The sequence below is a fragment of the Ochotona curzoniae genome, unplaced genomic scaffold (genome assembly GCF_017591425.1).
Source record: "Ochotona curzoniae isolate NIBS_2020 unplaced genomic scaffold, NIBS_Ocur_1.0 contig_1, whole genome shotgun sequence".
In the NCBI taxonomy this organism is placed as follows: domain Eukaryota; kingdom Metazoa; phylum Chordata; class Mammalia; order Lagomorpha; family Ochotonidae; genus Ochotona; species Ochotona curzoniae.
Window position 1 is genome coordinate 22,114,400 of NW_024464918.1, and position 72,089 is coordinate 22,186,488.

The 72,089-nt window shown below is 38.9% G+C and overlaps 3 protein-coding genes across 3 annotated transcripts in view; 2 read left to right on the forward strand and 1 right to left on the reverse strand.

Moving 5' to 3' along the window:
- Positions 1-26,058: 26,058 nt before the first annotated feature.
- On the forward strand, positions 26,059-37,841 carry CUNH5orf46 (chromosome unknown C5orf46 homolog). Its single transcript, XM_040975948.1, has 3 exons — positions 26,059-26,128; positions 32,670-32,817; positions 37,811-37,841. Exons 1-3 carry the CDS (start codon positions 26,059-26,061, stop codon positions 37,839-37,841), a joined length of 249 nt encoding a protein of 82 aa, XP_040831882.1.
- An 8,431-nt stretch (positions 37,842-46,272) lies between these two features.
- Positions 46,273-49,905, reverse strand: SCGB3A2 (secretoglobin family 3A member 2). The gene is made up of 3 exons (XM_040975961.1): positions 49,692-49,905; positions 46,807-47,009; positions 46,273-46,441 (listed from the first exon to the last, which is right to left on the reverse strand). Exons 1-3 carry the CDS (start codon positions 49,744-49,746, stop codon positions 46,418-46,420), a joined length of 282 nt encoding a protein of 93 aa, XP_040831895.1. The 5' UTR covers positions 49,747-49,905; the 3' UTR covers positions 46,273-46,417.
- A 16,427-nt stretch (positions 49,906-66,332) lies between these two features.
- Positions 66,333-72,089, forward strand: part of SPINK1 (serine peptidase inhibitor Kazal type 1) — a 6,326-nt gene continuing 569 nt past the window's right edge. Inside the window, exons 1-3 of the mRNA XM_040975978.1 lie at positions 66,333-66,387; positions 67,866-67,897; positions 69,314-69,420. Of these exons, the coding sequence (XP_040831912.1) occupies positions 66,333-66,387; positions 67,866-67,897; positions 69,314-69,420 (194 nt within the window). The remainder of the gene's footprint in view (positions 66,388-67,865; positions 67,898-69,313; positions 69,421-72,089) is intronic.

Here is a 72,089-nt window from a genome sequence, read left to right on the forward strand (position 1 = left end):
CATTCTGGCATTCCATCCAGCGTCAATATCCACTGAAAGGTGTCATGTGCTACTGGTTATTAAGTAGTTATAATATTATAGCAGGAAAACAAGTTCCATTCTATTGAGAAGCAAGTGAATGAAAACGCGTAATACAGTTTGACATGGCAATAAGTCTTATAAACAGATGAGACGGTGATGAAGGTGGTGAGGAAGAACATCAGATATAATTTTATCTTTTTACAAAAAGGCTTGAATGACAAAGTGAAAGTTGAATTAAGACAACAACGAAGATGAAAGAATGAGAGGCAGGCATGCAAAGACCTAAAGGAGAAACATTCTCAGCAGAGAGAACAGGGGGACAAGCCGTAAGGCAAGAATGGGTCTGGCATACGTGAAGAACAGAGAGAAAGCATGTGTGGCTACATCAGAATAAAAGTTACCCAAGACAGGCCAGGGCCTAAGCATTAAACACTGGCAATTGTTGTTAGTCTAGATTGTATTGCCAAGTGTGAGGAAACATCGAATGATTTAGATACATTGATATATAACTGTCCTGTGTTTTAATGCCTTATTCTGAGGAACTGAAATTCTGGATGATCCTCCTTTTCTTGTGATATCTCTATTAAAATCGGAAAACCTGACACTGATTAATGTTCTGCTTAGAAGTATATGTGGTGGATATTAATAATCTACTCATTAGTCTATAGTGACAGGCCTAGGGTGGTCTACAGGGAATCAGAAATCCTATCATGTGAGTGAAAGAAAAGGAAGTAGGAAGGATAAATGTTCACAGAGACTGTCAATCTTCTTAGACACTTAAAAACTAGCCTTGGAAAAGATCTATCTATATGATCTTCATGATAACCAGGTAAATAGGGCCAAGCTGAGATGACCGTTTCCCACCATTTTATAAGTAATCACTAGCATTCTGGAAAGGAATGCAATAGAGCCATGAGCAAGGATTAGCTTTTCTGACTGAGAAAGCAATTAGAGAAACTGTGTAATTTTACATACATTTGTCACATCTGAACTAGTACTAAAACGTAAGTGTCTGGCTTCCTGATACAGTACTCCACTGTCTCCTTGTGACATAGGGAATTTTGTGACTTGTGCAAGTCAGCTGAGGACCCACCCAGACAGCTCTCCACAAACTATCCAGGCAATCAACCCACACATACCAATGACTATCCGCTCAAGTATTCAGAGACTCTGCATGCTTTGTCTAGTGTGGAGAGAATACCTACATTCTCAACTTAGCATACATGCACTTCGGTTAGTTTTCATTATAAACTTTAGAGTTGGCTGACATACCTGGGCAGGAAATTCTCTATGAATATATCTTAGCTAGACAAACAAACAAAAAAAGCAACTACACTGTGAACTGAATGTTCATAACAGGGAGAGAGAAAGATAGAGTAGGAAGATAAATTTTTGTTGTTAATTTTCCTGGGAGCCCCCAACAAACAGTATCTCTCATGTGTAGGTTTTTCCAAGCCAACAAAAATGGAAGAATACATTTTCACAGTTCTGATACAGTATCATTGAGTAGAAGAGTCCCACAAAGATACAGGAAGAAGCTTTTTCCAGAAGATGAAGCACAAGGTCAAAGTCTTACCCACACTTTGGCACTGAGGTTTTTGTCTTGACCTTACTCCAGCTATGTTGTTCCAAACTCATTGCCCCTCAGTTCCTTTCCTCTTACTTAACCGTTCTCGTTTATTTCTTTAATATTTCCCATCTCTATCACTACTTCGCAATACTCTGAGAACAGACACCGTGTCTTTTATCTACATCCACAGTACCACACTGCATTTCTCATAATAAATGTTCAATATGCCTTCCTAACTGAACCAAAATATAATTATTACAATTATATCAATGCGTGTCAAAGAGGTTGCTAATGCTTTCCATATTATATTTTATTTAATACTTATAGCAATTGACTCATGTGGATGTCTTTATCCCCTTTTTTACAGGGAAGGAAACCGAAGCTTTGAAAAATTAAATAACTTGCCCAAGGTCACATAATTAGTAAGTAGCAGAATTTGGACTCAATCCACATTGTTCTGATGCAAACAGAGTGATTTACACACTAATCTAGGCTGCCTCCCTCCATTGACTATTTCATTACAGAATTGGAAGAGAAGAGCTGGAATTATGACACAGAGTTAGACAAGCAGCCACTTGCATTAAGGAAGCTGGACCAGTTGAACTGCCAAGTAGAGTCCACATTCTTGATGTGTACCTGGGTATTAGAGAATGGGCAGGTACCTGTGGGAATGAACTCGATTCAAACCTTAAGCTAGTTCTCATCCCCTTTTAATACTAGACAAACAAACTGAAGAGGAGCTGCCCTGAGCTCAGGTGTTCTGCTTGCTAATCCTATTCTCCTTGAGAGAAAAGAAGTGGTAGGAGACGATCTCTACAAGTCATTGCCGGGCTTGGCAGACAGAAAGCTGAGTCAGAGGGAGAGTGGGCTGAAATTATGGAAAGGTAAATAGGCAGCCTAACCCAGGGTGGTGCAGATCTTTTGTTATCCGGCCTTTCCCAGGATGCCCTCACAACAGTGAGAGTTGAGATTCAATGGGGATGTGTACTGGTGAAAACATAATATACCAATGCCACTTTGGAAGTCCTTGGTCTCACAGTTGTTGTAAAAGTTACTGAAATGATGAAGTGAAAGCCTCTAAAGGAGTGTGGCATAGTAGAACAAGACTCTAGTTCCAGACTCATGATAGTGTATGTTTTTACTTTAAGACTGGAATGAATTTTAAAAATCACATAGATGGATAATGATGAGTATGCTTTTGTTTCTGGAATTTTCTTCACTCCCAGGTTCTTCTCTCATTCAATCTACTAAGCCGTCTCCATCACTGTCTTTAAGATCACTTGCTCACGTTTTAGTTTAGCAATGCAGATATTATGATGCAGCTATTAAAATAAGATTTCAAGGAAATGTGTGGTGAAGGACATTTTATTATCTCCAGGACAAATGGTAGATTTGGAAGGTTGGGAAACATAGCTAGGAGAGACCTAAAGGTTAACAGGAGAAAGAGTGAGAGGACATAGCTGGAGGAATACTGAGCGTAATACTGGGGCAGGCCAGAGTCAAAAAGAAAGATGAAGTGTAAGTAGCACTGATTCAGATTCATAAGCCTCTGGAAGGTATAGAAGTAAAAAACCAGTTCTTGTCTAAATCCGTAGGGAGAAAATAAACCATTAATATCACAGAATCCACAATCCCACTACAAACCTACCAAATCACATTAAAGTTTCTGAATTTGATATGTACTGAATAGTCATTCGATTTTACAAGATCATCTACAGATAGGGAGAGCTCACTACATGTCCAACAGTAATGGCACTCTCTGTTGTCTCTACAAGCCATATTCTTTCTCTGTTAAATACTGCCTTGTCTGATATTGGCATAGGCATCCAAGAGTTCTTGAAGTTGATGCCTTTATGAAACATTTTTCATTCTTATTAAAAATCATTTATATATTTATTTGAAAGGCATGGAGGATACAGATCCAGAGGGCACATGCACAGGAAACAGCTTCCGTCTCCTCCAGCCACTGGCTCACTTCCCCAGTGGGCAGGGTGGGACAAACCCAGGATCAGGAACTGAACCCAGACAGCACATGTGGGTGGTAAGGGCCCAAGTGTGAGCCACCACGGATGCCTGCTGTGCATCCACTTAGCTGGATGCCGGAACTGGGATCGAGAGCTGGAAATCAAGCCCAAGGCGGTCTGTCTTGACAACTAGGCTAAATATTCTTCCTACATTTTTCCAACTTTTACTTTCAACCTCCTTGTATCTTTAAGTCTAAATTAGTATGTCCTGAAAGGGTCTCTTATAACCTACAGATGAGAATCTGTGTCGGCGTAGACACTTTAGAAAATACTGTGGCAGCCCCACTTCTGGATGTATATCCAAGAGGGGTAAAATCAAGACCTGGAGTTCTCTGCACTTCCGTGTTCACCGCAGCACTGTTCACACTCATCGAGACATGGACTCGGCCTAAATGTCCACTAAGAAACCAGTGGATAGGGCCCGGCGCGGTGGCGCAGTGGTTAAGGTCCTCGCCTTGCACACCCGGGATCCCATATGCCGGTTCTAATCCCGGCAGCCCCGCTTCCCTTCCAGCTCCCTGCCTGTGGCCCGGGAAAGCAGTCGAGGACGGCCCAAAGCTTTGGGACCCTGCACCCACGTGGGAGACCCGGAAGAGGCTCCTGACTTTGGATTGGCATAGCATCGGCCATTGCACTCACTTGGGGAGTGAATCATCGGATGGAAGATCTTCCTCTCTGTCTCTCCTCTCTGTATATCCGCCTTTCCAATAAAAAAATAATAAAAATAAATCTTAAAAAAAAAAGAAACCAGTGGATACAGAAAACGTGGCACAAACAGAATGATGTATTACTCATTTAAACAGAACTTTTAAAATTTAACAAGAAGGAAGTCTTACTATTTATGATAGTATGAACACATTTGGAGGCCATTATGCTAGGCACAGATAGACACAAATACGTATGTTTTCACAGCCTGTGGAATCTTAAAGGTTAAATTCATAGAATTATATGGTAGAATATACCAGAGATAGGAGGAAGAAAAAAATTCGATGGATGGGGAGAGCAAAGATATTAACCAAACAGTTCAAGTTTCACTTAGAAAGAATAATGTCTAGTAATTTATTGGACAGTATGATGAAAATAGTTAGTAGCAATAGATTATAGACTTTAAAAATTGAGAGCCCAGCACGGTAGCCTAGCAGCTAACGCCCTTGCCTTGCATACACTGGGATCCCATATGGGCATCAGTTCATGACCCGGCTACCACACTTCCCATGTAGCTCCCTGCCTGTGGCATGGGGAAGCAGTTGAGGACGGCCCAAGGCCTTGGGACCCTGCACCCGCATGCGAGACCTGAAAGAAACTCCTGGCAATTTTTTTTTAAAAAGATCGTATTTCAGATATTCTCACCAGAATAAAAGACAAATACATCATTTTAACTAGCTTCATTATTCCGCATGTTATGAGATTATCTTCTGATATTTTCCCCAACCACTAAAAAAAAACATAAAAACCATTTTGTCCCCTAGGTTGTACAGAAACATGCAGGAGCGTGAGTGAATCTGAGGGCACAGTTTGCTGCCAATATGAGCTTCAAAAATATCTCAGCCTCTTCTGTGCGGCGCTGTGATCACGCGGACATACCTCTCGGCCTGCTGCATGGATACAAAATAAAGTCACACACTGAGCTTTAGTGACCTATCTCAAGGTCATGAGTAACAGCTCTGTATGTTATGATGTCTTAAAAACAGAAAACGTTGGATTTAACAAAGTGTGCTAGGAAGGGAAGAATCGGGAGGGAAAAAGAAAGGCAGCAGAATGGGTGAAAATACTAAAATCTGACTAAATTCTCCTAAAAGGATACCAGGCCATCAAGAACACCAGTGTTGACCAGCACTTACTCTTGACATCTAAATGTTTGTCTACTAGGCTGTACTTTTATTTGGGATTATTACTTTAAAGAGTTTTTCTGGAGTTTTTCATTCAAGTGCATTTTTGTATATGGGAAGAAGATTTGGGGAAAAGGAGCAGGGATTTAAAGAACTCAAACAAAGATCTTTTAGCGCCCTCTTGTGTCCCTTGATAGTTATCTCAACAGCCAACGCCACTGAAAAATATTTTAAAACCATTGAATGAAGTCTAAAGCCACAGAAGTTCTCAGAAGAAACGAGCTGGGGCAGGAGTATTGCACTGCCCATGCTATGCTGCTCTGCCGTACCCACTCACATCTTCCACAAACAAGAGGTTCTTAAAAGGGGAAAAAAACATTTCTTTTCTCTCCCTTTATCGGAAGGCTGCCATTCTTTGAAAGAAATTGGTTCTCCTTTTTATTTTTCCTTAGCTCAATATCTCTTTTCATAGTTCAAGCAGTGAACAGTTCTCACATCAGGCCCAGACAGGATTCTCCGACTTGGACCTTCCTTAGCTGTCAATAACACCAGGCACATCAATTGCCCTTCTTCCACGTGCTTCTGCAGCTTCGTATAAACGTGCTTGTTTTTATCTATGTTTAAAATTTAGGCAAAAGCATTTTGCTTCAAAAATTACAGGTAGGGGCACAAGGAAGAAAAGAATAGAACTCATCAGGACTACACATCGTTGTGTGTCAAAACACACTATCAAAAAGTGAAAAAGACCCTTCACCAAATAGATGGAACTATTTACAAATCATATTCAGTGAATTCACTTTATTATTATTCATGGTACTCAGGTCCCAAACTCACTGCAAACAAGGAATTAGCAAAAAACCGAAATACTGTCCCTACAGAAATGTAACACATATGTTACAGTCTGCATGGGTTCCACTTCCAAGCTTTCAGCTTTATAAAAGTGCAAAAGAAATATGCCTTCAGTAGAAACCATACTCCTAATTTTTAACTTTAGTCTTTTTCTGGATCAGTAAGATGCAACCATATTCATACATTGCAGGGGGAGCGACAGCAAACCACAACTCCCGACACAATACACTCCGTGATGTCGCTCAACAATGTTTTATTAGTTAGATGTAGTAAATAAATGTTCATGTACTTTTTAACCTCTGATGGACTTATCAGCATGTAAGCCCACTGTAAAGCTGAGAAACACGCACACACACGTATGTTTACATACCTTATAAATCTAGGGGGAGAATATGCAATCATAAATTATTAACTAAATCATAAAATAATCCATATGGGTAGATTCTAGTATTTTACTTCATGGAGGGCAAAACAAGTTCTTAAGAGGTAAGGGATTTCATGAACAGGTCCCAAAGTTGGGATTCAAAGGCCATCCTTTGACCCCGGAGCGGGAGCTTCTCACAGTGCTCTGCACTGCCCCCTGCTGTCTTCATCGATCTATGACAGGATGAAAGCTGAAAGCGGACCAGGTACACCTTAGTCAGCAGGGGATGGTTTAAAGTTTACCTCTGGGAACCAAGTGTTTTCATACTCTGCATTTCTTCACGAACAAATAAACAGATGAGCATTTTAATTAAAATTAAATTAAAAGTTAAAAATGAGCAACGACCTTAAAGAGACAATTCTCCAAAGAGCATACAAATGTTCAACAAGTACATTTTTTAAAATATTCAAAATTGCCAGTCATTAACGAAAGAAAGATCAAAGTCCCAATGGCATACCATTTTGTACACAGGGAGAGCATCAGAATGACCGCAGCTTTTTAATAAAGAAGTTTCGGTAAAGATGTTGAGAAATACGACCACCATCGAAAATATTTTAGTAGTTCCTGAAAAAGTTCAACATAGACTTACCATATAACCCATTGACTGTACTTACTGTAGTCCCAGAAGAATTAGAATAGATATTTAAAAAATAAAACCCTGTAGCACTGTTCACTACAGCCAAAAGAAACAGCACATATGTCCATCCGTGGATAAATGGATAGAAAATGCAATCAAAAGGCTCATTTAAAAAGGGGAGATGTGAAATATATTTTTTCAATTTTTTTGACATTGATATGTGTGAAAGGTCTTTCAAAAGTTCATTGAAATTCATAATATTAAAAAATTGAATCAATTTTTTTAAAAAGCTGCACCAAAATAAGCTTATTTTAATTCCATCTTTCTGAAGTACCACAGGGTACAATGAAATTTTTTTAGCCACAAAAATCAAATACAGTTTTCCATTAGTGTCCATTGAGGGCTTGGCTTTAGGAATCCCAAAATCCACACATGCTCAGCTCTTTCATAATAAATAGTATGATATTTTCAAATGTTATAGTGTGTGTGTGTATATATATATACTCTCCCTTAAATTATCTAAGTATTGCATGAATTCTGATACAAGATAAATGCTGTGTAGTTACGCCTTGGTCCTGACGCGATAGCCTGGCAGCTAAAGTCCTCGCCTTGCAAGTGCAGGGTTCACATATGGGCGCCAGTTCTAATCCTGGCAGCCCTGCTTCCCATTCAGCTCCTTGCTTGTAGTCCTGGAAAGCAGTCGAGGATGGCCCAAACCCTGGGACCCTGCACCTGCATGGGAGACCTGGAAAAGACTCTGGGTTCCTGGCTTCGGATTGATGCAACACTGGCCATAGCAGCCACTTGGGGAGTGTATCAGCAGACGAAAGATCTTCCCATCTCTCCTCCTCTCTGTATATCTGACTTTCCAACAAAAAAATAAAATAGACCTTTAAAAATTTTTAAATGTTACTCCTTGTATTGGACTGTTTAGGGAGTAATGACAAGGAAAAATAAAGGCCCGTACATGTTCGGTACAGATGTAATTTTTTCCTAACATTTCTTATCAGTGATTGGTTAAATACCAGTAGGGAAAACTCATGAATTTGGAAAGCCAACTGTAAATGCTAAACAATTTAAAACATTATGCTAAGTGAGAAAATCTAGACACAAAATGTCAAATAATGTACATTTCCAGTTGTATGAAATGTGCAGAATAGGTAAATCTACAAACAGAAAGTTCACCATTTATCCACAAGAGGGCGATCAAGAGTAGAGTGTAATTTGTCTTGCTGCTTCCTCTTAACCTGCCTTTCAAAATGACATTCCATGCAGTATTACCCTTATTAACAATTGCATTTTCCTGCAGGAATAGGATTTTATACCCTAAAGTAGATAAAAATGCTGTAAACCAGTATCGATAGTTTCTGTAAGTAGTTCAAACTATGTGTGAAACAAGCGTTTAATAAGTGAGGAAAGAAAAGGAAGAAAAAGTCTTTGTGAGCACTGATCATAATGAGCAACTTTCCACAACTAGCCCACGTCTCACTCCAAAAAGCACATTTCACATCCTCATGTTCACAGTTCAGCCATTTCACTGCCAGAAGGAAAACAAACTACAACAATCTGAAACCAACCTGTGTTAAATTATAAGGTTTTTTTGTTAGTTTTATTCTAACTCAACTCATGACAATTCGACATTGTTGTGGCTTTTCTCCTCAACCTTAAAGTTGCTCAATTTTAAGACACATTATGAGCCCCTGGGCTCTGCTTCTGACCTATTTGGGACAGTTGGCAAGTGAGCAGAAGACAGCCAATTAGAGGAAGGAAGTGGTGACATCTATGATAAACACAGGCATTTCATCAGGTGAGAGGATCAAATACAGGACTGAAAGACATGGGAGGAGAAATGAAGAGTCACTCTGGCTCAATGGGTTTTTGGTTTTTGTAAAGCATCAACTTGGGTTTCGGTGGAACAGTAAAGGATTAAAACAAAAGTTTGGAGTGGTTGCAGAGAATGGGAGACGTACGGATTGCGGAAAGCTAAGAAAAGGTGGGTTATGTATTACATCCCTGTGTATTGTCACCAAGAGACTCAACCAAAGATGTGACTCACTTTTGATTGCTTTGAATACAGATCTTGGCTCCCTGGACACAGATCTCACCGAGGACTTCCAGCAGCTGCAGTTCCTAGGCATACTCAGGTTGCAACACTATTGGAGGCGCGCGCGCACACACACACACACACACACACGCACACACACACAGAGCTTGAACAATACTTCTCTCTTTTGCTCCCCCTTGCTTCAAAGCAGAAACTGTCCAACAGACCATTTTAAATCTACTCATAAAGCAATATCAAGCAAAATATACTCCTTTCCTGTTTTACAGCATACAGCACAAATTGCCTTGTATGCCTGTTGTTCTTGACAGTTTTCAAAAGTCTCTTCCATCTTCCCTGAGCTTAACAATGTCCCTAGAAAGCAAACATGGATGACTGTCATGGTTTTACAAGATGAGAGGAAACCAAGTTCCTAAAAGTAGCATGGTTTGCACAAGGCCAGCCTGTCTGTAAGTGCCAGAACTAGATTTTAACTTTGGTCTCTTACTGCAAGTCTACTGGGCCACATCAAACGTGTCCCCACACTGCTTAATTGTCTAACTGTGCTTTAATTGTAGGTGGATAGTTGGTCTTTTTATGACTTTTATATTACTGCAGTGCCCTTTTCTCTATGCCCTCTCCCTCTCAGCTGTTGGGACTCATCACCGTCTGCTTTGTTTTTCCATTGCATCAAAGCAGGATATACTTACTCAGTTTCTATTTATCAGTACATAGGAAAATGATATACTCATGAATTAGATCTTGATAAGATGTAGTTAGTTTCTTCACAAAAAAAGAAGGGATTGGGAGCTGTGTATGAGAGAATACGCAACCACAAAATATCTGTTACGACAAGCTCCAAGCTTCCTTTTGGATTGTGTCCATGTTGCTGAAATCCAACTCTAAGCAAGTGGTACAGGTCTGGGCACTTAATCAACGTCAGAAAGCCCTTGTAAGGCTAAATGTAGGACATTCCAGTTCTTACTGTGAGAGAGAAGCCCAGCTTTCACTGGGGGGAAAAATCCACTCCCAAACCATGCATGGAAAGCATCATTAGACTTCAATTCAGAATTGCATGGGAACCAACATATGGCTTCCCCTCACACACGGGCAAGCAGTAACCCAATATTAAATCTCTATGAAGCCTGAGCACAATCCTTGTCTCCCTGTCCAAGACGGCACTCTAAAGGTGACCCCAAGCTATCTTACAGAAAGAAACTGAGAATCAGACACTCCCTTCCATGTTCGCTAACTTCTAAACACTGTGCTGCTAGTCTCTCCGCTTTCATCAAACCATGACGCTTCCACTTAGGAAAGTCACCTCTTGGGGATCATGCAGACCAGCAACCGACAGAGGACTGCAGGTGACAAAACTCTGCTTTTCTACTAAACATCTAAAAAAGTGATCAGGTGGGCATCATCTGTAGATGGCTTTAGGGAGCCAGTTTATCATCTCTTCAAAATTCTGAGAGAGAAAAGAAAATTATTGGCGTGCCACCACCTACCATCTCAAATTTTAAAAAATGTAGGGAGTGGTGGGCAGGAAGAAAGGAGGGGACAGAGAAAAGGTGGGAATGAGGGAAGTTGAGAAAAATGGAGGAAACTGAATGAATGAATTGCTGTTAATAAGCACCAAAGAGGTTGAATGACATCAAAGTAAAAAGATCTTTTTCTCTTCAATTCTTTAATATGGTAATAGGCACTGTATTGCTCTAATAAGGAAATTAGTCCTAAACTAAACACAAGTTTGGTTTTCTGTGAAAGTACAGTTTGGGCTGTGATCATTGTGGTCCAATGTTCAAGATCTCATCTACAGACAATGTCCGAAACGCTGACACTTCTCAGTTACATTCTCCGCCCATTTCTCATTGAGATTTAGTCCTCCCTTTGCCCTAATTCCTCATTGCTCATTCATTCCCTCTAGTTTAATCTAAGCATCAGATTAATCTTCTAAAATAAAGTTCTGATGCCACTTCTAAAACCAAATACATCTTTGGGCATTCATGGAAGGGAAGCACTTTCCATATTTCAAAGTTGAAGCTAATGCAAACAGGAGGATAGGGCCAATGAGTTGATGACAGGAAAAGAAGAAGGAGTCAGGGAGAGTATGTACGATCAAAGTGGCCCTTAACTTTTGCCCATGATCAATGGGGAAACTGAAGGAACAATCATCTTCAACAGTCAAGACTTAGAAATATGGCTGGCATACAACTTGGATCTTCACAGATCTGTCTTAGTGACAACACCATTTCTGAAAGTCCTTGTAAGGAAATGCTCAAATTCTATTTCTGTATGAATGGAATCAAAAATGAAAGATCCAAGTTGTGCAGATATTCTGCAAAAATCTTAAACATGAAAAAGGTTTGTCTTCTTCAGTATTCCTCGAAGTTTATAATCCCAAATGTGATTAGAGAATATACTGTATTAACTGTTTGGGGCAGGAAAATACACTTAGAAGCTTTGGTAATACATATAACTGAACAACAACTCTGAAGAGGAAGATGGCTAGGACAGAAATAAAGAATGACAATTCTAACAATAAAAATGATATGGAGGATAAACTGGTTCAACCAGAAATTATAAGCAAAGGAGGAGAATGAAGACAAAGCCAGCTATGAATTGGGAAAGAGATAAGGGAATCAAAGTTCTCATATTCAAATATGGAAGAATTTTAGAATGGATATTACGAAAACCATGTTGATAATCAGAGAGTAGATCAACATCTCTAAAAACAAGGTGAACAAATAATTTACAAAGATGAAAGAGAGCAATGACAAGAACATTCTAAAACTAAAGCTGATGGTTTATAATAGGATGGTCATTATAGTTATGTAAAAGTAACATGTACCTTTTTATAGTAATTCTTTATTCAAGTATTTTCACATTTTCATCACATAAAACCAGGTATATTTATTTGCTAATGATATTATTATACATGAAGAAAAAAATCTCACTGGCCCCATTGTCATATTTTAGAAATATGCTTCCAATTCTAATTTTTCTCATCTTTTTCCTATTGATCATAAAATATGACTGAATTTAGATAGATTTAGTATGGTTTATTTTGTTAATAATATGTTGAAGTTGTCTTTCAAATAACTAGAATGAAAATTATTGTATGAAAAGCACCAGGATTTTTTTTGAATGACAACTTTATCACTTTCATCACTGATTCCAAAGTCCCGATTTGAAGTCTTTTGCATTTCCATTTACTAGTTAAGCTAAGAATATAAGAGCAGTTTGGAGAGCACCCACAGGATAATATCCTATTCAACTTCAGTATTGAATTGTAATATTTATTGCATATTTGTATATGCACTACATGTTGAATTGCTCATGAACCACAAAATTAGAATTCTGAACTTCGTCCTTTTTGTACAATCATATTTTAAATAAAAACTATAACAGCTTAAAAAATAATTGAGGGACTGATGTTGCGGTATAGCGAGTAAACACTGCTTTCACAACGTACGTTTATGTCCCAGCTGCTCCACTGCTGGTCCAGCTCCCTGCTGCTGGCCTGGGGGAAACGGCACAAGATGACTCATGCGTTGGTCCCCTGTAAACTCCCATGGGAGATGCCATCTAAGGAGTGATTCAGCAGATCAGGGTTCTCTCTCTCTTCCTCATTCCCTCACTCACTATTTCCATATTTCCCTTGCTCCCCCTCTCCCTCCTCTAACTCTGCCTTATAAAAATAAATCTTCTTTTAAAAAATAATTCTGCTCTTATTGTCCTATTTTGTGGGTATTTTAACAAAATTTTTCAAACTTAAGTCAAAGGTGTAAAAAGAAAAATTGCAGAAAGTAAGCAAGCATAAAACGGCTTCATATTCTGAACCGTGGTGGGAATTGCTTTTCATGGCCCCGTTCAACCACACCCACACTGGGTGGCAGCAGCCAGACCTGTGAAGGCTAGGGCTGACTCTACCCTTTATCCAAAGATTGGCCCCAACCAGTATGAGTGCATCCACATAATCCTATCTCTTACACCACACTGATGGTGTCACCCATCCGTCAGCATGGGACACTCCCTTGGCCCCAGTCAAACAGAGCAGGCAAGGACAATAAATGGATCAAATCCAGGAAAAAGCAGCAATATTTTTTTCTAGGGTCAAGGTCAAAGGAAGATTAAAGATCACTCTTGCTGAAAAATGTCAGTCATGAACTTGTGACCAGAAAGATGGCAGTTCTCTCTCTGCTTCAGAAAGGCAGCCAGGGGATTAAGAGAAAATATCGAAGACAAAGTTGAAAGAAATTGGATGAAAGTTTTCAACGAGCTATTTCCAAAGCCCAGGTTATTTCTGAACTTTTCTTATAGTAGAGGTAAAATTTTTCTATATTTACTCACTTAGATATTTTCTTATGTAACTTGAAGCAGTTTGAGGTTGATTTTTTTGTGTAACAAACAAAATATCCCACTTAAACTATCTATACTATAAAGTTGAAACTCAAAATTTGGCATATGTTCATACTCGGGTAACAACTAACCTTCTGTGGTTTCGTTACATCCATCACCACTCTTCAGCCCAGCATTGCCCAATGACACTTTCCATAATGCTACGACTCACTAGTTCAATACCACCCATTAGTTATGTACAACCGAGCACCGAAAATGTAACTAGGATGTCTGATATTAACTAATGTGTTTAATTAATGTTTTTTAAGTTCTTCATTTATTTTTAAAAGCAGAGTTAGAGAAGAAAAGACAGAGATAGAGTCATCTTTCATTCATTGGTTCACTCCCTAAATGGCTACAACAACTAAGGCTGGGCCAGGCTGGAGCCAGGAGCTTTACACAGGTCTCCCATGTGGGTGGCAGGGGTCCATGTATTTGAATCATCTGCTGCTGCTTTCCCAGGCACATTAGAAGGAAGCTGCCTTCAGTTTTGGTTCATTTATATTTTCTGCTATAGATTGAACTCAAAAATTAAAATCTGACCAAATCACTTCTCCAGTTCAAATTGTAGAAAAAGTCCTTCATTTCAGTCTCTCTTCAAATCATTGAATGATGCTTTCTTTACATCAAGGTCCTGATTTCCTGAACTATGTATGTTTATTTTGTTGTATACTCTTCCTTCTTTGTCTATCTCCTTCTTGTCTGATCATAACATTCTATACAGTAAACATGATGAAGTGTAACTCCTTCACTTGTGGTGTCACAGTGGCATGGATCCTGCCTATCCAATCCAAAATTGTATCCCTTGTGCATAATGCGGTTCCTAGTATTTTGCAGGTCAGAAAGTATCTATTAATCAATGAATAAATGAAGGAATGAATAGTAAGTCTATGAACATATGTCATGCTGGAACCCAATTAGATGCAATCTTACCACTGGTTTCATCATCAGACAAAAATGAGTTTAGGTCCTAGCTCTGCCTCTTGTAAGTGGAACGATGTTAAGTTAGTGAATTAACAAGGTCACACCTTAGTTTGTTTTATTTTGTTACTGTTGCTGTTGTTTTTAAAACAATCTACAAAATGATGATAATTATATCCATCCTGACCTATATTTCAGGGTTGAGTAACTGGGAGGAATATGTCAGTTCCCACATGGGAATGAGCCTTAAGAATGGGAATTAATCTTAATTAATTCTATGGATCTACTTAATCAAGACAGAGCAGGATATCTGATGTTAAAGACAGACATTTGGCTTTCTGTGCTTTTTTCCTTTCTAAATAATCCCCAGGCCCTGGGCTGCCAGGGTTGCTGCTGATGACAGCTGTCCACAGCTAAGTCATAAACAACCTGGTGAAAGATGCTTGTGGAGGATAAAGGGTGGTGTGACCAGATGAACTCAAGCCCTAGTGGTTCACAACATATAGTTACCTGTCCTCTATGGTAATACATTGGAACCCGAGCCTTGCCCAGGCTCAGCAGAATCATTGGATCAAGAGTTAAGAAATATATGAGCACCAAGAAATTACTTCTTAAGTCATAGGATGCCAAGTCCAAAAGGAATTCCAATTCCCAGCTAACCTTTCTTTCAGAAAAATGCAGAAATTTGAGTCCAAGAAGAAGAAAACAGAAGTGCTCAAGATCATACCGCATTAGCTTGCCAAGAGTAAGCCATGAATTCCCAACTCCTCTATTATCCTCAAGGCAATACCAACACTACTTTTCTTTTAATTAGATACAATTTATATATAGCAAAATATTAAGATATATTTAATTTTACCCTTTCAGTATGAAGTTTTGTGAATCTGGCCAACTACCGACCATTTTGTATAATCAAGATCATATTTTTTATACAAAATGTCCATCTTTCAAAATAAATTCCTTTGTACTCATTTATAGTAAACTTCTCATTCCCTGCTCAATGGCTATAACTAGGAATCAACTTACTCCCTAATACTTTCTTTTTCAACAAACTGGAACTATACGTCACCCAGCAGCTTCAGTCTGGCACCTCTCAGAACAATATTTTGAAATTCATTCATGCTGTTGTATGTGTCATCAATTCATATCTGATGTTGTTGAATGGTATTACTGTGTGGCTACACCAGTTTGTTGATTATCAACTCAGACATTGGGACAGTTTTCATCTTGAGGTTATTATCAGTAAACACGTATAGTTTTGCATGAACAGACATTGATTTCACTTTATATTTCTCAGAGTAGGGTTTCTGAGGCATATTCTTAAAGATATATTTAATTAAAAAGAAAATGCCAAACTGGGCTCATATTTTACATTCCCACAAATAATGCATCAGACTTTCAGTTATCTACCCACTCTTTGGCACTTGCTATTTTGTTCTGTTTTGATATTCCATATTTGGCAATAGATGAATCATGATATTTAATCATCCTCATTTTTCTGATGGTCAATGATACAAGAATATTTTTACATCTACTTAATTGTCATCTACCCATCTCCTTTAAGTAAGCATTTGTCTTATTTTAATTGAGCATTTTGCCTTTTTTAATTATATTTTTATATTACATTTGAAAAGAGTACATGTTCCAGAAATTTGAGAATTTAAAGTTTTACATCTAGGTTTGTGGCACATAAATTTTACATATGGTTTAAGGTATCAGTTGAAATGTAATTCCTTTCTTTTTGCATATGGATTCCAATTACTTCATATCAAATGATGGATCAGAACATCTTTTCTCCATGGATTAGCTACGCACCCTCAGGGATGATCAATTGACCATAAAATGTGTATATATTTCTGGACATTATTTTGTTCCATTAAATGCTTACCTTCCTTCAATATAGCATTGGTTTTATTTCTGAGCTTTATTTTGTGGTATAAAGTAGAGAGATTGAAAATCTCATACATTATAGGTAAGAATAGAACATAGGAAAATAGTGTGGAAGCTTCTTATGCAGTTAAGCATACACTTAACGTAATGACTCAGCAATATCACTTTTAAATAACACGTAAGTTGTGAATTAATGATAATGAGCTCAAAGTAAAATCTGCTAAGAGTGACTTTTCAGATTTTCTATTTGATTGTTTTTTACAAGATGGCTCTAGTTATTTCCCTTTTATTTAACTGTTAGTATCACCATGCAAGTTTCCAAACAAAATTCTGCTGTAATTGTAGCTAGAATTGTGTTTAGTTTTTACATCACCTGGGAAGAAGTGTTATTTTCTAAATCAGAAACACAATGAACCTCACTTATTCAGGTCATTTTCAATTCTTTCAGCAAAAGTCTTTTAGCATGTATTCTGTTACACATATTTCCACACATTTGTTATATATTTACATAAATACCTTCTGATTTTGGTGCTATTAGAAATAGTATAATTTAAATGAATTTACAGTTGTCCCATACAATACACACACAGAAATGCAATACTGTTGTCCACAGTTTCACTTCCTATAACTTCAGTTACCTGTGGTCAACCACAGTAAAACAAAACAAAACAAAAAAAGTTGTGGAAATTCCAGACCCAATCTACTATTTTTTTTTTTTAAATTGTACACCATTCTAAGCAATGCAATGAAATCCACTGTCCTACTGCATCCCACCTGGGATGTGAATTGTCTTTGTTCAGAGTATTCATACTTTATGCACTACCACCTAGCAGTCATCTTCATTTTTAGCTTTACTATCATGGTTACACAGTGCTTCTGCTCTAGTAATCTTAATGGCCTCAAAGCACAAGAATAGAAATGCTTGTGACTCAGATATGACAAAGAGAAGCCATAAATGCTTCTTTAAAGTGAGAAGGTGAATGATCTCGGTTGAATAAAGAAAAATAATATTAGACTGTGTGTGTCTAGTTATAATTGCTCTATTCTATTAGTTATTGTAATATACCAACTTTTTAACTTTATAATATATACCTATATATCATATATTTATATATATTTATAATATTGTATCAAATATATTCTCAATATCAGTTATTTATATTAACATATGATTTATTACATATTTATAATATATCTATATAATACTGACATTATATCTTCATATGACTATATATGATATATAGCACACACATATGGTTATTATACACTCTATATATGTGTATTTATGTATAAATATATATCTAAATATCTATATTACATGTAAATCTTTACATGCAAATCACATATTATATATTTACATATATAAATATTTACATGATATATATGTATATATATCATACATCATATATATATGTGAAAAACCTAGTACACCTAGTTTGGCACTTTCTGCAGTTTCAGGCACCCACTGAAAGCCTTGAAATGTATACTTCTTAATTATCCTTATTAATTTTCTATTCTGCTGCTTGTTCTACCAAACAATGAGACTAGTTTTGAAATTTCTATTATTGTCAATTTGATATTCCTTTTTTCTTACCTGTAAATTTGTGCTTTATAAACTTGAGGAACTAGTGTTACCTGCATATACATTGAAGAATATCATGTGCTCTAAATTAACTGACCTCTGGGATTTTGCCATGTCCTTTTTCTCTAAGTTTCTATTAATACTATTTGTTCTGACACTACTACAACAAATCTAACATTCTTCTGACTAGATTCTTTTTATTTTATTTATTAATTTGAGAGACACAGAAATATATAATGCTGTCATCCACTGATTTACTTCCCAAATGCAAGCAAACAGCCATGAGTGGCCAAAACCAGAAGCTAGAAACTCAACCCAGGTCTCCCATGTGGGTGGTTGGTAGGAACTCAACCACTGCAGCCATCATTATTCCTCCCAGGGTCTGCATTGTCAGGAAGCTGGAACCAGGAGCCAGGAGCAGCTATTGGACTCCTGTGTGAATGCAGACACCCTAATAGGGAGGATTGAACACTAAGTCTAATGCTTCATAATGTTTTTCACATTTGTTCACTCTTTTCTAGGTCTTCTTAGTGTGAATTTCTTATATACATATACCCAATGCTCTTAAATTGCATATATATATATTTAATATGATGTTAGCAAAATTCACAGATTTCCTAGATTATTTTTTTTTGCTTCCCATATTTATTGTCTCATTTGGGATTAACTCACGATTGTTATTGATCTATGTTATAACCATTGTTGACTGAATAGATAAGATTTCTTTAACAATTTTTCTGTAACTTCTGGTAATTGATACTTTTCAAACTGATTCTGTACCCATTATCTCACTTAGTCCCACAAACCTTTGAGGTTTGAATATTAAACTTTTATCTGGCACAGATGAATTATATGGGACTAGCACTGAAATATTTACACTCTTATTTTAAGGTTACTGTTTTCATCACTCATGCAAAGTCATTATCTCCATGAGATTAACACACATTTTCTTCAATGTTCTCTCCGTCCCAACTCCACTCCATACTAAGTGCCAAGCTGAAATGTAATCAAGTCCCTCTTCTGCCTTTTTCTCAGCCATAGCTCCAGCTGCTAGAGAAACAAAAGTCACTGGACTTGGCCACACTGCTTGTTTACACTTCATTCTCTGGCTTGGTCTTTGGCTCTCTCTCCAGTGGGTCTCTGAAAACAATTCTGCCACTGGCTGCAGTTATCCATTCACACATTTAACGAGTACTGAACACTCCCTGTTTACTCAGCACTCTCTACTTGTTGGTCATAGTTGTAGGTAAAGTATATGTAAGCACAAATGAGGCATGGCCAATGCCTGAGAAGCCAGCGGCTTAATGGATGTGATAATTACATAAATAATAATTTGTGATTCAACATAATGCAAGCTATAATAATAGAGATGTGTGTTGAATGTCCCAAAGGAAAAGTGATTAATTATGCCTTAGATGAGGTCAGGGATGTGGTTAGGAAGTAATATTTGAACAATGAGTTGATGGAGGTTGACTATTCCTATCAAAACAAACAGCTTGATAAAATAGTAAAGAACTGGAAGTATGTTCTATAAGGTAAGAGAGTAAGTTACATAGTTAGAGAAAGGTGAGGGCTGATAATGCAAAATATCACCATTCATTGGACACACACTGTATTAAGCTCTTTTGAACATACCCTCACTTATACTCATGTATTCTATGAGGTTAATGCCCTTATTATACTTTCATTAATCCTGGGAAGCTAAAGTCTGGACAAGTTGCCAACTGCACCCATAATAACCAAGAAGGATATTAAATTATTTTCCAAACACCAAGGCTGACTTGACATAAACAACCAGGTAAAGTGAGGCAAGTGAGGACTCCACAACCCACAGTCTATTACACTGTGCTAACTTTAAGGTAACTCTGAAGATACTGATTGTGACTGAAATATGAAAGAGCTTATGTTTATGCAGTAAAGAGCCATAGAAATTACTAGAGGAGGACAGTGACAATGAATATAAACCTGAGTATGTTTTCAAGGAATAAAAATGGTAGCAATGTGGATTACAGTCTGGAATGGGGAGAGGCACAAGTCAAGAAGACCTTAGATTACTCGTGCAGTAGTCAGAACAAAGACCCAGCTTATAATGCTTACAAAAGAGCAAAGAGAATTTGATAAATGTTAAGCATATTTGATGGAAGGCTTTATAGGAAATTGTGAAATAATAGATCCTGTAGTTTGAAATAGATAAAGAAAATTGGCTTTTCTAAATGGTAACTGGATGTACTGCAAAGGCCTTATATGAAATTCTAAAAGGTAAGTTAAGAACAACCAGGAACTTCAGGCTACTAGTTTTAATTCCTGTTAATGTTTTACTCCTGTTCCCAAACATTGTCTATTCCCTCACCCCTCCCTTTCCCCTACTTCCCTTCCATTATTACCTCTTCCTGGCCTGTTCATTAATGAAAAAACTTTTTATTAAGGGATAGGCATTTATCCTGCAGGTTAAGACACCAAATAACCTGTCAGATGTCGAGATCTGACTCCTGGCTTTGGCTCCTGATTCTAGCTTCCAGCCTGGAAGACAGCAGTCATGCTCAAGTAACTGAGTTCCCCCCACAATGGAGACCTAGATGCTTGGCTCCTGGCTTCAACTTGCCCAGTGCAAACCCTGGCAGAGATACAGCGAGTGAGCCAGCTGCAGTCATAAATGTGTGCACTCTCACTTTGTATCTCTTTCTTAAATTCAATTGGCTTGCTTTAATTTTCTTTCCTATAACAGTAAAGAATTTAATGGTTCATTTTTAGAAATATGTTCTGTTCTTCTGTGCCTTAACAGATGTCATTCCCCGGTCTTATGTGACTTCAACACCTTGTTTGCATAGCTAACATAACCAATTTCTAAGGGCAAAAAGATACCTCCTTTTCACCATGCAATGGTAAGCACTTCCTTCTAATCTTCAGAAATTTGTTCACAACTCCACTAACATTTCTCATATTTGCATTGCGCTTATTTGCTTACATGTTTGCCTTTTCAGCAAAGCTGAGATAGATATCGGTGCTTTTGTATTTTCTTGTTTCCAGTGTCTAGTAAAATTCTTAGCAAATAGTAGAAGCCCAAAGGTTCAGTGAGTAAGCAATTAATAAATGAATCTGTGACATGAAGATTGACTATGTTATATGCTACATGTAGAAAGGTGATTAGAGTGGCAAAAGATACTGCCACTCCTTAGCATGTGGACAACATGGGAATATCAACTCTATCTGAAGTTCTATGCATCCTTTCCAGGGCTGTTCTAAAACCTAAAATGGAAAGAGAGGACTTCGTGATTTCCTTATGCAGTCTACATGAGAAAAGCATATCCCAGATGTGATATGACTCATGCCCAGTCCCATATTCCACTATCTGATTCTAGATTTTATGTAAGGAAATAGTTACGAAGACTTCTCCAGGTAAGGTTTCCAGATTCAGCAAACAAAGCACAGTTATATTTTTACTTAAAAAACTGACCTTTAAACATGTCTTGTGAAGTATTTGCTTATATTTAAGAACTACACATTACTTACTTAAGAGGTAATTAGATACCACACACTTTACACTGTATCACTAACTCTAATTCATTGTCTTCCAAGGAGCAAGAAGTTACTGTGTTGCCTGCATGCTTGTTTGACAGGCTCCAGTGAGCTAAAGCACAGATGAATGTGGTGGACCAGAACTTCACATAGAAGCCAATGATATAAAAGAGGACACACAGGGATGAATCTGTGGACAAACAGGCTTGGTGACTGCAGTGTTCCTTGCTTGGCCCAGGCTTTAAACCAGTAATAACTGCCCAGAATACACCAATACAACATAATACATAAGAGCACAAATGCAACCTGTTCACATGTTCTCACTCTGCCTCATTGATGATTTATGCCTATGAACAAATAACTTCTCTCCAACTTTGAATTTCCTTATACAAAATGGGGATGATAGTGGTAATCTTCCAATAGCTTTGCTAATATTTAATTTGGTACCAGGTCAGAGTAGGCAACCTATCATTAATAGTTCTAAAATTGCTTGAATGACTAACTCCCTTCTCAGGGACAACAAAGTGGATAGGATAGGATAGGATAGCATAGCATAGCATAGCATAGAATAGAATAGAACAGAATAGGTTTAGAACAATCCTTTATTTCTTCCTTAATGTGCTCAAGGCACCATGTTGATTGCATATATTTCCTCATTCAACATTTCTAACAAATTTGAAAGATATCATTATGTCCCCCTTTACAGACACTGGATTCAAGGTACAGAGTAATCAGGAAATATTTTAAGTCACAGATTCACACAACTTGTTAGAGGCAAGCACAAAACTCAAATGGAATTCTACAAGACCTGAAAGCTTGTGCATTTAACTACTAAAGGACTCACTGAAATCTCCCCAAAGTGACCACCATTCCAAACTATACTTCCTTCTTTTCCTGAAAAAAAAATGGTAACTTTCCATTAAGTACAGAAATCTCCATAAGCATTAAAGCACTCCTTATACCTTTTATTTCTACACCTTTCTACCAAGCAGCAACAGTGTTCTACTTGAAGGATGTTATCTTATTTTCCTTGCCTGGATAAGACCCTCTTTCATTATCTCTATTTCTCTTCTATGTAAGATCAAACTCCTTTGTTTAGATCAGTAGAGGATGCACTTCATTTCCTTAGCTGTTACTAATAAGACACACAATAAATACTACTTACAGTCCACCAGGCATTTTATCTGTTAGATCTGAGATTCTTAACCCATGGCAGATAAATATGCAGAGAGTTATATTATGTCCCAGTTTCACAGGTGAGGACAAGGAGCTTCAGCATGTAAGCAAGCTTTTGCTAGCATCACAAGGATCGTAACTTCTAAACCATTCGAGAACTCCAGGCTGCGCTTTACAACTGTATTCATTTATTCAGTTCATGCCTTTTGGGAATCTTCTGCTCACAATCCACCATCCTATAAATGGGAGTTCAACTAGTCAACAGAATAGTTCAGAATCCTTACCTCCTGATTTTAATACCTCCTTGGAAAAGAAGCATTAAATAATCAACCAAAAATACTTATATGATAGGAGCAAGTATTTTGTTTAGCAGTTAAGATGCCTGCATCCCACACTAGAATATTTAGATTCAACTTCCAGCTCATGTCCTGACTCCCATTTCCCACTAACTTAGACACTAGGAGGTGCTGATAATGGATCAAGTAACTGGGCACTGGCCACCCACAAGGAAGAATGTGTTGGGTTCATAGTTCCCACCTTTGGCTTAGCCTTGTCAATGACGTTGCAGGTATTGGAGGAATGAGCCAGCAGATGATAGAAGATCTCCATTCCTCTCCTCTCTTATCCTCCTCCTCCTTTCTTTCTTTCTTTCTTTCTTCCTCTCTTCCTCTCGCTCTCTCCTCCACCCCATGATTGAAAAATATGCAAGTGTTAGAAAGAATATAGAATATAAAAGATTATTCAGCTCAATTAGAAGGTTAAAGAAGTTTTCACCCAAAAAGAGACATTCTAGCTGAGACGTAAAACCAGGAGGAACAAATTAACAGAGCAAAGGGAATTAAATTAAAAAAAAAAAAAAAAAAAAACAGCAAGCAGAGAAATGAAGGGCCAGGGCCTTCAAGGCATTTAATCGGGACCACATAAAAAAAAATCAATAAAGTTCAAATGAAACTTATTTAGGTTCTGTTTGCACACACCATCTAGTTGACACCTCTAAGAAGCCAATATGGTTCTATCTTAAGATCAAATTTAGTGCCTCCACTTGGCCATACAGAGCTGCTGTGGTACATTTAAAAAGTCTGCTACCTTACAGCATATCATCAGCTATTAACTTCTCCCAGGCAAACATAGCTACATATTGGAATCCATGCCATTGATAAAAGAAGGTACACAGATGTGACTTCTCAGCTAGCTCCTTGGAGAACCAGAGTGCTGGGTCATAAAGAAAGGCTCTAAAGGCAGAAATCTAACTCTGAAGTTTTCTAATGTGGATGACCACCACTAGATTACAACATTTTGTATAGCAGAGACAGGGACAATCTTATTGGGAATACTGAACAGGCCTTGTAAAGAAATTCCACACTGGGTGCAAACAGATTTCTACCGGTTTCCTTTCTAGCAATAGTTTGGTACCTTGTGATGAATCCTAATTGGGGACAAAGAAAACTCTTCCTGAGACACTAGACTACAAGCCTTCTTATCACGCCTCAGTTTTGTTGTTATAATATGGTCCTCTGGTGCAAGGTGTTACATCTTAGTCAGGCTACCAGTTGACTAACCTTACTACAATGTCCTCATTCAAATGGGTGGAATTTAGAGCACTCTACAATATCCAGTGCCATCTAGACTTCAAATTTGATCCTCTTATTTGCAACCAAAAGTAGTCATTTATACCCCAAGGTACATGGCAGTATCACTAACCCAGCATTCCATTTCATGAAGTATAAATGAGTTTAATCCAATTAACTATGTTTCATGGCCTTTTCAGGTGGAAACACAGACTTCAAGGGAGACTATGTAAAAGGTTTAGGGACCACTTCAATGGGAGACAGAAGCTAGACTCAACTCTCAAAATCCCAAATGACTGTTCTCTTTCCTTTCATCCTTTCTTTACTGTTCTCCTTCTTTCTTACTTTAAGTTTGCTACATGCCACCACATATGTAATATATTTTCAGCTCTGAAAAACATAATCTTATCCTCAAGAAGCTCACACCCTATCGGCACAAATATTTAAAATAAGCACCCATCAGACTCATCAAAAAAATCACGTTATTTGTTGTGCAAGAATAAAAATAAATTTCCTAAGAAAGTAAGGCTGAGAGCAGCGCCAAGTAGTAGGCTCCTTACAGACTCAAAAACTAATCAAACATTGTACCCTTAAGAGATGTCCAAACTAGGAATTGGCCAACATAACCATCAACAGATAAAGAGAATGTTTCCATATATGTTATACCTTTCATCCTTAAGAAGTTGTCATTTGTGACAACCTGGATGAATCCAGAGGACACACAAGAAAACTATCTCAATTACATGTGCAATCTAAATCTAATAGAAATCTCTACAGAGATCGGTGGTTTCTAGAAACTTGTTGGTGATGGGAAAGATTTTAGTTACATGAAAGAAAATTTCACCTAGACAAGAGAAATAACCTCAAGATAATACTTGTGTAACATGATACTACAGATAATAAAAATGCATTGTGCACTTTAAAATTATTAGAAAGCAAATCTATGGTAGAAAAAAAACCTTCTCTGTGTAACTTTAGCGGTAACCATTCTGCCCTATTCCAGATAGCTTGTTGGTTCATCTTGAGCCCTGTAGGACCCCTGACAATTGTTTAATTAAGTAGGTCAGTTGGGTCAAGGATCCTATGGGGTACATGATGAACCAACAAACTACCTAGGATATGGGTTATTTCTACACGAGACTGATAGAAGTCAGAATGCTCCCAGTGGAAATAATGGAAGGGCTAGTCCAGGAACATGAAGTTTGATAAAAGGCAAGAGTATGTGAAAGGACATGCCCATGAGGAGTCAAGTACTTATCTCAGAGCACGAGGAAAGCAGCCAAGGGTACAGAGATGAGAGCGGGCACACCTTGCCAACCTGATTTATGGCTGTTCGTGGCACAAAAGAGTAACTCTGTCTGATACCATCTAATTGCCCATGTTGGTAATGGAGCTACTTGTAAAAGTATTATTCCAATGCCATTTCTAAAGGAGAACACACTTGAAAACCAAGAGAATTTTTTTCTTTTCCAATATATATAAAAAAAAAAAAACTTGGTTGGAACGATCAGAAAGGGCTCGTTAGTAGAGATCCAAGAGCGAGGTATGCTGACATCTTGTGCAACAACCTACATGCCACAGTAGATGAGGTCATCTGTATATGCTTATAAATGGAGCAAAGCTTCAGGGGCAGCTGAGCAATTTATCTGCGCCAATACCCAGTGATCCAAGAATGGCTGTCTCAGTACTTCGGCTGACACTTGTCCTGGCAATGTGTGCCTTAATCCTGACCTGCCATGCAGGTAAGTGCTCCTGATCACAGTGCGTGGACTGGGTAGCAGACAGCAGTGAAGGGAAGAAGTTGACAATAATCCAGAACATGGAAGCCTTTGGACACCACAGAAAGAACAGATCAAGGACTGCCACTAAGATTTTTCTTAAAATTTATTTCAGCTATTGACTCAATCCTATGTGAATGTATGAAGACTTTATATGAAGTTTGGAATGCACACATAAATATGCATTCCTATGATACAGTGACACTACTAAGTTGCTAGTTCCTTGAGGGCTGGAGTCCATGTTACTTTTTCATGATTGTAACAAATAATTTTCAGTTGTGAAAAATACGTATTGTAGAATAAGACTCCTATGCCTGCTTGCACCTCTAACCAGAAACATGACTTCAGGCATGCTATTTAACTTGTTTAGCCCTCACATGTAAAAGAACACATTAACAATTAACTTTCTTAGAAAGGTATCATGAAAATTAAATAGAAGAAACAAGGCAAAATAGTACCTGGTCGATAATAAGTACCCAGTAAATATTAATTCTAAGTGTTAACAGTTACAAACGTCTAAATTCTCACAGAAATCCAATTAAGTGAACACTTAGTTTTATCACTTGTGCTTTTACAGGTTCATTAACTGAGGTTACACAGGTAAAGTGACAGGAGCATAGATACAAGAAGAAGTATTGCTAGATTCTTTTTAGTTAAAGCTGAGCATGTATTTTATCATATCTGCTTAATCACACAGAGAAGACAGAAGGTAGTGTATTTTTGTTGCTGTTGTTTTTGTTTTGTCTTGTTTGTTGCCATTGTTGGTAATGGATTGTTGGTAAAAGATTGTGGGTTTTAACTTATAGCTATTTGGAATGATGGGTCCGAAAACAAGGAGAATGCAAATTTGATAAGAGTCCTTTGAATGATTTGATAGAACGTACTTCCTTGGACCACAGTCAGTCTGCTGATGTAACACAGAGCCTGGCATTCCCAACAGGATTACTCCAGCCTTGTTACTTGCTCACTTTATTCCTAACACCTAGTGATACGAAAGGTGAGGTTTTTATGCCATAGATCAACTCTCTGTTCAACTTCTCACAAACTCTGAAAACATGGCTCAATTAGTTCACTACTTAGAAGGCCCATTTATTCATCTGTTAAATGGAAAAATTATTCACCTCATGGTTATAATCACTTTATAATACAAAAACTGTACTGAGATCAGCAATAATCCTTGTTCAGAATTTCAAAATCCCATTGACTCAGAAATTCAGACCACTATGCAATGAAAGTAAAGGGTATTCCATATCATATTTGAAAACAACATTTTGCAAATGTTGGATTTAGTTTGAAATTCAGTGACGCAGAAAGAGCGAGAACATGTGCATGCCTGCACACGAGAGAGCTTGAGAGAAGCGCTTTTTCTACCTTCTAGCTCAGTCCCTAAATGCCCCTAAGAGTGGGACAGGGTCACAAAAAGCCAGGAGCCCAGAACTGCATCCAGGTCCCCCATATGGATGGAAAGGCTCTGAGCATCCAAGTCACTGTTTGCCGTCTCACTGGAAGCACATCCATTGGTAGCTGTGGAGCAGGTACCCAAATGCAGACACTCCTTGGTACATCCTGTGTCCTAAGTACAGTACCAAACACCCATCCTGACTTAAAAACAAAGAACCAGTATCTCCTAAACCACTCAAGGAGAAAGTGCATTATAAAGCATTATTAACAATAATACAGTAAACCCTTATTGTGAGTATACTTTAGGTCTGTACTGTGGTAGGTGACATATATACACAATAGATATATAAAGGAATATTGCAATGGGAAAATGTAGATGAAAACAGAGCAGAAAATAGCCTGCCATGCAAACAATCAACAGCTTCGCATTTAGTCACCGTCTTTAGAGAACACAGGCTTGGATGTAGTTTTATAAAATATGAGCAACATGCTCTATGGAGTTAAAACAAATCCAGGTACAAATCCTAGCACAGCCCCTTTCTAAATGAGTGACTTTAGATGAGTCATTTTATTTCCCTAAGTATCTGTAGTTTCTCTCAAATCTGTGAAACCAAATGGGAGCTGAACACGGATTAAAGCAAGTGATGAAAGCTCTAAGCTAATTCTTGCACAGCAGGTATCCCACAAATCCAGGTTGTGTGTCCTTCTTGCTGTGATGAAAACAAACCTATCCTAGGCACTGTCTGGCCATGAATATGACAGTCAAGTTTATATTTTTTTAAACCTGAACTCAGCAAAAACTATATTAGCACAATACTGGCAGCAAAATGAATCCTTCATTAGTATGATTACTGGTCACAATTAAATGCAATGATTTGGATTATAGATTCCAGATTACGTTCCTGTCAAATCTTTCGTTATGGCATAGCAAACAATAAAATGCTTGCAGAATGAAATGACAATTTTTTTTTTGCTACTAGTCTGTTTTAGGATGACACAAGCGGACAGTCCCATACAGAAAAGCTAGTTGCACATTCCTCCTCCAAAGCCATGGAAGCATACTGTCTAAGAAACAGAATTTCTTGCCAAAACTGATGGTAAAGCTACCAGATAAAATATGAGAAATCCAGATACTCTTCAGGAAAGCAATGAACTGATCACTTAGTGGATTAAGTAAATACTGAATATTTCCTGGATCACTCTTCTATTACTAAAGTATCTGTTGTTTACCTGAAATTTAAATTTAACTGAGCATCCTATATTTTTATTTACCAAATCCAGCATCATTAGTTGTCATGCTACAACAGAATTTTAAAAAGACCAATGTCCTACCTCATCCCATCACCAGGCTCCAGAGCAGAGGGCACAAATAGTTGGTGTCACAGCGTCATTCATCTCTTCACCTGAAAAATAAAGACCATGAAAGACAGTCCAAAGCATGTCCGGGACGCTTATACAGCATCACTCTTACCTGCTGGATCCTGGGCCCTCATTCTAAATGGCACCTAATTAAGACTTAAGTATGACAAGCCTGCTCTTACAAAACACATCTCTTGTTCTTTATGAGCTCATCCGCAAATCAAATATTTCTGTTTCTCACTCCAGTGAGCTAAAAAGTACAGGTGGCAGTGTTCATGGGGAAAACTGCGGATGTGTAAAGTTACTAATTATGAAACTATTAGGGGATACATAAGTTACAGAATTTCTCATCACAACAATTATATATTATAAATCCTAAATAATTATATATAGTAAAACATTATACTTGTCCATTTTACCAGGGCAGTGCAAATGATTTAACTTTTCTATCAAAGACTATCTTCAAAGACTGCCTAAAAATCCAACACTTACTACCAGATGGACATGGCTTTGAATTACCTTTGTCCCTAACTCCAGAATTTGGATGTTTTCGTTTTTATTTTCACCAGTTTGTATATTAACCATATTCCTGGCTTCTTGTAATAGTCTTAAGATTACATAAACATTATAAACCAAATTCATCTCTTTTTGGCCCAGAGTTGTGATATGAATCATCCTATTTCAACATCATGGCGTTCTGGTTTATTTCTCTAACCCCTTTTAATCTCGGTTTACAGTTTCTTTGTTCTTGCTTGACTATCACTGCACATTCTAACTGAAACAACCAGCCTCCTAGATCTGAGGTTTCAGAGAAGGCCCAGTCCTCAGTCAGGCTCCCAGCAACATTCCATCACCTGCTCCTCCCACTGTTCCTCCTCACTGTGAGGCTCTGAGAAGCCACACCTCGAGGTCCCAGTGGAACTTAAACAGCCACATCACCACTTCCTGTAGACCAGCTCTGGCTGACTCAAGAGCTTGTGAAGGATGCATGAGGAGGGAAGGAGGGAAGGGACGAGACGTGGACCATTATGGCATGATGCTCATAATGGACAACTCAGAAAAGCTGCCTTCTATGTTTATACATAAGTCATCACAAGCTTTTGCACAACATCCAATTGTTTCATTTTTACTTCATTATAAAAGAATGATTACAAAATCAATCCTAAAAAACATTATTTTACTACACAGAAAATATTTAACAAGCTATTATTCATTAAATAATCAATCATGCATTAATTACCATTACTTTCACCTAATACTGATTCAATTGTTTTTGTTCTTAGTGCTGATTTAATTGGTTTTTTTTTTTTTTTGCTTATTTGTTAAAGGGCAGTGAAAGGGATCAGGGCAACTCAGCCAATCTACAAACAAAGGGCCTTTACAGAAAAACTGCCCTTTATCTTTAAAAAACTGTTTTCTTTCCCTAAATGTAAGTGCCAATATAAGGTAGAAATTTTAAGCCATTTTGGGTGGGTTCACATTTGTCTCCCTTTAGAAAATACCCTGTATAATTTCTGCTTTCCGTGGTGAGAAAATAAAATGTGTCATTTCATGTGTTGTAACAGTTCCAGACGCATGGTAAACATTTGTACCTCCATGATAGCCATCTGTTCCAAGATATTGTCAAACCATTTCTTAATGAAACCATGACTTACATTAGGGCAAGCTTCAGGGAAAAGGTGGGCACATAGCAGGATATTTGGAGACATTGTGGGCTCAATTATACCATTGTATGATTTTAGCTGTGTTTCATTGCCTTAAGTTGCTAAAGCTGCTTTTACCATAACATGATTGATCAGTTTGAGGTGTTATACCAGTTACAGGAATCATTTCACATTTGCAGAAAAACACCAGGGGAATTCTATGAAACATCAGAGAGGTGATTGAGTGTCCATACAATGGGGTGAGGCAGCAATGAGGTGACCAGACATTCTGCCAGGCCTTGCCTCGCAACCAGAAACTCCTCATGGCCTTGCTAACCGAGGAGCGGTGCTCATCACAGACCCATGCCATCCGACCCAACTGTATGGCTTCCCACAACCACTCCCACCGACTTGCCTCAGTGAACAGTCCAAGACCTCCGAGCTTCCCAGCCGATGTCACTTCACAGGCCTCGTCCACAGCCATCACCTCGTAGCCTTCCCAGACAGCCTGCAGAGGGCTGACCGGGTCCACGAGCCTGAAACCCCTCAGGTCCCAGTAAGGGCCATCCACCCACATCCCCACAATACGTTACAGCTGCCACCTTGTGGGCATCGAGTCTTAAGCCCAGTTTCTTCTGTCTCAGAGCCGTGAGCTGTCGAGGAAAGTGACAAGGCTGTTGGGGACAAAAGTGTTTGACAAGGACGACAGGCACCTGCAGGCTCCGTTTGGGAGTCATCTTGCATTTTTAGATTGTAAACCCCCGCTGCAAAATCTTTAGAAAAGCCCTCTCTGCCTGTGAGCAGCTACTGGTGCTTGATGCAGATGAAGCTGGTGAGGCCAACGCCACCGTGCAGAACTGTCCGGTTCCTGAAGCCCAGTGTTCGGGGACCACAGCCCGAGTGCTCCTCATCGATTTTGTCCTCTCAGACTTGCACACCGCTTCACTGGCCTTGGCGATGGCAGCTGCTGTAGGCCTCGCATGGAGAAGAAGGTTTCCCGGGCGAAACCATCGCACTACAGCACCCCCTGCAGGCGGCCCGTGGTCCCGTCGCCTTCCAGGGGCAGAGAAGCCGCTTACACACTGCGCATGCGCACCAGGCACGCCACCGCGTCCTTCACGTCCCTCACGCAGCCTGGCGGAAGGCGGCGCCTCAGTGGAGACAACGCTGCCGAACGGAACCGGTCTAACGCTGAGGAACAGGCCCAAAGACTGTGGCAGGGTAGCTGTGCTTTCCAAACAGCTTTTTTAAGTCTCAGGTTTAATTTTTTTTTTTTTTTTGTCGTTAAGTTAGGATAATAATTTGGTTTACCTCATGGAGTTGTTGGAAGGGCGAATCCAAAACAACGCAAGGAGGTTGTCTGTCATAGGTGTGTGCTCAACATTCGTCCTTGTTTTCATATTTACTTTGTAGACAAAGGAATTACATTACAAAGCAGACGCGAGCAGGGCCGGCTCAGAGGCCTGACAGACTAATGCTCTGTTAGCACCGGCCATACCGCGCAGGCTCCGGTTCTAATCCCGGTCGCCCAGCTTCCCATCCAGCTCCCTGCTTGTGGCCTGGGAAAGCAGTCGAGGACAGTCCAGAGCATTGGGACCCTGCACCCGCATGGGAGACAAGCTCCAGGCTCCTGGCTTTGGGCTGACCCAGCTCTGACCATTGCAGCCATTTAGGGAGTAAACTGACAGGTGGAAACTCTCTTATCCTGACGTTCCAAATAAAATAAATACATCTTAACAAAATAAATAAATAAAATAAAGGTGACATGGAAAAGCCAGGCTTTCTATGTCTCTGTCCTGCTCCATATGTTAAGCATCTGTTTTCCACTGAGATCTGTGAGCTTTTACTTTTGCCATCCACAAAATGGAGGCAGTGCCTACCTGGATACACATGTGCCAGTTGTTTATTTATTTGAATAAATGAAACAACTGGCACGTGAGACTTCAACCAAGTGGGCATTAATTAAATGTTCAACAAACACAACCACAGCAGGCTGCACAGTGAGTGGGTGTACCTTTGCCTTAGGGACTTCCTGAATGGAAGATACAATTTCCCTTGTGATTGTTATGCAAAATCACCACTGAAACTGTTTTGTTTTTCAGATGACAAACCTGAGGACAAACCAGATAAGAAGCCAGATGACTCAGGCAAAAACCCAGAGCCAGATTTCCCCAAATTCCTAAACATCCTGGGCACGGAAATCATTGAAAATGCATTTGACTTCATCCTGCGCTCCATGAGAAGGGGAACGTAAGCACTGAGTCCTTGCTTATGTCTAGTTCCTGATTGGTAATTAATACAATGCATTAAAATGTTTGTGAAACGGTTTGTGACACATGACCATATAGTATTTTTTTTCAATCAAAAAAATCTTGCTCTATTTATTTATTCTTAATAAATTCCCCTGAACTCTTTGCGAGGGAGAGCACATGACTATCCAATTATTCCATAATACGTATCTAATAATCTCAGGATCAGAGAGAGATTGGGAAGAGCTGGGACACAAAGCTAAATGCTAGTCCTGGTTACCTGTTGGTTTTGGTATATGTGCTGCCGAAGGGGGCACCACCTGTTGGTTTTGGACAAGGGCTCTGAGGACACATCCGGTCAAACACTGAGATTTCTGTAGTTGAGGCAAGGGGCAGTGATGGTGGGGATTGAGTCATGCGTCTCTGGCTGTTTTTTAGCAGGGTTATCAGAGACCGCACCCAATCTCTCTGTTCAGATAACCTAGGTCTCAGCAGAAGCCTTTGCTTTGATCACAAGGGATCCCACAGTGAGACGTGACCCCTCCAGGAGCATTCCCATGGTTCTCAGCCTCCTTCCCAGCCCCAAGAACAAGGTCCCAGCACAACTTAGGCCAGCCCCTGTAGCTCTGAATTTATATCACAGCCTCGCTGTACTCCATGTTAATCTCCCAAATACGTTTCTTAAGAACAAATTCACTTTTTAAAACTTACAAATGCTTTCCGCTTCCTCCCATCTAGGAGGAAGTGGAACTAACTCTAACTCCTTCATAGATCCCCCAGTGAGGCCTTTCACTCACCTGATTCACAGTCCTCTGCAGAAACATGTAAAGAAAGGCTCCTCCATCTTGTGTCTTCCTGAGAACAGTGTTCTGGGCATGCGTTTTAACAAGTTCCCCAGGTGATTCTAATGCACAGCAAATTCTTGAAAGCCTACCCTTGATCAGGTGTTTTGAGTTACATTGATGTTGCTTAAAACTTCTACACAGTCTTTAAATTTGTGCTTGTTTAATTTTGTGCTTGTTTTAGTGGGTGGGAATTTTAAAAGATTTTTTCCTAACTACTATTAGTCATTTTCAGAAAAGGACTTGCTTGTAATATTGGCTCTGTCGCTTCTCGGCCTCTTGGCCAGGATCAAGTTCAGTAACTATTGCTCTGCCTCAGTCATTACAAATCACCTGCCTGGAGAAAGAGTCTTCTCCACAGTCAAAACTCTTCCTTTTTGTTGTGACATTTCCTATTGTGGTTGTTTTGCAGCTACCAGCTTCCGCCCCGCTGTTCATGTCAGCAAGAAGGAAACAATAAGGCTGAGAATAATACTCATTACATATAAAGTATGGTTTAGATCGCAGTTGACTCAGTATTGTTTTGGTAATTCGTAGTAAAGACAGGAATTGGAGCAGTAATCGTTTTCTCAGTCCTTACTTGGGATGTTTCACACATGTAAAAATGGCTCCTTTTTCTTGGTCCTCACCCTGAGAGTTGCCTATCTGATGTGTTAAAAATGTGGCATTTGCTCCAGGCTCAGAACAGGGCCTTGACCTGACTGTGCTGCTTCTTACTCCTAGTGTGATGCTGAATGATCCTTGTGCTGCAGCTGGTTGCAGTCCTCTCAAGCTCCCAGCCTTCGTTCTCATTTCTGGCTGAAATATTCTTTCCTTTCTTGTGTCTGTGGCTTGGGCCTGCAGCACATCCAGAAGGCACCTCCCCAGACAGTTGTTGTATGACTGTCCATATTAATACTGTCCCCTTCCAGCCACATCTATTATTCTCCATCACTTCACCTGGCCATAGTTTCATTATAACATTTGTTGCCATCTGAAATTGTTTATCCTTAATCATGAAGCCAGATGAAAGTAGAGACTGCATGTCTGCATTTCATTGTGATAGCACAGTGCATAGCCCATACTATCAGATACCCAGGAAATAATTGTTGGATTGAATTAGTAAAGGAAAGAGATCCTAGAGATCAGATCTGAAGCTCCACTGCCCAGTTTGAATGAAGATCCTAAAAGATCTTTGCTCTGACTCAGGAAAATAAATTTGGCTGGTAATAGCATCAGAACCCAAAAGAGCTGTGATGCTTGTCCAGGTGAAGACCATAAGCATAATGGAGGACGGGGCATGGGAGACCATCAAAATATATTACTGGCCACTGTATATGTGCAAAGTAGGGACAGGCACATTAAGGAGATTTCCAGACCAGAAATTTCCTTCTCAAATAATTTTTTAGTCTATAGTTTAAATGGAATAAACCAGTGCAATTATAATGAAGAACTCCCCTTAGGCTAAATGTTAGCCAAATATCAAAAAAATTATTGCTAGTGAATGGAGCTGTGCCTGTGTGCTTAGGCAGGTGTTTATGGGGAAAGTGAGGTGGAATTGGGGCCTGGAATGAGATTTGATTAAAAAGAATGAGAGGAATGGTAGAAATTCATTTTTTTAAATGGAAATTGTTTTATTTACTTCAATATCATGTATCGTACACATAATAAATGCAAAATAAGTGCTGCCGTGGCAGTGAGTAGGCCAGGTTGCTGCCCCCACTGCCTTGTGCTTTGACCGTAGAGCTGTGCCGACTGGATCCTGCTTAACACTGTTCCTGAACACAGATGTATGCTTACTTAACTCGGTGCACTTGCGGAGGTAGGGAGTGTTAATCCTTGTCAATATCCTTGCCTCCACCTCCCCACACGTGCCTGGAGTTCTCTGACGTATATATCTAGCCCTCTCCCAAGCTGAGGAGGAAATCTGTTTATTTGACTGTGTCATGTGCTTGTTTCTTAAATATCATTATTTTTTAATGTTCCAAATGCCTCGTTTCTTACACTGCATCCTCCACGTTGGGAACGTTTCATATAGCCTATTGAGTTTCAGAGTGATGTCTCTGTTACGCTTCTCCTCCCAAGCTTCATAATGAAATAACTGTTTGCTTAAAAACAAAACAAAAAGATTTCTGTTTAGTTTTGGTCAGTACTTACAAGTCAGTGTCTAAAATCCAAGTCCATCCCCTGGCTTAAGAGTCTGCCCCTTCTTGTTCCGGCAGTCCGCTCACCGTTCACTCAGAATTCATAACCTTGCAATCTCCGCATGTCACCATCTTCGTCCACTTGCTAAATACTCTAATCTTAATTATTTTTCCTATACCATTCATTTTCTTCAATTTCACTGATTAGTTTCCATAAACAAGCTGTTCATCATGTCTCTCCTGAGTTTTTAAATTATATTGATGACCATTGTCACTGTGGTCTCTTCTTCATTGTCTAACTCCTGCCTAAGCAACTTATTAAAAACACAGATTTAGTTATATTATTGACATGTTTGAGATCTCGTGCGTGAATTCTCAGTGCCTGAAAGCAGAAGAAATGCAGTAGGTCTTTCTCTAATGCAGATGTGTCTTTCACTTCTATCTTTGACTCCTCCGGGCGCTTGACAAACACTTAACTGTCCCCAGTGAGAGATTTTGTATTCAGACAAACTCGTATCACAACCCCCAGACTTATGCATGTGCTTTCTGTCATTATTTCCTGTCCTGCAAAGCCATCCTTATTCTGTCAACCTAGCAGATCCGACCATTTCTTAAAGTTTTTAAATAGTTATCTGAAGAAGTCACAACCGCTCTGTAGTTAGAAAATTATTTGGGGCCTGGCGCGATAGCCTAGCGGTTAAAGTCCTTGTCTTGAACGCATCAGGAGCCCATACACAGGTGCTGGTTCTAATCCCAGTGGCCCTGCTTCCCATCCAACTCCCTGCCAATGGCCTGGGAAAGCAGTCGAGGATGGCCCAAAACTTTGGGACCCTGCACCCATGTGGGAGACCCAGAAGAAGCTTCTGGCTCCTGGCTTCTGATTGGTTCAGATCCAGCCGTTGCGATTGCTTTGGGAGTGAACCATTGGATGGAAGAGCTTCCTTGCTGTCTCTTCTCCTCTCTGCCTTTGCAATAAAAGTAAATCTTAAAAAAATACAATCCTAAAATAAACTTAAAAAAAAAAAGAAAAATCAGTGTTTGAAGTTCTGTAATTCACAGTGCTTTGTAGAAATGCTCAGAAGTTTTCGCGTTTTTATTTTTTTGTTTATTTATTTTAAAGATTTATTTATTTATTGGAAAGTCAGATATACAGAGAGGAGGAGAGACAGTAAGAAAGATCTTCCATCTGATGATTCACTCCCCAAGTGAGCGCTACGGCCGATGCTATGCCAATCCAAAGCCAGGAGCCAGGAACTTCTTCCAGGTCTTCCACGCGGGTGCAGGGTCCCAAGGCTTTGGGCCGTCCTCGACTGCTCTCCCAGGCCACAAGCAGGGAGCTGGATGGAAGTGGAGCTGCCGGGATTAGAACTGGCACCCATATGGATTCTGGCGTGTTCAAGGCGAGGACTTTAGCCACTAGGCCACGCCGCTGGGCCCTTCGCATTTTAAAAAACTATTTGTACTTGAATGTATTCGTTTTCTCCAGCAGATTATTATTATTATTATTTGCATACTGCATTTTAGTCATCTTTTACCTTCCTTCGAATCTGCCCTGGTACCCACTGCTTGAGCAGTGCAGTGTTGCAGGGGGTTGGTAATTCCTGGAGAGTTATGTTTCACAGGTCACTTTAAAAGGTGTCAGCAGTGATTTGGGTAAGTGACTTGATCTTTACTCTCACAATTTTTTTCAAATATAAATATAGATAAAAATGTATTAGGAAACATGCATATTAATTCATTCCAAATGCCAGGCACCGTTCTAAGTTCTGGAGATGTTTTTACCAACAAATAACTTTTGAAAGTTAATACATGAAGATAAACTCAAGTAATAGTTTTATTGGTGGGTTCAAAAAGATAATTATGCATAAATGGCTTGCCAGGTGTGACTACTGTAGACAGCGGCTCTGATTTCCTCCTGACGCAGGGGACCCTGAGGAAGACTGTGATTCAGTGTCGTTCAGCACCTTGGTAATCATTCTTGACACTTCTGTTCACTCTAAATCATAATTTATTATTTTTTCTTTTCAAGAGGATATGTGGAATTTGATGATAATCCATAAGAACATTCATCAAAGTGACCTGCCAAGGTGATTTTAATTTACAATTTACAACTAAATTAATAATTTATTAGAGCCTACAAAAAGGATTTTCTGGTTTTATTTAATGATTTTTAGTGTGTAGGCTTACATTCAAGGAAGAGAAGGACATTTAAACATTCTTTCTTTGTTCTTACTGTATTCTGTTTTGTTAAAGATTAATTTTAACTGTATGTAGTTTTATTAAAAGTTGCCAGATTAATAATTGTGTAATGATATCAATAACCTCTGATAGGAGATTTGGTTCCTGTCACAATTCTGCTAAGAAGTTCTGCATGAACTTCTTTCTTTTTTCACCTGTTGTTCTGCATCACTTAGAACCACACAGATCAAATCCTACCTCTTTGTGCTTTAAGTCATTTGGCTTTTTCAAGTGTAAATTTTCTTGCACACAAACACACACACACAAAAAGTCAAAGAATAACAGATAGGAACGTAATTCCTGAACACTTCATTCCTGCACAAATTTATTAAATGAAGAAAAGTGTACAGTGGACATGCTAGATTTACTGAGTCAGAACTGTGCAGGAAGGAACTAGTAAAACTAAAAAGAAACTTCTTGTAGTGAAAAATTTCAATGAAATATATGAATCATTTTATCCTTACGTTTATGCATTTTCCATTCATCCTTGCTTCTGATTCTTTTCTTGTATGCCTTGAGCTTCTGTGTCTATTGTTGTTCATCCAGTTCATCAATTGTATATTATATTTGATTTCATTATAAATCTTTCACATTTAAAAACGCAGAAGCAAATGTTTGAAAGAAAAAGGTCTTGCATCTTTTGCCTGAAGCCCGCTCTCGGTGGTGATCGCTTCCCTGTCTTTGGCTTGTGTTTCCAAGGACACAGCTGTGTGACTCCTGGACAGTCCAAGGTCAGTCGAGTCCTGCTGTGCACGTCTTCCCGTCCAGCCCTGCAGGAGAGCGCACAGAGCAGCTTCCGCAAGCTCTCAGGCATCCGTCTCTGGCTTCAGCTGAACTGCAATCATGTTAAATACCCCAACTTTGTCATTTTGCTTCTAGAAAGAATAAATGTGTCTTCTTTGAGGTCACATATCCTAATTAACAGAGAGAGATTGTGTGAGCAAAACTAGTTTTTCCTGAGCATTTTGGGAATTCTTAAGAGTATAAACACACACATACTCTCTAACTTACTCACTGTTAGCCTGGACAACCAAAGAGTGATTCGAAATGGAAGACTAAAACCTAGATAAAGTAATAAGGACAGTAAGTGACACATTTGGTCTGGACTCCAAAAAGCAAATTCTTAATTCTTGAAAATATAGAAAATTTCAGAATTTAAGAAGTTTATGCATCTTTTTTGGAAAGTCTTTCAAACAATGTATGACCCCACTCTTCTGAACTAATAAATTTAAAACTTTTTTTCTGAAGATTTTTACTGTTCTCATATTATTCTCATAATAGCATTATACGGGTCTAGCGCGATAGCCTAGCAGCTAAAGTTCTTGCCTTACAAGCACCAGGATCCCATATGGGCGCTGACTCATATCCTGGCAACCTGCTTCCCATCCAGCTCCCTGCTTGTGGCCTGGGAAAGCAGATGAGGAAGGGCCAAAGCCTTGGGACCCTGCACCCACGTATGAGACCTGGAAGAAGCTCCTGGCTCCTGGCTTCAGATCGGCACAACTCCAGCCATTGTGGCCACTCGGGAATTGAATCATCAGACGGAGGATCCTCCTCTCTGTAGATCTAACTTCCCAATAAAAACAAAGTAAATACTTAAATAAAAAAGAAGAATCTTTGTCATCCCTCTTCTACATTGTAGTGATTGGGTTCTCAGCAGCCCTGCCTCTGGTTCTTGTCTGGTCACCAAAAGTAAAATTTAACTGATTGACAGCTAACTAATGTGGGCAAAAGAACACAAAAGCAGTGATAGAGCAAAATGTCCGTTAAGGCCACGTGCTAGTCTAGAAAAACAAAAGCTGTGAGCTCCCAGGAGTCCTGGGTCACAGACACCGATCCTGAAAACAACTCCAATTTGAATAAATATTTTGTTTGTTGTCTTCTTGTTTTTTTCTCTTCACCAGAATAGGTGTGCATCCAAGACAATAGAACTTTAGAGCTAAGAATGAATGCCACCTATATTCATAAATGTCTGTTACCTTTTGTAATAATTCAATCTGTTATGTATTTTCTCAGAAGTATGGTAATTTCAAACATCACTTTTATGCTTTTATCCAGGTTAACTAAGGCGTCTATTACAATCAGGATCTGACATGCAGACGGCTTCTTGCTGCAAAATGTGGGTGCCAAAAGTTCCTTTTCGGCTTTATAAGATGATAATTTGTGCCTAGAGGGTACCTACACTCATTGTACTTATATCAATCAACAGACTGCTTAGGTGTGAAAAACTTGCCCTCCAAGAATGTCTGCCTTTGCATTCTCCTGTGTGTTACGAATTTTCAAATCACTCTTTCACGTCAGGTGGGATGGGGGGAAAGTCGCAAATCAGTGCTGGATTTGGTGCACTGCTGTGCAGTAGCCTTCTCAGATCTCAGCAGTCTGTACAGACCTGGACGCTTTCCCATTCGCGTCACCAGCATGTTTCCTCTGCTAACCCTTCGTTGCCTTCTCTCCCTCCTCTCCAGTAAGACCCGGGTCTGCAGTCAGTGAGGTTTTACAAGTCAAGTCTTTTTCATCTGCCTGGTGTCTTTTTTGTATGATCCTTTCACACGATCATTTCACTATGATCTGTCGTATCACGATGTGACTGAAGTGAATTAAGAAAGCATCAGTTTCTTCATATGACAGGTGAAAAGGAAGATAATTGACATCATGTTGAATATGGTAAAGTCAATAGAAGCAACTAGTTTGTCAAGCCTTCAGCATAGTATTTCCCCCATGAAACCATCAGGACACAATCCACACCATCACTCGTCTGTCTTTACTGCTAAATCCCTGCCATGACTTGAATACTTGCTAGAAATTGCATGTTGTATTTTATAAAAATTCCAACTAGGAAAAGTATCTTTTTAAGTGAAAATCAAATCATAACAGTTCCTTCTGCCATTTCTCAACATGTTGTGAGCCAATAGCTACATTTTTAAATTTCTTAGTATTGATGGCTTCGATTCTGTTATCTGTTTCCCATCCTTCTCTTACTTCTTATTCCTTTTTCTCTTTCCATTCCAGGCACATTGGGATCCTTGAGGGCCTGTTTTGTTCATGGGGCCTTGAATTTGCTCTTCCCTGTGTCTAAAATATTCTCCTGGAACATAACTGCTTGGCTTGCTTCCACACTTCTATGTCTTTTTCTCAACTGTCGCCAGTGAGGCCTTCATTTATCACTTCACTTAAGATTACATGTTCTAGCCCAGTAATTCCTGTTTCCTTTGATTGCTTTATTTCTTAGGCATAACATTCATTTTTTAACAGTGTTAAAAACTTAATTTATTTTGTTCCTTTTTATTCCTACTTCTATTAGGAGTTTGAACTATCACAAGCAGTTGTGCCCGTCTTGCGCTGTGTTCCTAGCACAATGGTGACTCTTTAAAACAGTGTCTAGTAGAAAGTAGCTACTCATATGTATTATTTTTGCATTAAGCAAAGAAATTTAAATCAGGGAATATTGGTAAATTTTACTTAATGGTAAGACAATATTGAAAAGCACAGTCCTGAGAACGTTAGCTAGGATAAAGAGCCATTCTCACCCGCTCCAGAGCTCTGGGAAGACTTCTTAGCAGAATATCTGAAACATGTGTTGACAGATGATAAAAAGATTTGAAGACATGCAAAAGAAGATGGAAGGATGATTCAGCCATGGGAAAGCAGAAACCAAAGCTCAGACTGCGCCAATGCTTGGCATTCAGGGAGGGCCCTAGAGCCCTTCACACCTACATACCATTGTTAAGGAGCAGGTAACAATAGGGCACTTCCCAGGCTTGTCCTTTCATAAATGCTATGTTTAATCCTCACTCCAAATACAAGAATTCAATGTTAGTTCAATATTAACCTTTTTTGACATGTTTTAGGTGAGACCCTAAAGTGTGAGAAATATGCCCAAGATCTACCAGGTCATTAGTGATGCAATCTGAACCTGAGGAAATATCTGTGTGACTCTAAAGCTCTTGATTTGACTACTTCTTAAGTCTTGTATAGGATTTCTTCTTACTGCTTTTTAAATTATTTCTGAGAGAAAGAACTATTTGCTGATATATAAAAATATGTGATATGAACTACTTTCCTGTTTTCTTCAAACTTCCTTTTCAAAAATTTTATAAAAGGAGTGAGCTCTTGGCTCAGGGATTAGGACGTACTGGGGTGTCTCCATGTCCCACGTTGCAGTGCTTGGTTCTAGCCTTGGCTCTGATTGAGATACAGCTTCCTGCTGGTATGCACCCTGAGGGGCAGCAAATGATGGCTCAGATGCTCAGATTCTTGCCACCCGTGTGGGAGACCCAGCCTGGGTTCTCTGCTGACTGTGGCCTGGACTGTCCCTAGCTGTTACAGGTGTTTAGAAGTGAACAAGCAGAAAGAACTCTTTTTTCACTTTCCCTAACAAATAAAATAAATATACATATATGTGTGTGTTATAAAGCAAATATATATACAGATAAATATGAATATATACATACATGTGTTATATTTTATAGTATCATATGTAATAAATATGTATATATATTGCATGGATACATAAAATGTACCTTCTGTTTATCATGTGGGGAAAGTGAGGGAAACAGGGAAATATGTATATAATTATGAAATTAGCAGTCTGCCATTCTAGCATCATTATCCCCAAACTAGTCTTATGAGCAGTCAATCTGTTTGAACAGGTCCAGATTTATGCACATACAGGGAAGGAGGCACACTTCCCTTTGCACCTTGCTTTTCCTATTTAACATTATCTGCTGGTGTGTATTTTAGGTGAATCAATAGAAACTACTGGAAAGGCACCCACTAGCTCACCATTTAAGGTATCACAGTATTTTTTCTATTGATGTACATTCATATCATCTCTATTCTTTTATCTCTTCAAAGGATGCTGCAATTGAAATAATCACACATGTAAACTTAGACGCTTATGTTTTTATTACTTTGGAAGAGATTTCCCGTCTTGTGCCACTTTTAAAAAAAGGAAACTGTTCCTGTTATATTTATACCCACCTTATTGCCAGTTTCTGCAGAGATTTTTTTTTTTTTAAGACTGGTGCATTAACAAACAGGAGTTTGAAGTTAGAAAAAGAAAAAAGTAAGACACGGAAGGGGAATCAAAGCAAAGGATAGAGCTTTAGACACATTTAACCTGTTAAATAAAAATAAAACACAGTTTTGTGCTGGAAAAAAAGATCTCCAGAAATTAAATTGATAGGTCAGAAATTGACCTGCCTGTTCTACTTGCCTCGGATACTGGGAAAAGGTTGACAATATCATAGGCTTCACTCACTTATGTGGGTCCTAACCTACATTGGGAAAGCAATTATTGGATCTACCTTCCAACTTAGGTAAAGTGATAGGGAAATCAGGGATACCTTTGAGTTTTTATGTCAGGGCAATCTGCTCAATAATGTGGGTGGAGAGATAGTATATTGTACTTAATACGAGAACTTTATGTTAAATGAGACAGTCTCATTTCTTTAAATAATAGCATCTATTGGAGTATAAGTAGTGTATGTGGTATCATATTACCTACTCATTAATCAAGAATTTCAGAAAAATGCATGATTATATTTTGAAAAACATACTCAAAAAGGAAGAAACATGGTTCTCCTTGAACCATGGTCACAATGAGGACTGCTTAAGGAAATGAAATGAGCTGAGATATTTAAAAAAAAAAAACTGACAAGGAGATTAAATAGGATAAAATTCAGAGATATGGCAGTTTTATGAAAATCATTTGCCAAACTTGTTGCTGATATCCTGTGTTCAGCAGTGGAAGGAGACCAAAGTGACTGAAAAGTTAATGAGAGCAAAGGAGAGTCAAACAAGAAAACAAGTCTTTCAGGACCTCATTGGTCATGGTCAGAATTTTCTTCTTAATCCTGAGAACAGTGGACACCCAGCAAAGAGTTTTAAGAATTAGAATGAATGTAATCACTTTTGGGTTTTGAAAAGGTGAATTAGTTGCTGTACAGAGCAGACTGCAGGTCCACAGCAAAGCAGGATGATGTCTTAGATTCTTGCCTGGGCAAGAGAGTGTCAATGCAGATGGTGCAATGCTGAGGGATTCAAGAGAAAACTGCAGATGATAGGACATGATGATGAGTTGGATATGATGCACAAAGGAGAGGAAATATCAAACATGACTCCTCCTCCGAGTCTGACTAATGCAAGTGAATGTGTGATAATCCCATTCAGAGCATTGGAGAACAAAGGACCCAAAACTTCCCAAGGTTTCCCTAGGCAAATAGGATTGAAAACAAAAACAAAAATAAAACAAACACACAGAAACGGGGCTTTTGACCACGACACAAAACATATGGGTTTACCTCTTTCTGTCTGTTCAGCCCCGGCTCACGTCCTTCAGATCCAGCTCACAGAGGTGCTACCACGTAATTGATTCTTCAGTTCTCTGAAGAACCCAAGTTTTCCATAGTCTAAGCATAGACTCACGTGGAATACCTTCTATCTACATTATTTGGTTCAGATTGGTGTTTCAACCACAAGTCCCAATTTAAAGGACCCAAAATAGAGAGCTTTTACCATTATTAGCATTCTTTAAATACCATTCATTCCCTTTGCTTTTTGTCATTATTTATAATTATTTAACCGTGTTTATTACATGGTATCTGTATCTCCCTATTTACTAAAATGTCTATGGAGATGGGCCATGTCCGTTTTGCTTATCTCTATAAACTCAGTATCTAACCAGGTGATACTACAGTCGTATTTAATCATTAAGTCATTTATTGAATCAACAGGTATATAAAAACAGCAAGTGTCCAATCACTGCAATAGTTTATTACCATCATCTGTACTATTATCTAATTGGTATGTAAGTTCTGTTTTGATAGAGACACAGCCATCTGTGAAAACACAATCACTTCTTAAAAATGTCTGAAATGGTGGTTAGCATATAGGTTGTTATCAGAAAGAAGGGACGTCAAATAACTGAGTGTAGTTGTGAGTGACCATTGGAAAAGTAATCTATGTAAGGTGCTATTTCTTCCTTGATATTTCTAATAACCTATGAGTGCCCCCTTCTGTCATACAACTGCCTCAAAAGCTTGAGAATTTTTCACTTAATTTTTTTATCCAAAATAAAAAATATTTTTACAGACTTACTTACATGTCTGTATTATTTATTTTAAGCATGGAGACCAAAAATACTGTGATTCAAATATTGTCTTTTCTGATTCTAAACCACATAATGCAAATGGATTTCTAGCCAGCTCAGGCAGAACAATCATTCCCTAGATTTCTAATTCCGTCATCTTTGGGAACTGAGCTTTCCTGACCTAAGTCACCTCAGGAATAAACTGACTCTCCAATGGAAATTTGTCAGTAACTATCAAAATTTTACATATCATATAATTCTTGATCTTGTACTTTTAAGATTTTTTGAAGTGGTGAAAATATAGAAAACAAGTAAATGTTTACTGGGGTACTTTTCATAGTAAAAATTAGTGAAGCAACTATTCACAGGTTAAATAAGGCAAAGTTCATTCACATATTTGTGTGTGTGTTTGTATTTATGTAGAAGTACATGAAAATCACACTAAATTATTGATAGATGTTTTCTATGATTTCCAGAAATTATAAATGAAAATCATTATGGATCTTCAAAGGTTCAAATAAATTGTGTATTATGAGAAAACTACTCACAACTCCTGACACCAGCTTCTTACAAATGCATACTCAGGGAGGTAGCAGTGATGGTCCAAGTGTTTGTGTATGAGACCTGAAATGAGTTCCCATCTTCTGGCATTAGCCTGGCTCAGCTTCAGTCATTGCAGACATTGGAACAGTGAACTAGTACATGGTGATTCCTCTCTCTCCCCATTTTTCTCCCCCATGGTATGTCTGTGTGTCTCTCACAGTTTTTTTTTTTTAAAGATTTATTTTATTTTTATTACAACGTCAGATATACAGAGAGGAGGAGAGATAGAGAGGAAGTGGAGCTGCCGGGATTAGAACCAGCAACCATATGGGATCCTGGTGCATTCAAGGCGAGGCCCTCAGCCACTAGGCCATGCCGCCAGGCCCAACTCTCACAGTTTTAAAAAGATTAATTTTTCTATAGAGTTGGGAAGATAGATTTAAAATTTTGGAAACACTATCAGATACGCAAAAATTTTTGCATAGAGACAAAGGGGAAAGAATAATAATGTCTTATTAGTAGGCTAAGAAAATCTTCATAATACCAAGATCTCTAAACTTTGCGAGCCAAAGGAAAAATTACCTTCTAAATTGAGCCCCAAGACCAAAAACAAAAAATTGAAAATCTTTTCATTGCTTTATTCATCCTTTCCAGAAGTAGATGATCTTAGCCTGTTTAGTGTACAGTTAGAGAAAATGAGTATCAGGGAGAATGGGAGCATCATCCTCAGTCTACTTCCACCTTCTCTCTCTTTCTTCTCTGATGTCACACCAAATGTGAAAGGGCTTCCTGAAAGACAGAAGGATAAGAGATGTATAAAGAAAAAAGCAGTTTGCATGTTATTATCACGTTTCAAAACTATTCACTTCTATCACTCTTCTTCGCCCTCATTTTATTGGTAAGAAAAAGACTTAAGAGTAGGTGGTCCCAACCAGAATCACAAAGTTGATAGATGATGCTCTATCTAGAACACTTTCAAAAATTCTTTCTGGAAATGTAGAAATTGTATGTTGAAAATCTGGGTTGCACAAGTGTTATAGGAATACAGTCATCTAGAGGGAAATGTATTTTAACAAATGAGAATATGATGAGGTGAGCATGCAGGTAACTACGCCCTCATTCCTAGTATATGAGCCCCCACAAGTTGTAAATACCAGCAGTTTCTTCACAGCCTCAGAAGCCTCTGGTCCAAGCTCATTCACACACTTCCTTAGCCCTTCAACAAGGTGCTCAACAGAAATACCCAGAGTTTTCAGAAGAAGCTTCAGTGGGTCCATGAGGGGAAGAATGTTGTCCAGGGGTAATGGTAGCACCTTGTCAATAGGGACAGGCAGCTTATTAAAAAGGAAGGCAGTAGCTGCAAAACAAAAGAGAGACCAGTGAGAGAACCTTAGCTAGCTCCTGTCTGACTACACCCTCTGCCTTGTCCACTAAAAGCACCATTTATTCCAGAAAACTTGTGTCTCTGGGCCTGTGCAATGCTGCTCCACATCCCTGGAGTGTTCTTTCTCTAGATAGCTACATGTCTTTCTTCTCACAGTTTTTATCTCTTCAAATGTTACCTCCTCAGAGAAAAGCTATTGCCACTACACCTAAAATAACACCATCCATCACCATCTAACTTTTTTATCATCACCTAAAATATTAAATCTTTATCCTTCTTATTGCCTTCATCTCTTTCATGTGGGTTCCATGGAAAGAAGGAATTTATGTTGTGTTCACTACTGCAATTCATGTCAATAGAATTAACCCTTGACTACAGTAAGCACTGATAAGTAGATACTGTTGGTCAGATGAGTACCAAAGTCCATTGTATATGACTATTTCAACAGCTTACAGCTTTAAACTGAAGAGCGATGGCATAATTATGAGTCTCCTGGGGCTGGCATTGTGCCATAGTAGGCTAATCCTGCCTGCAGTGTTGGCATCCATTTGGGTGCTGGTTCGAGTCTCAGCTGTTCCACTTCCAATCCAACTCTGTCTGTGGCTTGGGAATGCCCTGCCACACTATGGACAGAGTTCTCTAGAAACACCAAAGAAGGGATAACTAAATCTGTCATGGGAAAGTATTGCAGGGTTATCGCCAGAAGTGTTGTTAGAGCTATCTCTTGAGGCCGCTATCAAGGTCACAAGGTAAAAGAAAAAGTGTAGCATTTTAAGAGCAATAGTCATGAAAGCACTGAGAAGTTAAGGTGGAAAATGATACCTAGAAAGGTGAGCCTTCTGCCCAGAGAGCTTGGAGTGCATCACTCCAACTGGGTATGCTCTAGGTGTGGAAGATAAAGGAGGTGAGGATGCAAAGGTTGGGTGAAGCCCTGGCATCTCATACCAGACTCCAGAACTGCTTCCTGGGGCAATGGGAAACAAAGGCTTTAATATAGGAATATTACATTTTATGGTTTTGGCTTTAGAAAGATAATTTTTATATAGAAGAGGAATGACAAGAAAAGAATAAAAACTGGAAAAATATGTCTGCTAAAAAATTTTTCCAAAAACTATGTGAGCAATTATGTATAAATGCTCGTTTACATGAGCATACGTATCCTCCTGCTGAGTAAGATCTGCCATCATTAATCTTTCTTTTTTTTAATAAAGATTTATTTACTTGAAAGGCAAAGTTGATAGAGAGAGAGAAAACAAAAACAGTCTTTTATCCACTGGTTCATTCCCAAATTACTGCAGTGGGTGGGGCCGTGCCAGGCTGAATCAAGAGCTTAGAATTCCATTCTTGTCTCCTACCTGGCAGTGGTGGCTGCATCCCAGATACATAAGCAATCTTCTGCTGGTTTGCCGGACACATTCGCAGAAAGCTGGATCAAAAGTGGAGCTGGAACTTCAGCTGACACTCCTATGGGATGCTGGTGTCATAGACAGCAGCTTAACCCACTGCACCATAGTACCACAGCACGGGCCCCAGTGATTCGTTTTCATTTTGAAACTTTCTGTTTCCACACTCCAATTATAAAAGGGAGACCATGAACCTGGCCTCTCTTTTTATTTCCCCCAAGAATTTCTCCTTTTCTGTTGCCAGTTTTGCCTAAGGATATGTGTCCCAGCATACTGAACAAGAATGAAACATCTAGAACTGGTAATGTTAAAAATTCCTGCAAAAAAGTTGCAAAAAATCACCAGCCAGAGTTGCCATTGTAAATGTGGCCTGCATCTGGTTTCTCATGATCCATCTTCATATTTCTTATTTCAGACATTTTGGTGAATGCTTTGTCTACATATTTGCATCTTTCTGAAAAGGATATGAAAGTATTCCGTCCTTTGAGCACTAACCGCCATGAAAGCATTTTTTCATGCACCCAAATGCTTCTCCCTACTAGTTGCAGTGGATTCTTCCTGGATCAGTTCCTGTTTTTCATTTAGGCACCATCTTCTATATCTTAATTCTGAAATTAAACTCACTCCCCCTCATGACACCCACAGTGCTCTATTCGCATATCTTAGTATATATTTGCAGTAGTATAATACTGTAGTGACTTCTGTAAAAATCTTACCAGCCCTAATAACTACTGTCTCCTTGCTATAACATTTATGGCTGACTTATGTCTCAATATTCTAATACTTATTCAGTGTTCAAAAAAAGTATAGCTACTCAAGAAACATCCATTGAGAAAGTGAATGATAAATGCGGCATCTTAGGAGAAATCGCCTAGCAAATCAACCTGGCGCTGGATAACTGGAGACAGAAACAAAAATGATTCCAAATAGTTTTAGAAAGCCTAAGAGAAATTACTAAGTCAGATTTTGACTCAAGATTAAAGGAACTTAGTGGTGATCAATATCCGGTAGTGAAATATACTTTACTGGCCTTGAACGGGAATTGGCTAACTTCCCATGCAGGTGTAGGGAAAGTTCTTGTGTTAGATTAGGACTTGAATGGCAGGGGGATTCTAAAATATACTCTAACAGTACCATTTTTGTGATCTTTAAACTTCTCCCAGCATACTCCCACTGTTAGTCAGTCTGTACTTACTGGTGGTGTTCTACTCACAGAAAAGCAAAGAAAGGACAGATATGCCCAGATACTCACCAGAGTAACTACAAATGGTGATGGTCACCAGCAGGAAGACAGTTACCAGCTTCATGACAGATACCTCTGGTATTTTCCCAGAATTGAAAATTCAACCAGAAAACCTGGTGAATCCGCCAAGTCAGTGGTCCCACCTACCGTTTAACGTGTGGCAGCTTCTTTTGTACACACACTTATTTATACAACTACTGAAGTCCTGACTTTCAATCACAACACTTGACCCACCCAACCAGAAAGAACTCGAAGCTCACGAAGCTCACGAAGCTCACGAAGCTCACATTTCCTCCCTAAACACATTGGAAGGTTTTCTGCTTTGCCTCATGTTCCCATGAGAAACAAAACCCTTAATGAAAGCATTCTCAAGTAACTCTTATGCAAACCTTAGCACAGAAAGGAAGTAGAAGGTAATGGGCCCTAAGAATCCTTCTAAAAGACATGAAGATTTTACATAGCAATTAAAAAGGGTATCAGGGCTTTCCCCCACCTACTTCTCTGTGTTCGTCAGTTTTCTGTCTAAAGTTTGGAGCATTATAGTATCTAGCAATCTATCCAGTATGGAATCAGTCTTAAAGGCATTTAAACCCTAGTGTAATAGTCAGCCTGACACCATTTAGTGACCTATTGCTTTGGAATTAACCTACTTCCTCACTCTGGCCCGCCTGGCCTAGAAGTGGTAGCAGCTTCCAGAATCTTGTAACCTCAATATTGCTTCAATTCCCCTCTTGTTTGCTTTAAATGTGATTCTAACACTTGTTATAGTTTATGTTAAATTCTTCTTATCTGATCACTAGATTTTTTTTTTACTCTTTTATGGTATACCTCCTTAAATAGTATATAGAACAGTAGAGATAAACCTTTCAATTTTCACAAATAGACTTCTGTCTTGTAAGTGCCAAGTTATGAGTCCTTGAGAGAAAGGTGCACAACCTGTTCAGGAGAAACCCATTACACCTGCACAAACTCTTCTCCTGATAACACCCGAAGTGTTGGGTGTTGTCTGCAGTTTCTCTGCTGGTCCTAGAGGATGAGTTTTTTCCCCATGAGTCCTCAGATCTCTCATTGAATGAGATTGGCATTTGCATAACATAATTGGCAAGGGAAAACACAGATTCATATAGGGTAAATTCTGATCATGGAAGTTTGGAAAGGGACTTAATATATTTAAAAATTCAGACCCATCAGTGTTCAAGAAGACTTTGAGCCATACACTGCCAGTCCAACCCCTTTCAGCAGCAGTCTCTTAATGACTTTTTGGAAACGGGGTGCACTACAACTGAAATAACCATCATCAAGCCCCTTTCATTTTCGTGTGGTTCTTTCAGATGTGTGGGGCAAGAATGACAGGAATCTAATATCTTTGGTTTATATCTTTGCTATCTACTTCAGTAATTAGCTTGTTAAATTTGAAAGTAGCTTCTTGCATCTTTACCAGCCAAACAAGCCAGGCCTTGGCCTTGACTTTGTCTGGTCTTGTTTTGTACATATGAGCTCCACACCCTCTTGATAACTACCAAACTGCACGTTCGTCATGTGGGTGCAACTCAAAGAATACCAAAAGTTCATGGTGCACTTTGCCAAAGTTATAGGTCCTTAATTAATGCCTTGGCTGTAAATCATTTCCTGCTTTCCAAATCTTTACACTTACCCTGAGTGATTCTTTTGAACAACAGTACAGGGTGGGGAGGCATTTTTACCAAGGTATGTGAGCCCTGGCAAGCCTGATGTTTACTCAACACTGTCTCCAGCTTCCCCAAACCTTCCTAGTGGAGAGGCTGCTCTTTTCTTCTTTAACCTCCTTGTTGTTAGTTTGGAGATTAAGAGCCTCGGTCCTGGAGCCAGCCTGTCTGGATTCATGCCCCAGCTCCTCCACTGAGAAAGTTACTCTAGCTCTTTGGGCTTCAGGTGTGTCAACTATTTTATAAGTTGGGCTAACAAAACTTGCTTGCTTACCAGATTATTCTGAAGAGCAGTGACTCAACAGGCACAAAATGCTTACAAAAATTAGGACCTCTGAGTCAGTGTTAGCAATGACTTAACATACACAAAATACTTAAAAAATTTAGAGCCTCTGAGTCAGTGTTCAGCATGTGGAAGATACTGTTTTTATCATCATTTTCTGTTTTTATCCTTCCAGGCTCCAACCCGTAACCTCATCATGGCAACCACCATGATCAAGTTCATGAGCAACCACTTCTCAGTTAATTGTAAGTAATATTTGGGAGTTTTTGTTCATTTATTTGCTTAGAAAGCAGAGGAAAAGATAGAGATGATGGAGATAGAGATAAGGAGAAAGAGAATGCAGCTGGTACTATGGCACAATGGGCTAAGTTTCTACCTATGGCAGTGGCATCCCATATGGGCTCTGGTTCAACTCCTGGCTTCTCTACTTCCGATCTAGCCCCCTGCTTACAGCCTGGGAACCCAACAGAGAGTGGCTCAATTCTTTGTACCCCTGTACCCAATTCGGAGACCGGGATGAGGCTCCAGAATCCTGGCTTCAGATCAGATCAGCTCTGGCCATTGCATCTATTTGGGGAGAGAACTAGAGGATGGAAGATTCTCTCTCTCCTTCTCTCTGTGACTTTACCTTTTATATAGAAATAAAATAAATCCTTGAAAAAATAACAAACAAAAGCAAAGACTAAATGGACACTTTCATCCTCTGTTTCAACCCTCAAATGCCCTCAACAGCCAGACTGGACCAGGTCAAAGCCAGAGGCCAAGGGCTCCATCCAAGTCTCCAGTGTGGGTGGCAGGGATAAAGTAATTGGAGTCATCACTGTTTTTTGTCTATACTCAGAAAGGGAGGTGGTGAACTGTACCCATTAGACAAATTATGGAGATTTTTTAATAAAGTTTTAAATTTGACGCAACTTTGGAGTTACAGGAAAAGATCTGAATATGGTTTTTTTCTTTTAAAGTCAGCATGAGCAGCAGTAACCTTTGTCTCACAAATCATTCCAAACACTGTAAGTTTTGAAAACACAATTGTGAAAAATTTACTGGCACTGTACAAATAAGAATATGATACATGTATAATATATGTATATATTATATATATATACACACATATACATGTAAGATTACTATCACAGTCAGTGTAGCCTGCTTAGACCCAAACTCATCACTGAGGCCATCTGTAACATGCGCCTCTCAGTTACCCATTCCTGCATGACTGAAGATTCTCAGAGCTGGTTGCTGGAAATAAGCACGGTGATTTTTTTTCTCATGATTTTTTAAAATGACAAATTTCATCTGCTTTATCAATCAGAGCTGAGTGGTACACTGGTGTTTGTGTTTGATTTTGGCGGAGCTCAACAAGCTATCACAAAGTGCCTTGGTAGTCTGAGTTCCCAGAAAGTGTGTTCCATGATATGAAGGTGGAAGCCACTGATGTCTAATACTGAGCCTAAAAAGACACATAGTATCAAGACCTTGTGTGGATGGCTCAGTTGGCTAATTCGCCACCTACAAGTGCTTGCCTTCATTATGGAAGCCAGCTCCTGTCCTGCCTGACCCATTTTTGATCCAGCTCACTTTCCAATGAAAATAAGTAGATCTTAAAAAAAAAAAAAAGGCAAACAGTATCTCACTGCCACATTCAATTGTTCAAGCTTGTAACCAGCCCTGGTTCAGAAGGAGAGGGAAACAATTTACTTATAGAAACTCACAGTAAAAATTGTGTCCAAGTTTATGAGAGGCAGTTGATAAATACGGGAGCTTCAGTGTGGAGATGAGATGAATTAGGAGCCCTTACAATATTGCTGGAGTATCTTGAGGGCTATCATTGAAGCAACTTGCATATTGGAGTAGAATTCCCAAACGCTTTGAATGTAATGAGAAATGGCCAGAGAGGATAATTCAGTAATTTTACATTGTGCTCATATATAAAGATTAATGTCCAATTTACTCTAGAATTTCTTGTGATGGAGAAGACTGATCATCTTCATCACCCTCTGCAATTCTACCATCCAGTGATTAGAAAATCTCCCTTAATCTAAAACTTAATTCAAAAGGAAAGTTCCTAAGATTGTGAAAAACAAACCACTTTGAAATTGATTAAGCTTCTTACATGTTGTTTTTGAGAGTCTGTCATAAACAGAAACACCCAGCTCAGTAAATGTTGATACATTAATGATTTTCCCAATTGTGTCTTCATTTATAAGGTTTTGATCATCATATAAATGAAGCAATAATAATCTAAATTCAAGGCAGATGTACTGAAGCTACTAGAGCCTCAACACCAAGTAAAATGTGTCTCCTGTGAAATCCTGACTCATAATGCCTCGAGTCTATTTAAAAGATCAAAGCTCTCACAGGTCCTGAGATCTGTACCTTCAAGTTAGCAAACTGGAGTAACCTCCCGCTTCATTTATTATTTTATTTTTTAGGGTGAAATAAGAAGTTCAAAGTACACACATACGTAGATCACACACACAGACACAAATGGGGATTTTTTTTTAAAGATTTATTTATTTTTAATTGGTAGGGCAGATATACAGAGAGGAGAGACAGAGAGGAAGATCTTCCATCCGATGATTCACTCCCCAAGTGAGTGCAACGGCTGGAGCTGTGCCAATCTGGAGCCAGGAGCCTCTTCCAGGTCTCCCACGTGGGTGCAGGGTCCCAAAGCTTTGGGCCATCCTCGACTGCATTCCCAGGCTACCGGAGGGAGCTGGATGGGAAGTGGGGCCGCCGGGATTAGAACCGGTGCCCATATTGGATCCCGGCGCATTCAAGGCAAGGACTTCAGCTGCTATAGTGCTGGGCTCAAATGGAGATTTTTCAAAAGTTGGTGTGAAACAAGAATCAATTTCAAAATGGTACACAAGAGCCCTCTTGTGGCCAATTAAGAAGACACAGCCCAACTTCTGCATGGTGATTATCTTCTTGTGCTGGATTCAGTTCAAAAAGAAAAGAATGAATTGCAAAATTAGAGAAAAGTGAGGGAAAGCACTGCTTCAATTTTTATTTTACATCATTGATGGTAGTTCAGCTAGATGAAACATTGAGTTAGAACAGGTTTCAAAGCGTTTAAGCAGTTTGGTGATACACAGGTGAAAGAGCGCTGAGAAAGGCAAAGCACATTGTCTGACGTCCCTGGAACACTTCGGAGCTTCTAATGTTTAGACATTTTTACAGCATCCCCTACTATCTCACAGTATGAGAGGAACTTCAGGATCCATGTGCAATGCCCGGATTTTAACACATAAAAAAGGCATCCCAGTGAGCATAGGCTTCATTAATATTGAGTTTTCGCTGCACTTCTTAGATGATGGGTGTCAAAATGAGACCTGTCAGAAGCTGCTGTGGGAAGCATTTTCAAAAGACAGAGCTAGGTTTAATCCCCGTGGAGAAACTTAGAAAGCAGCACTAATAGCAGGAGGTTCTGATCACTCTAGGATACCCAAGGTCAGTGATTATCCCTTTCCCTACCACAGGTGGGGTGCTCCACAGACCCCCGCAAAGTGATGCCTCACTTCAAAGCAACAGTGGTACTGCTCAGCATGGAACAGGGCAGAACTGCCAGCCCTTCTGAAGTAGATACCTGTTTGTGTCCATTGATGTTCTCCAGGCTGCATTACTTTTTTAACTTAGCCAGGATTGAGCTCTGATACCTTGTAATCAATACTCAGATGAACAGAATGATATTGACTTGCATATGTTAATTGGACAAGCATGGTACTGACTTAGTGACATAGAAACACTTACTGACTACAAGTTTATTTTCATTTTTAAAAACAGATACGATTCTATGTTGTGGGGTAGATATTTGAGGCAGCACTTAAGGTCCTACTTGGGGAACCATCATCCCGTATCAGAGTCCCTGAGTTCAAGTTCAAACTCTACTTCCAATTCAACTCCCTGATGATACAAAACCTGAGAGGCAGCAGGTGATGGTTCAAGATAGAGAGAAATGGACTGAGTTCTGGGCTCCTGGCTTCAGACTGGCACAGTCCCAGCTACTGTTGGCATTTGGGGAGTTAACAAGAGGATAGGAAATTTCCCTTTCCCAAATAAATAAACTAAATACACTTTTAAGAAAAATTCTAATTTATATGCATTTATCATGACCAACATGATCTTGTGAAGAACATATCATTGTAGAACATTAAGATACTGCTAATTAACATCTCACATAGTTATCTTCCTGTGGTTCTTAAAAAACATGCAGCAAGAATGGGTGTTACATGTTCTCATCGCAGAAAGTTAGCTCTACTGAATTTTCAACATGTTGATAATGACCATAATTATTATGCTGTGCAATATCCTTTCACCTTTTCTCTTTGAAAGATTAAAGTCTGACTACTCCAAATTGGCACCACTTTTATCCATTAAACCTCTGCCCTGAAAATTCTTCTCTATCATGGTATTTTGTTGTATGGTGGGAGACAAGTAAATAGGCACCTAGGAATTTAACAAAGTAATTTATTATTAAGGTTTTTGGCATACCTCTGGGATGTGTAATCATGGCCATTTGGTCATTTGTGGTGAGGTAACAGAAGAGGCTTTGCACACTACAAATAGTTCTCACAGGATGTTAACAGCAGTGTGTAAATTCATATTCATGATTCATATTGATTTGCTTATTTTTAATTTAAAATCTTATGCATATTTATGACATGTGAATAACAGTAATGTACATATATATGTATGTGTATATATACTTTTAAAATAATCGAGTTTCACTAATACATAAAAGCACGTACATAATTACTCCAGAAGAAAACATGACAATATTAAAAATATTTGTATATAGGCAATGAAATTATGGATAAATTCTAAAGGAAGAACTTACATTTTTAACATTTATTTCTTTTTATTCGAAAAGCAGAGTTTACAGAGAGAGAAGGAGAGGGAGAGGAAGATCTTCCATCTCCTTGTTTACTCTCAAAATGGTGCAATAGCTGGAGCTGAGCTGATTCAAAGCCAGAGGCCAGGAGGTTCTTGTGGGTCTCTTATGTAGGTGCAGGGTCCCAAGGACTTGGGCTGTTCTCTGATGCTTTCCCAGGCTGTAAGAAGGGAGCTGGATGGGAAGTGGAGTAGCCAGGACACAAACCAGTGCCTATATGGGATACTGGTGCCAATAAGGCAGAGGATGATCCCCTTGAGTCTCCATACCGGGCCCCAGGAAGCATTTACTTTTTATACTTGTTTTGTTAGCTCAAATTGTCTAGCATGCATGTATTTTATAGTTTAAAATTTAATCTGTCTTAAGAGGTTTTCAACGTTGTCTTTAAACACTTTATAAACTGTTTCCTTTGATAACAGTTTGTATTAACAGCCAGTGTTTTTCAAAATTTTCATGTGAATTATGAGATATTAACACTTTTGTTGACCCCAGTTTGTTTCTTAAAATGAATCATGTCTAGGTTTCAGTTAGTAAATGTGTCAATGTTTTGCAAATATACCCAGGAAATGTAAAATGTTAATAGGAAAGGCTGTGTTGGAAATATCCATGAACTCTCTACTATTTAAAGAAGAGATTTAGTTATTTTTTATTTAAATTAGTTCCAGAGAGAGAAAAGACACAGAGAGAGGCCTTTCATCCACTGGTTCACTCTCCATATGGTCACGACAGCCAGATCTAGACTGGTCTGAAACCTGGAGCTATGAGCTGCAAGCAGAGGCTTAGCTTGCTGGCACTGACCCCTTCCAGTCTATATTTTTAATTTCTCTGCAACTTTAAAGCTGTCCTAGAAGAAAATACAGCAAGATCCAGTAAAAACATTTAAGTAACTGTTCAATGAACTGATATTGGTGCCAATTAAGGAAATGTCAGTAAAAAGAGATCAGGGCCAGCTCTGTGCCATAATAGAAGCTGCCTCTAGTGCCAGCATCCCATATGGGCACCTGCAGTGATGCCATCTTACTGAGCAATGGTTGGAGTTCCAGCTGCTCCACTTCCAATCCAGTTCCCTGCTCATGTGTCTGGGAAAGTAACTAAGGATGACTCAGGTGCTTGCACTCTTGTGCCTACATGTGAGACCCAGGAGAAGTCTGGGTTCCTGGCTTTGGACTGACCCAGAGCTGGACATTGTAGACATGTGAGGAGTGCACCAGCAAATGGAAAATCTCCCTCTCTCTCTGCCTCTGCTTCTCTCTGTAAACCTACCTTTCAAATAAATAAATAAGTAAGATATTAGAGTTGAGATTTGGTGAGTAGGTTCAACCTGAATCAGTTACTATCTCAGGGAACAACAGAATAGAGGCCACAGTGTGGCTGAGTGGCAGAACCAAATCACAAATCCAGGTCATGTAGCTCTTTAGGGACTTTCAATTCATAGCCTATAGCTTATCAGAGAGATTATCTCAGGAACACAGAAGAAGATTCAAGGCGGAGAACCAAGTTGTGGAAGAGGAATAGGAAGATGCGGATAAAAGGTCAACTGGTAGGTAAAACATGACCGATTAGATCAAAGGCCTAGGAAAAGTCAGGGCCAAAGATGACTGAAATAATGAAGATGCTCTCAAGAGAATTGGAAAAGTTTGGGAAAGGAAGATTGACTGGAAAGGTGATCAGAGTTGTTCAGTGAAGTATGTTTGAAATGATATTCAAGACAGTCAATGGAAATATTCTGAGTAGAGTGAAACCAGGAGGAGTCTAGAGACATGCAATGCATTTGAGATGTGAGAACGACTAAGAACTATTATTTCATTAATAAAATATAACAAGTTCTGCTGAGCAGAAACCAGAATCTTCTCCAACAGTTTCCATTTTCTTCGTAGATTCTTCCTCTTGCTCAGGTGATTTCAACACCTGGCCTGGATTTCCTTATTTTAATATGGTTATTTATGAGCTGATCTTTTAGCCCCAGGTATCTGGCACTGCCTTTAGCTGTAGACTTCTTCTTTAGTTTCCACACATCAAAAGCAACGTTTTGTTTTCTCCCAGCAAACAATTGCATTTCTCAGTTGGCATGCTTCCTCCTCTGTTGTTTGAACATTTAGTTAATAATTGCTGGAGGGGTTCACTGCCAAGCTTGGAGAACAGTGAAGAAGTGAATGTGAGACTGGGATCTGTCAACAAGGAAAGGTGGCAGGGAGTTGCACACGTCTGTTTTGGACCCAACACTAATGGTCTTCAACATCAATGGCTTGCCCTTTAAGAAAATTTAATATCACAACGGTTTCAGAAGTTCTCTGTAAATTAAGTGTAAAATACAGATTATACCAATATGAAGAAAGAAAAAGGGAAGGTTAGTTAGCCCTAATTTAACATGAGTTAATATATGCCAGCACTAGAAGTAGTAGCCATTTATTAAACTTTAGTGTCATGGTCTGACATATGAGCTTTACTTGAATTTTCATTGTTTATTCCTCGTGACCATTCCTTGAAGCAGAGACAGGTCCACAGTGTGTGACTCTGAATTCCAGATGCCACAAAAATCTGGAAATCACAAGTTTTTATTATTTTATAACTCATTGAGAACAAAATTTGTAGAGAATATTTAAAACTCTTTCCTTAAATGATTTATTTCGCTGAATAATCACTGGTGTGTTTGAGAAGAAGGAGCTGCTCCAGATGCTGCTTTTCCAAAATAAAATAAAAATCTGAATTTCCAAAATTTCTGGCCCCACAGGTGCTGGATGAAAGGTTGTGGACACTGAATTATAATGTGAAGTTTAGCTCAAAATCACATGGCAGACAATCAGGCCCAACCTCAGTTATTTGGGCATTCAGAGAGGAAACCAACACAAGGTAATCCACTTGGTGTGTATGTGTGTGTGTGTTTCAATAAAAAGCCAAATTTGTCAGATGGAATTAAAAGGACCTAAACAAAATGGGACCATTCTGAAGGAGAAACACTTGAAGCAATATCCCATGAGAAATAGTGGTTAGAATGGGCTAACCCACAGAAGGGATTTGGATGCACAGTAGTCATCTTTCACAAATATTTGAATGAGGGTAATAGAGACAATATAGCTATTGGTTCTGAGATCAAGGACCAGGAATTGGATGAAAAATATGTAAAAGGAGCTGCTGTTTCTTACCTTTTGAAGTGTTTAAACCTGCAGATAGTTGGGATTTAAACATCAGAGTGAACATTCAGATGATTCTTATCCTGCCCACTCCTAGGACAAAGATAGATAGTTAATGTAGAGAACCATTCCAAACACACCAAAAGCATATTGAAATGGCCAGCTCATATTGATCCTGCCTTAAAACTGTGTGATTAAAAATATAATTCACGGGCCCGGCATGATGGCCTGGTGGCAAAAGTCCTCGCCTTGCACACGCCAGAATCCTATATGGGCGCCAGTTCTAATCCTGGTAGCCCTGCTTCCCATCCAGCTCCCTGCTTGTGGCCTGGGAAAGCAGTCCAGGATGGCCCGAGGCCTCTGGACTCAGCACCCACGTGAGAGATCTGGAGGAAGTTCCTGGATCCTGGCTTCGGATCGGCGCAGCTCCGGCCATTGTGGTCACTTGGGGAGTGAATCATTGGACAGAAGATCTTCGTCTCTGTCTCTCCTCCTCCTTTCTGTTTATCTGACTTTGCAATAAAAATAAATCTTAAAAAGAATATATCAGTCACATTTGCTAAGGCTACTTTTTATGATGATGATGTGGCCAAACAGCCAGTTAACAAAGACCATCTAAGCTCAGTTCCTGAGACAGGGATATGGTCATCTCTACTACCTTCTTGGACCAGTAAAGAACGAACCAAGAAATAGAACAGGCAAACTCCTGGTGCGCTTGGAGTACCATCCTCTGATCACAGTGGTCAGAAGATAGGTCGGGGAAGATTTTTCTACAAAGTTAAAACACTAAGTAATAGCAAAGAAAGGACATCATGAGAGAGCAAGCGGCTCTCTAGGGTGCATAAAAATAATGAAAACTGAGCCATTTATGAGGAGACAGAGGCAAGAAGGGGCAAGCAAGCATTGTATATTTCAAGAGAGCATCACATTGGTCAAAACATCCAATAAGGTACCTGGTAAAGGACAAACTAAAAAGAATAGGATCCCAAAATTTACAACTATAAGGACAAATGGTTTTTTGAAAAGAGGGATACTACATTGCAAATAAATGGGATAAAGGATATTTTTGATCAGTGAGAATGAGTACAGTGCCCGTAAGTCCATGTTCAAAAAAATGAATATTGAAACCTACCAAATAATGCACAGAAATTAATCTGCAATGAATTATAGAGGTTGAGGAGTTACATAGAGCGTCTTCATGATCCTGGGGCAGGCAAGTTTTCTTAAATGAGTTACATAAAGACACTAACATTAAAATAAAATACTGCTAAATTCGACTCAATTAAAATTAACAACATTTCTTCAGCATATTAAGAGGTAAAAATGTAAGCCACACAAGACACTTGTAATACATGTATCTCAGTGATATATGTATTATATATATATGTATATAAGTGATACATTTGTCAGCAAAGTAGAGAACTTTCAAAACACCAAACAAGTTGCCAGTAATAACATTAAATTCGTAATTCTGGCTTTCTAATATTTTGTGCCAGTATTCCAACTGTGTCATTGAATTCAGTTACACACACATACACGAAGGATCGTCTAAGTTCGTGGAACCACATCTCATGAAAATAGTATACTTGGATTTCAGAATTCTTTGCACCAAAATAAACTTTATCTTTAAAAATTATCTATTTATTTGAAAATCAGAGCAACACAGAGAGGAAAGACAGAAAGAGGAATATCTTCCATCTGCTGCTTTGCTCTCCAAAATAGTTGGCAGTAGCTAGAGCTGGGCCAGGTTAAAGCCAGGAGTCAGGAGCTTCATCTGAGTCTTTCATCTGGATGTAGGAGTCCAAGTTCCTGAGTCTTCTGCTGCTGCTTTCCCAGGTGCATTAACAAGGAGTTAACCTGGAAGTGAAGCAGCCAGAACTCAAACTGGTGCCTGTACGGTATGCCAAGACTACAGACAGTGGCTTACCTGCTGTACAACAGTGCCAACCCCTACAATAAACTTTTCATTCCATTTTCCACAAGCTTTCTGGAAAGGCCTCATAGATTTACAAATATCAAATTTAAAAGATAAGTGTATTTTTATGCAAAACATTTTGAAGTCCATGAATATATTTCTGTAATACACATTTTCCATAAATATTTTGAAGTCCCCTTTTGTGCATACATGTGTGTGTATGTATGTATGTATATATGCACTTTTTGATCATTAACCTGGAAAAAATCCGAAATCTCTTTTTGTCAGCTTCCTTACTTGCAAAATTTGAATAATTGTGCTATAGATCAAAGAATGCGTGAATTAAAATACAAGAGTAGCTAATGCATAGAAACTTTGGAGATTTTCAGTAGTAGTGGTTCCAGTGATGATGATGATGATACAATTAATGCAATAATTTTTATATGGTAACTTGACAAACTTACTAGAAGACAAAACAGGAAGGAAAAATCATTACAAATTTCCACAAACATCCAGATATTTGAGCTGCACTTTAGATGATGAGCAAAATCAAAATCACAGGGCTTCATAGAGAAGTCATGAAATTCCCTGAATAACAAAAAATAAGATTGAAAAGTAAAATGCAGCTATGTCAAAGAGGTCCTCAAATGTTGGACTAAATAACATGGACTCCACATTTCTGGTTCCTGTCACTTTTTTTACTATGTAAACTTTGGATACAAGATGTGAAAATCAACAGATGTCCAACCAACATCCCCATTCCAGCAAGTGTTATCAACACCCATTTACTGGCTCTCTTGATTTTTATCATCATTCTTTGTTCAGGTGAATAATTGGTCCTTGAGCCAAAGGGAAATAGGTTATGTATAGTATGTTTGCCTGAATTCCCAAAGATATCCATGTGTAGGTATGTACACACTGGGGTAAAGAAGGGGGGCGAGATTGACATAAGAAAAGGAAATGTAAACACGTTAAATGTGACTAACAGTCTGGTGCAGGGACAGGACTCCTACAGTTATATCTTTCACCCAGAGCAAACAATATTCATTTGGTCAAGATATTTATCACATGAGGCATAATATACAAAGATGATTGAAAATTTTCATAGAAAACAAAATTTTAAAATATGCTTATTTTTGTTCCAACAATTTTGAAATCAGTCCATGTATCGTTTTTTCAAGTAATTTTCTAAGACTACTGTTCTTCTAGAACAAGGATGATATCACTATCCGGCATTCATAATTTTAGAGGAAATGGGGAGTAGTATTTTATTTTACTTTTTCATTGGAGAGTCAGATATACAGAAAGGAAGAGAGACAGAGATGAAACTTTTTTGTCCACTGATTCACTCCCCAAGAGGCCACAATGGCCTGTTCTGAGCCGATCCGAAGCCAGAAGCCAGGAGCTTCTTCCAGGTCTCCCAGGGGGAGGGAGGTTGGGCACAAGGTCCCAAGGCCTTGGGCCATCCTGGACTGCTTTCCCAGGCCACAAGCAAGGAGCTGGATGGGAAGTGGATGAAGAAGCTGGATGGGAAGCCAGGATTAGAACCGGCGCCCATATGGGATCCTGGAGTGTGCAGGGCAAGGACTTTATTGATTGATTGATTGATTGATTGATTGATTGACTGATTTCTGATATAGTTTAGTTGGGGGTGGTCTCTTACTCCCTCCCCTTCCCCAAATCGCCTCCCCTCCCCTTGTTCTCCCCTCTAGGTCCATAATGTCTGTCCATCGCGAATTTTCCCAAACCCGTCATGCTTCCACTGGAGTGTCTCCCAGCCATGGAGGAGAATAGCTTTTTGTTGTAGGTTAATTCTTTGTGTGTGTGTGTGTGTGTGTGTGTGTGTGTGTGTGTGTGTGTGTGTAGGTTAATTCTTGTATCCTGGGACCCTAATGTAGCTAAGTGAGGATTAGGCCTTTGTTGTTTATGGGCAGTACCAATAACAGTTGTAAGTGGACACTGACTATCTTAGGTGGTTATAAACAATCCACCTCTTGTGGATGGTTGATTAATGAATTATATCACAAGTTCTTGTTACATTAGGTACAAATAAGTATGAAGTAACACTGATTAACATAGTGTAAGATTCACATATGAAGGCAAAGACTAGTCACTACACTATCACATCAGGCCTGGGAAATGGCATTTTATGCAGTGTTTATAATTTCTAGGTTTGTTTTTACACAGTGCATCCATTAATTTGAGATGTATTTTTGTAGTTGAGCACATTAGTGTTATTTCACAGTTCAAATGGCAGTTTTACATTTGGAGGCAAGCCTGTCTTTTCCATGTTTTTCATTTCTCTCCTTTATTTTGCTACCTTCAAAGGGTCATTTCCCATCACAGTGTTAAAGCCAACTTCCAAACAGAATTTTAGTCTAGCATTATACTGATCTATAAATGAGAAAAAAAGTAAGTTTGTGTGAGGTCCACAGGGTATTACTATAGTGAAATATTCTTTAACTACGGATTAGGTTTAGTATATTATGAGATCAGCAGTACTAACGGTCATCACTTACAAAGTCACATTTTGTTTCTGAACAGTTGTAGTTATCTCTTTATGGAGACATACATTCCAAGCAGTAATGATTTTTTTTAAAACTTTAGGTTCACAGAGAATTCAGATTTTGACATCAGAAAGGCCTAAACAAGAATGCTGTTAACTGCTGCTCTCATTGCCCAGTATCCAGAGAGAGCCTTCAACATGATTGTGGTCAATTTTTTTTCTCTCCATGTTGTATGTGTGACCCCCCCAAAAAAATCGTCTCTCAAATATTAATTCCGTTGTCAGTGGTTATTAGAAATTCCTACTGGCAACAAAATTATTATCTAAATAACTGCTTGAAATGAAAGCATCTTTACTGATTGAACTATTGTCCCTAATCTTAGAGTGAACTACATAAGAGCAAAAGTAATTTTCACTGCCCCAGCACTCACTTGAGAATATTTCATAGTAGGGACTTAATGCATATTTGGCTTATGCAATAGTTGAATGAATCAAAGATTGAATGAATCAATGAATATCTGCTCTAAAGGAGTCACTGCAGACACAGAAATGAATAATGTGTAAACATTGATTTTCCAGAAAATTGCATATAAGAATGTCAAAATTATATTGTATATATTATAAATAAATAAATAGGTTTTTGAGAAATATGCACTTAGTACCTAATATTGATGAGGCACTTTGCAAGAAACTGTAGTATACAGAGTAACCGCATTTGTTTTCTGAAGCCTGAAGAAATATTATATAATAATCACACAGGTTGCTGTAGAATATAATTTTAAGTGCTATGAATAGTATCATAATATGGTAAGAGGATCTGACATCAGTATGGAAGAAAGTGAAGAAACACTTAAAAATATGATAAAAATGCCACTTAACTTGGGTTGATTTTTTCCTACTTTACTAATGGGGACCTGAGAAATTACCACTGTGGCTTGTCAGATTGAGCTAAGAACCTGGTGAGGATAAAGCAAGAGAAGCAGAAAGGAGCCCAATCTGCTCTACACAGATCTACACGTAGCCTAAACTGCTCCTGAGGAGTTTGAACAATGTGAAGCAGAAAAATGAGGGCCATATTTGCATTCTTGAAAGATCACTTGACTATTTCATGAACAATCTGAAGCCAGGAGCCTGGAGCTTCTTCTGGGTCTTTCAGGTGGGTGCAAGGTCCCAAGGCTTCAGGCCATCCTGGACTGCTTTCCCAGGCCACAAGCAGGGAGCTGGATGGGAAGCAGAGCTACTGGGGTTAGGACCGGCACCCATATGGGATCCCGGCCTGTGCAAGGTGAGGACTTTAGCCACCAGGCCACTGCACTGGGCCCCCAAAACTCCCAAATCTTTTTAAAAAGGGTAATAATCACCCCTCCCCCATGAATTTTGCTTTAGAAGATTTTCTTACTGTAGGAGACAATAAACAAACCTACTCTATTCACAAAGGGAGATATTGTTTCATCTTCCAAACCTGTTCATTACATAAACATCTTTGAGGAGAGACAGTCTGAAACAGAAGGGATCAGGGTCCCAATCTAGAAGACAAGGCAGAAGCATGATACCCAAGGGAGAATTCTCTCCCGTATTCTTGAATGAGAAATAAGCCATTTGGGTGAAAAACTTCGAGCATTTCAGTTTTCAGGTGAGTGAACTGAGCTACAGCAGAAATGAACCAACTTTCTGAGAAAACTGAGTTGTACAGTGCTCCAGCCAGCACCGTCCAGCTCCAGAGCACAGTGTTAAGGAAATGAGCCATCCCCATCTGTATCCTGTCCCCTGTCCACCTCCTGGAGTTTTGTGAGTAGGTGACTTAAAAAGAAAGAAAAGAGAAAAAAGAATGTGAAAGGAAGAGTCAAAGTAAAGGAAGAAAGTGGAGGGTTTTTAGAAATCCAGACTTATTAATCTATTTAGAACGACGGAGAGAGGAGACTGAGGATTGACAAAGAGCCTTCCTATAGCCACAGAAAGACTTGGGGATCAAACTAATAGATTGAACACCAGGTCTGTTTTTCCAAACAGAATTGTAGGTCCACACTGTTCCAATTGATCTTCTTACACAGGTGGCATTCCTCAAACCTGGAGCCCAGAATATGATGTAGTCAATTAATAACCAAGCACACCTGTTACACTGCGCAGGTGGTGCCTGTGTTGCCATTTGTTTATAAGACTCCTCCAGCTCTAGGACTTTGGAGAGAATTGGTAACATCAGTGCAGTTTTATCAGCTTCTTGTACAGAACTTCAGTCATGAAGCTAACAATCGTCTTTCTTCTGGGTGCCTTGGCCCTGCTGAGTTTATCTGGTAAGTGTCTTTGCATATTGTTCAAATCTGAGTAAAACTTTTTGATCTATTGTGCTGAGCATAATACATTCTGTATTGGTAACATAATGTACTGTTAGACATGTTTTTGGTACCACTGAAGTGAAATAAGCCCAATAGATTTGTAGCAATAGTGATCCATTTTATCTACTCATATCAATTAATACAGACAGATTCCTACAGTGAGTGCCTGATTACCAGGTATTCACTGAGATTCAAGTAGATTCTGAAATCGAAAAGAACCCCAAAACATCAGGTTTTAACTATTCTCCAGACGTACTGGTGCTTCATGACTTGCCATTGCATTTAGCTAGGAAGAACTACCTCATCATCAAATATCTCATACACTATTGATATCTAAAGCAAGTCACATCAGCGTTTCCTCCAAGTGCTATTTTTACGGGGGAATGCACAGTGACTTTTGAGTTCCTGTAAATTCAAAAAGTGTGAGGGCCAGCATGATGGTTCAGTAGGCTAATCCTCTGCCCTGTGGCACCAGCATCTCATGGGCAGCGGTTCGTGACCTGGCTGCTCCACTTCCCATGTAGCTTCTCTACTTACAGCCTGGGAAAACATCAGAGGACGACCCTAAGCACATATGGGAGACCCCGAAGAAGCTTGTGACTTTCAGCTTTGAATCAACTCTGACCGTTGTGGCCCTTTAGGGACTGAGCCAACAGATGGAATGCCTTCTCTCTGTAAAAAATCTGACTTTCAAATAAAAATAAACAAATCCTCTCTGTATATCCGCCTTTCCAATAAAAAAAAATAATAAAAATCAATCTTTAAAAAAAAAAAACAAATCTTTTTTTAAAAAAAGTGTGAGGGAAGGTCTGTAGACAGCCAGTGTAACAGATCTATAGAAAAATAAGGTTTTGGAAACTGAGGGTAGCTAAGCAAAAGAGTTCAATTTCTTTTAATTAATTTGGAAGGTAGGGGAGTACAAAATGGGGAGAGAGAGATTTGTCATCCACAAAAGCCCATAGTATTTGGGGTCAGGCCCAAGGCTCATACCAAAAGGCTAGAATTCCACTGAGGTTTCCCATTTTTGGTGTCAGGCACCCAAGTAATTGAAACATCACCTGCTACCTCCTGGGGTACATATCAGCAGAAGCTGAATTGGAGGCGAGCAGCTGGGTCTTGAACCAGACACTCTGATATGAAATGTGGGCCTCCCAAATAGATATTTCACCGCTGTGCCAAATGCACATCCTAAGAGCCCCATTTTTTGAGCATGTAATTTCAAAAGTCTTTTTCCAAACAAAGGACTCAGTAGTGCTAGTTGTATCTTTCACAACTACACTTTCATCTGTTAACTGACATAAAGACTCAAACTTCACAAAAATATTGAAGACCCCATAATTTTCATAATGTCAATGAGTGTTCAGAAAATATTTGGTCAGTTTGTGATACATTTCAAACAATGTGTACATAATGTATATTTGACTTATGTTTTCTAGATAAAACCAGAGCTGACTCCCAGGGAAGAATGGTAAAGAGAATTTTGTAATTTCTTATTTATTAGGCTGGAATTGCTTGATGTAACAAAGTGAAGTCTCACTGCTACTGTTTAATTTAGACTAAGGACAAGAAATATAATTTGCTGAGCAGGCTTAAGCTGCTAGATACAAATGGTAATAGCAAGTGCCACTCATGGGCTTAGATTGAAGGAAAAATTCACGGACACACAGGGAAGTTCCATGTAATTGTGTAACACTTTTTGTGTGAACTAGTACTAACTGGAAGGATTGGTATTTTGGATGGAAATACCCAAAGACATATTAACTTATGGCCAGTTTGATTATGTTAACCCAAGATGCAACTCTAATTTATAATGAACAACAGAAAATAAACTAGGTTCTTCCTCTAGAAAAATATTTTTACTCTAATTTATCCATATTCTCCTTTGTTTAAAAAAAGTTCAGTAAATTTGGAGATCAGAGAAAGTAGTGTCTCCTTATGGCATTTATATCCAGTTAGTGATAACTGATAAACCAAAATCTGTGTGTGAATAACTCATTATTTTTCTGTAAATGCTGTGAAGAAATTCTGGTACCATTAGGAACCTAGGGAAGGTGCTCTTAATGGTAAGAGTTATTTTAATCCATGAAAGACAGCTAATTGTTTGCAAGCAAACTGGTAGGTAGATGTACTAGAATGAAGTATCTCAGAGCTAAAGCCCAGAAACCAGAATGACGGAAATCTGGGTGTGAATTCTGGATCCACAAGTTTATTATAGATGTGTGGTCTTTGGTGACTTGAATAGTTTGTACCTCCATTATCTGAACAATTATGTAAGAATAATAAATGCAGAGGATAGTTATGAAGTAGGTTAGTGAACAAATGCTTGAAAGTTTTGAGAAAGGGGTGAATGTTTCAAATGTTGATCATTAAAATTTTTAAGTGGCTAATGTATAAAAACACTTAGGACAGTGTCTCTCCCGTAGTAGTCATTTGATAATGTTCCTGAGATAGAGGAAACAGAGTGCAAAGGTCCCTACAATGAAAAACACCTGGTGCCTTTGAGCGTGTAAGTGGACTGGGTGCACAAGGAAGAGCATACTCCAAGGTACAGGTGACCTTCAGGAAGCCTACACCTGCAGGAACCATAAACTTGAACATTGTCTATTCAACATCCACATACCTCACAATAGCCTTATGAGTAGGTGAGAAGATATCATCATTCCTGATTTGGAGACAAAGTCACTAAGGCTCAGGGAGTGGGCCAAAAGACTGGCAGTGTCACACCCGGCTAGCAAGAAGTATCCTTCAAACTAGGCTTTCTGACTCCAGATCTTTGGTCATTCTCTTGGGGCACTCTGAAATTAAAGCCATATTTAGTAATTTTGCTAGAAACCCAAAGAATGGGGAATGATGGAAAATAATTCTGTTTAACTCCATTTTTTAGGCCAATTGTAACAGTGAAGGTATTGGATGCCCTAGGAATTACAACCCTGTCTGTGGTTCTGATGGAAATACTTATTCCAATGAATGTATGCTATGTGTTGAAAACCAGTGAGTACAAACTTGAATTTCTGTTTAAAATGTTTAAGTTACTTGTCTTCAATCTTTTATATATCTCATCACTTTATAACCCTAATCAAAATATAAATGTAAAGGTCTTACCATGAAAGAATCAAAATATCTACTTTTTTCTAAAAATAATTTTTTCCTTTTTTGGGAGGGGGCATATAACTGATAGGATCATACGATTTAAGAGGCTTTATTGTGGCACAGTGAGTTAAGCCACTATGTGCAACAACAGTGTCTCTTACGGGTACTGGTTTCAGTCCTGGCTACTCAACTTCAATCCAGTCCCTGCTTATGTACTTGGGAAAGCAGTGAAAGATGGCTCAAGTACTCAGGCCATGTGGGACACGTAGTGGCTTGACTCACTGTGCCACAACTCATGGGAAGAAACTTTCAATTTCATTTAATACCTAAACACATGACATATACAAAGTATTTTATTGTGTAAGTCTCTTCTGCTTCTTTGCATGTATGATAAAGAGAAAATATGCATAAACATGCACTAGATAGCTTCTCTACATTTTGGCAAACAAGGTGTAAATATTACAAGACTGAGACAGAGATGCAGATCTCTTTTTATTGAAATGGGTGAAAAGAATGCCTTTTACACATGGCTCTGAATTTTGGCAACCCTGAAAGAGCATTCCAGGTAAATAAAGGTTTCAGAAAATTAAATCGAAACATTCCACAAGTAACCCAGAAAATAGTTATTCTGGGGTCATTAGATACTAAAAACTTTGACTCAGGCTCAAGTGACTGCATATATTTTTATTATTCTACTGTATAAATTTCCTTCTTTATTATACAAACCCTTTCCTGTTGTTTTAAACCATTTCAAGCAATTCAAAGAGTTCAGTAATGATTGTAGAAATAAATACAAGTCTCCACAATGTCTGATATCCTGACACTTCAGGTTCAAAACGTTAGGTGTTATGCTTTTTGGTAACTTTCCACAATAAAGACTCGTAAAAGAAATTTGAAACCAAATGTTAATTTTCTCATGGCCTGTGTTGTTGACATTAAGGTCACACATCAGATTGCCATTCAAGGGGAGGAGAAAGCAATAGATCAACTTTGAAACTTGGGAAACCTGCAAGTATCAAGCCTTAAAGTTTAATACTTAAGCTAAAATATTGGGGGAAATATGAGCATAAGGTTGGACACACAATCTCTTTAGCCTGTGAAAGCTAGATCATGGTGGTGGGTGTTTGGTATCACAGGTAAGACTCCATTTGGGGTACTGATATCTCATATTGGGACTGGCTGGAATGAAGTCCCAGCTGTGTTCCCCAATCTGGCTTTCTGATAATGTGTGTCCTGGGAGGTAATGGCTGAAGTAACTGTGTCCCTGCCAAGCAGAAGGCAGAGCCAAACTGAGTTCCTGCCTCCTGGCTTCCAGAATGTTTTAGGCATTTGTGGAATGAAATAGCAGGTAGGGAATCTCTTTCTGTAGATTTCTGTCTCAGAATGTCTGCCTATGAACACGCAAACATTCACACATATCACTACGACTACCACCACAACCAGTTTCTGCTTATGACATAAAATGTAACCTTTATTTCTACATATATTTCTCAGATAAAACAAAGTCACATCTAAAGACAAAATATAACATATTCCCAGATGTACTCTATTATATCAAAATTATAAAATTATGTTAAAATCCCCAGACAAATGCACTGCACAGCAACTAGGAATACACTCTAACCCTGATTGTCAGGGTTTGATATAAATAGCTGAATCATGCATCATCATGCAGATAGTATTTGGTTATTATGTATTTGGAAGATGTATTTAACAAGGACTTTTATGTGTTGGGCATCTTAGGGAATATGTAGCGGATGAGTCTTTTCTATACATCTCGTTGTCCAGTGGAGCTTTCTGTAATGGTGGAAATGTTCTGTTTCTATGCCATCCAGTTTGTAGCCAGTAGCATTTAAATGTGCTAATACAATGGAGAAATGAATGCTTTACATTTAAATAGCTGCAATAAGAGCACAGCCTTATTAAAAAAAAGTGTCAATTCTTTTGGGCTTTGTTTAAAAGTTTGTGCTTATATATAATTTGCAAACCAGTGTTATAAGTGGTAGATAATTATGAAACAAGAAAACATTACCAACTCTTAAAAAGCCAACAATGTTCAGATAAGTGCATTTTTAAAAATATACGGGGCCAGCCTTGAGGCAGAGCAGGTTAGGTCTGTGTTTACTGAACCAATATGCCATGCTGGAGTGCTAGCTAAAGTCTCAGCTACTCTGCTTCTAGGCCAGCTTACTTGGAATGCATCTGAGACGCAGCAGATGATGGCCTTTTTGTGCCACTGTCAACCATGTAGGAGCCCATGATAGAGTCCCTAGCCTGGCCCACATCTGGCTGTTAGGACCATTTGGAGAGTCAATCAGTAGATGTAGAAAATCTCTCTCTCTCTCTCTCTCTCTCTCTCTCTCTCTCTCTCTCTCTCTCTCTCTCATGCTCTCACTCTCTTCCCTCTCTTCCTTCTCTCTCTTTTGTTATGCCTTTCAAATAAACAAATATTGTTTAAATGTGGAAAGCATATAGATTATCTCAGGTATTAGAGAAATGGAAGAATTTTCCAAGCCAATATAGGCAAGGAAATGATGGTTGGGGAAAAAAGAAAACTTTGTAAACTGTCT

What these genes read in the sequence shown, in the direction of transcription:
- CUNH5orf46 (XM_040975948.1), top strand. Translation starts at nt 26,059, where the DNA reads ATGGCTGTCTCAGTACTTCGGCTGACACTTGTCCTGGCAATGTGTGCC. An exon ending in AATCCTGACCTGCCATGCAG is followed by an intron (nt 26,129 to 32,669) that starts GTAAGTGCTCCT and finishes TTTGTTTTTCAG; the next exon opens with ATGACAAACCTGAGGACAAA. An exon ending in CGCTCCATGAGAAGGGGAAC is followed by an intron (nt 32,818 to 37,810) that starts GTAAGCACTGAG and finishes TTTCTTTTCAAG; the next exon opens with AGGATATGTGGAATTTGATG.
- SCGB3A2 (XM_040975961.1), bottom strand. Translation starts at nt 49,746, where the DNA reads ATGAAGCTGGTAACTGTCTTCCTGCTGGTGACCATCACCATTTGTAGT. An exon ending in CACCATTTGTAGTTACTCTG is followed by an intron (nt 47,010 to 49,691) that starts GTGAGTATCTGG and finishes TTTGTTTTGCAG; the next exon opens with CTACTGCCTTCCTTTTTAAT. An exon ending in AGGCTGTGAAGAAACTGCTG is followed by an intron (nt 46,442 to 46,806) that starts GTATTTACAACT and finishes TCTGTCTTTCAG; the next exon opens with GAAGCCCTTTCACATTTGGT.